This window comes from Crassostrea angulata, chromosome 4, assembly GCF_025612915.1.
Source record: "Crassostrea angulata isolate pt1a10 chromosome 4, ASM2561291v2, whole genome shotgun sequence".
Classification (NCBI taxonomy): Eukaryota; Metazoa; Mollusca; class Bivalvia; order Ostreida; family Ostreidae; genus Magallana; species Magallana angulata.
Window position 1 is genome coordinate 14,974,911 of NC_069114.1, and position 59,132 is coordinate 15,034,042.

Below are 59,132 nucleotides of genomic sequence, written 5' to 3' on the forward strand. Positions count from 1 at the left end.
TCAGTTCTTTTTACAAGGAATAAGAACTACGGAGATATCAGATCTTTTTACAAGGAATAAGAACTACGGAGATATCAGTTCTTTTTACAAGGAATAAGAACTACGGAGATATCAGTTCTTTTTACAAGGAATAAGAACTATGGAGATATCAGATCTTTTTACAAGGAATAAGAACTACGGAGATATCAGTTCTTTTTACAAGGAATAAGAACTACGGAGATATCAGTTCTTTTTACAAGGAATAAGAACTATGGAGATATCAGATCTTTTTACAAGGAATAAGAACTATGGAGATATCAGATCTTTTTACAAGGAATAAGAACTACGGAGATATCAGTTCTTTTTACAAGGAATAAGAACTACGGAGATATCAGTTCTTTTTACAAGGAATAAGAACTACGGAGATATCAGATCTTTTTACAAGGAATAAGAACTACGGAGATATCAGATCTTTTTACAAGGAATAAGAACTACGGAGATATTAGATCTTTTTACAAGGAATAAGAACTACGGAGATATCAGATCTTTTTACAAGGAATAAGAACTACGGAGATATCAGTTCTTTTTACAAGGAATAAGAACTACGGAGATATCAGTTCTTTTTACAAGGAATAAGAACTACGGAGATATCAGTTCTTTTTACAAGGAATAAGAACTACGGAGATATCAGATCTTTTTACAAGGAATAAGAACTACGGAGATATTAGATCTTTTTACAAGGAATAAGAACTACGGAGATATCAGATCTTTTTACAAGGAATAAGAACTATGGAGATATCAGATCTTTTTACAAGGAATAAGAACTACGGAGATATCAGATCTTTTACAAGGAATAAGAACTACGGAGATATCAGATCTTTTTACAGACGGAATGTGTTAAATGTGGATTGGAACATTTCCATATCGTGACGTATTTCCTATCGAAAGGAACAATATAATCAAGTATATAGTTTAATAAGTATTTTTTTCGCAAAATTGTTACACAATTATGGTTTAGAGCGTTGTCCTGTAAGTCATAAGTTCGAATCTATAATTTTTACCTTTCCAAGAACTTTAAAAAAAAAGTTTGAAAATTCTAAACCGGTGAAATGATATTGATTATAATATACATTTATCCGTATTATTTGATAACGACGGTGTCTAATACCACCTTAAACCGGACATTTTGTTTCAAGGTATTGGTGCGCATATTTTCCCCCATCTCCCAACTAACGTCTGTAAAAAAAATTAAATGTCAAAGTGGTTTCTTTTTCGTTAATCTTTACATAAAGAGAAATAATTTATAAGAAAAAAAATAGGCTGTCGATAGATAAAGGGAATACTTATTTACGCGCACATGCACATTAATCAGTGACAGTAGGTTTAACAATAAATATATGTGTACTTAGAAATGTTTCAGGGTAAAGCTTGCTGTTATCTAGCTTGTTAATTTCGAAATGAGAGGGACAGACCTATGTGTACCCAAATATCTTGGCCAGCAATAGAAAAAAAGAAAAGAAAAGAAAGAACAAACAGAATAAAAACGTAAACAAACAAAAAAAAAAACAAAAAAACCCTCCATCCCACTTCTGCAAAAATAATTCCAAATCTTATGTCTGGCGTGTACGTAAACTTTCGTTTTTAACTTCTAAAAATAGTTGGGGTGCAAGCAAGATAAATGGCTCCTGGAAATAAATGGGGTGGACCAGGCAACCCTAATGTCACCCCCCTCTTCGCAATTTGGTTGAAAATGGACCATATGTTGTCATATTTATATAAAGCTAGCAATGTTTTGCAGATACATGTAAACCTGTTAATGTAAAGTACCATTAATAAGTAAAATATGTCACAAGTTCCAAATCTATTAGATATACATATAACGTATACTTTTTTTAACTGAACTGACGACACGTACTCTTTGGTAAAAGTTAATTTGCTTCTTCTAAACCGGAACACCGCAGAGAAGTTCCTAAGTCACAAGCACCACAAAGGACACGTGACCTCGTGACAGAGGACCTCCATCATCCGGTTCGAAAAATAGTGACAGTTGTTGTTCAGCAGATTGTACTGTCCGAACACAAGATGGTACTTGGAGGCACACCTCCTAATGCAGTCAAACGGAAGTTTGGAGAACCCCGCGGGTGGATGCATGATTTTGGGACCACAGTGGGCGTTTTTTGGGCTGTGGCGCCGAAGGGTGGTGTCTTTAGTGCCAAACTCGGCAAACCAGCCATCGTAGTAAATGAAGCTATGAACAAAATTGTGGACGGGGAGCTGAAGAGAGCGCTTCTTTCTGTGAAGCCCAATATGTGTCAGGTAAATACAGGCTAGGTTGTTAGTACCGTAGAAAAAAGGTTTCGAACCGGCTGCAAAAAAAAGATAAATACACGCAATTGATATAAATTATATGTGTATACAGAAAAATACATACAAGAAACCTCTTTAATCTTTGATGTGTGCATTATGAAGAATTTAACTTCCTGTATGCCTACACACGTAGATTTGGATATTTTAAGATTGATTGAAGACTTTGATGGTTTGGGACAGTATTTTTAAACAGGTTACAGTAGCTATAAGAGTGTCTTTGGAACTCTGTAACTGAAGTTTCCTCAATTTCCAATCAGCACGGGTACCATTAAGGACACACAAGACGTTCCTCAATTTGATCTAATTTTTTTTTGAAATTATATTCCTTATTTATTAACATTTAAACCTGTTAATTCCAAATATTTCGGGTACATTACCAGGCTCTTTTCGGATCTAGAATATTTAGAATTTTCCTTAAAATAGCATGTTAAATGAATTGGAATGCTTATAAATAAAGTAATGTTATATATTTTCGATCAAACACTTTACATTTAAATTTTAAAAGAATCATATAACATGAAAATATAATTTTGGAATTACATGGTGGAAATTTCACATTGTGGAGATTGAGAAAAAAAGTGAAAATTGAAGATAGGTCGCGTCTGACCTTAACACCATTTTATGAGGAAAATTACCAGACAAGACGTTTAAATTTTCTACACAATGTTCCAGAAATTTTGACCCTTTCATTTTTTTGGTCGATTTTTATGATTTTTCAACTTTTTTAGACATCCTCCAGATAATTCTCTGCATAGTTTTCTATGTCCCATCCACCTACTTTTCGAGTTACTTTACCTTCCGTGTGTAATTTGCGATTTTACCGTGTATGGTCAGCCAACAAGTCATAACTAGAGGTTTGGGATTTTAGTTCAGATTATTATGTACTTAACGTCAGGGGCCTACATATTTCATGTACCAATTTCAATAGGAGACACCCATCTTACTAATGATAATCATTAAACATTAATCAATTCTCAATTTTACTAAAATATGACCAGGTACATTATTACTCTCTTGCTACCTTTGAGTTACAAAGTCCCCAACAAAATTTGGAGACTTGCATGTATTGTGGTTTTAAAGTGATTTTTGTTAATTTATTAGAAAATTATATATTTTATCTAATTATTTTTATTATTTTAAAAATTGTGAAACGATTGATATCAATATCCTCTAACTTATATTATATTGATTTTGTTTATTGTGAATCAACAGAAACTGTCTGTTTTCAAAATTGAGATTCACATACGGTAATTATATCATATTTGCTGTTTACATTAAGTTGGTTCCAACATTCCGAAATTTGTTCCAGTTCAATTTGCTGCTATTTTGCTGGTTCTTGGTTTGACTTCTACAGCGCATACCTACCTTCCGGTACTGAGCAGTCGGTACGGATCGGTCTGAGAATATGGTGAACACCAAGAGGTGTTCCGAACGTCCTGGAGGCCAATGCACCAATCAATACAGTTAGTAGTACCATTCGGATACCCACCTGAAATATCAAAACGACTAGCATACTAGTACCTGTTTCTAATGTTTACCAATGCAAATCTTGCTTTTTAAATATCTAATCTCTCTTAAGAAATAAGATTGTGAGGTTCTTTCCCTAAAATACTAGTACATGTAATACATTTCGGTGAACCCGACGTATTATGCAAAATTAATCATTCTATTAGTTATAATCTGCCTAAAATAAATGGTTATGCTACCTATAGTAAGAAGTTGTTGCTCACATGGGCAACTATAGCCTTAAGTTTATAACTGTGACTAAATCATTTTTATGGAATCAAAATACAAAATATGTGGACAGCAGAGTAAATTTTGTTTAAAAGATCATCAAATACAAGTAGTTCTCCACATATGCTATGTTAAATAGTAGGCCCCTTTTGTTGTTGAAGTAATCTTTGACGCAACAATTTAGAATTCTGACTATACCATGACGCTTTAACGCATACAAATAATATTACATACTGTAGAATTGAATTTCTTGAAAAAAAAGATCTTAAGATAGAGTTTAAAGTACATGTACAATATATAAATATCGTAATGAATATACATACTGTATGTATACAAGGTTATTTTCGCCCCATGTAATTTTCGCCCTTTTACACTTGCAAGTTATTTCGCCCCATCTTGAATTCGCCCAGATGCAGTTGCGTTAAGGGAGATATTATTTGCAACATATAACTCGCCCAGTCTTAAATTCGTTCTCTGACAACGAGGGCGAAAGGGGCGAAAATAAAACGGGTGCGAATATTTCCCCGTATACGGTATACGTGTAGCTTCATGATTGCACATACTTTTGTCACAAACAAATCTCAGCATTTATTTTAAAAGATTTGGTTGCATTGTATAGTGATGTAATCCATGCATCTCACATTTTTGTCTCAGCTGTTGGATGTAGGTACTATACTGTAACATCAATTGTGAAGAAATAAATAACCTGAACCCTAACCCTGCAGACCAAATTTGCAAATTACTACTTTTTAAAAGAGAATTTTGATATTTCCGCAAAAGCAATCTTTTATTTCAGGTCTTCCGCCCGAAAATCTGATATTTCGAGAATGTTCATTCGTGTTAAACAAAGAGAAAGGAAGAAACACAGATAAACTTTCATTTTCTTGTTAAAGTTTCTCTGTAACATTTCAAAATTTCACTAAATCATTTCATGGGAAATCATGGAAAGCGACGGTGTGGCAGTGTGAAGATTATGATGGAGAATCTATTGACAGCAATAAAACATTATGACAATACTCTCCTATAATCTCATATAATCTTCCATAAACTGAAAACAATTGTGTATTTAACCAGACTCTTGAAATCAAGCGAGCGATCAAATGGACGAATCGGTAAATTCAATAAAAAATGTAGGTTTGATGTATTGCTGATCATTTGTATTTCTTTTGATTTCGTCTTTGTTTTAAAAAAAAACCATGGTCATTGGCCAAAACACGTTAATTTATTATATTGAATTCACAGTGAAGAATTTGACAAATAATTATGTGGACCAGCGTTAATAAATGAAATACTACTCGTATAATAACTATTATCCTCTAATATTTTAATACATTTAAGATGAGCAGGGTACAACACAAATGATTATAAAGGCTGTCGTAATATTTCAATTTAATAAAAGATGAAAAAAAAACTATTATAAAGAATGTTATCTATGCACTTACCATATTCCCGTCTTAACACTTTCCTGGCAATCTAAAATAACCCCTGTCCTAGAAGATGACACCGACTAAAAATTCTACATTCAAATCCAACACCATGAACTTAACGAGCAGATATACCTCACATAATTTATGGTTATCAAGTATCTTTATGTAACTTTCATTAACTTCAGTCCTTTGTTACTCTGTCTCCCTAAACAATCAACATTAAAATGTTAATTTCTTGTTTTATTTGAGGGGAATTCCAGTGAGAAAAAAAATCGAGGAACGAATTTCTTGTTTTCTTTCAGTGCTTCAAGATATAAAGTCATTGCACTTTTCGTGTTTATGATGTGTCACTTCTCACATTTACATTTTAAAAGTTAATTAACAGCATTTAGTAATTTTTCATGAATCTCTGTCTGCCTCTCTGTCTCTTTCTCTCTCTGTCTCTCTGTCTCTCCGTCTGTCCGTCTCTCTCTCTCTCTCTCTCTCTCTCTCTCTCTCTCTCTCTCTCTCTCTCTCTCTCTCTGGAGGCAATGTTTACTGATGTGTAATTATGCGGTTGGTCTTGTTTATGAATGTAGCATTATTTATTTGTAGACATTATAAAATTTAATCATCTTAATACTGACAATGAAATTTTATAATATGACAGTTCTAATTTATCGCATGTAAAATAGATTTTAAAATACAAGTAAATTAGTGTAAAGGAAAAGATTAAAAACAAAATACATGCAAATTTATTTCACAGAGAGTTTCATTTTTAAATCCAAATAAATCTGGCCTAATATGCTATCATTCTAACAAATATTTCAGTCCCATTTTAATTTAGGCATTACTTAGTTATGAATAATCAATCTGTTACGGAAAAGGACGCGTAATAACACTTTTTAACATGCAACTGGCCATCTGTCTTGTTTAATCTTTTGTAAACAAATTTGACTAACAAGTGCACCGAATAATTAAAAAATCCCAAACCCGAAACGGAATAAACTTCGTCACCTGTTACTTGACGTTGTGCAACTTTTGTTTTTATTTATGATGCATGCAATTAAATGTTGCTGCAAATTATACAGTCACATTTCAAAACACGTTTAGTTACAGTGGGTTCTCGGTAACTTTGCATTCCGACAATCAATTATGTTCTTGATTACATAAAGTAGTAAATATGACACTGATTTCCACACCTATCTTGGTTTCATCTTTTCGTGGATGTTGTTACTGGGTGGAGTGTCACTGAAATGCAATATCTGGCCCCGGGGGCATAAAACTTAGATAAGCTCTGATCTCACTTTCCCACTATATATTCTTTGTGGAAAAGTAAGACTGGTTCAAAAATGATATTTTCCTTGTGGAAAAGAGATCGAAATTGAGTTCAACTAAGTTTTATGGCCCGGGGCCAGAAGACATTGTGTACTGATATGATCATTTATAACGAATATTTATATGTCTTTGATACTGTGATATTCATTTAATCCATTAAAATCCATGCCTTTGAATATCTATGAAACCATAGTATAACTCCAGAATGCGTAAGAATTTTGAAATGATTTTGTTTTAAGTTGGTTTTTTTTATATAAAAAGGAGTAACGCTACGTGTAAAACAAATGATTAGAGAGGCAATACAATTTGAGAAAATTATGAATTGCGTACCTAAAATGAAAAAATCTTTCTAAATGGCAATGTAAGGAAGATCGTACTGAAGTACTGACGGGAGTTGATTTTATCGATTATCATTTATTTTAAAATCAGCGATATGTGATTTTGCAAGGCAAGTAGTATCAGTAATCGAAATATTTTTGAGAAATTGTATGGATCCAGGCAAGATTGAACTCTAGTTTTGTTCAACCAAACGCTCGACTGTCGGATAATAACGGAGACATCCGAGCGTCTGGTTGAACGAGACTAGTACATTGAAGTCTAGCGTATGAATACATACGACTTAAAAAAATATCTAAACTATTTGTACCATTTAAAATCTTACTATTTTCATAGTATTAATAAATAGGTTTTCTTGAGAAAACAATTGCTTCAGAATACATTGCATCTGAATTTATCGATTATTTTCAGGAACTAAGTATTGTCAGCGGTATTGATTTGTGCTTAGGTACAAACACTGTTTCACTTTCGGTTTGCCCGAGTAAGTGCATAGGAGAGTTGATTAAAATCAACTCACAAAAACACATTTTGTAGCGATATAAAATTATGTTGCTAGTGTTTATTGACTAAAAGTCGATATAATCCTTCAATATAGTAATGAAAATATATAGCCTCGACCAAATTTATCACCCCGTAATACTCTAAGAATGAATCCTTATTTTTCATTCAACATAAATTCATTCTTATGTTAAAGATTTACCAAATATAATGATTAAGAAATGCACGTTTAGGCCTGAATTTGAGAAGTACAAATATGTTACTACAAGAATATTTAGCGGACGTATAAGATCAACAATTAGATAACTAATCGATCGTTCGAATGATCTACTTTTTGGTTTTTGTCAATTTCATTTTATAGTTAACACGTAAGGAGGTTGGCACCTGAAATACTTGTTATGTCAATAATCCAAAAACAACTAAGATATGAAGATGGAGACGTAAAATGTTCATTTGTTTTATTTTTTTTTTGCAATTTTTTTGCTATCCTTTTTGTGTGGAAATATAGGGCCCAAAAAAGAAATGATAATTTTTCCAAAATATTTGCTTAAAGTTTGCATGGAAATTGATTATTTGAAGAAATCAAACATATGTTTATAGTTTGAACTATTATTTAATTATGATTTTGATACAGTATGAAGTTGAACACATGTAGTGACTACAAAAGTAATATCTAAGTCAAAGTTTGAAAAATACTGCTCTACTGGTAGCTTCAAATACTAGTAGGCAGTACATAATGAACACAACAACAGATGTTAAGATGAGTACACATTTTGGAGTAATAAAATTATAACGCAATTAAAAAAATATTAGTATTGTCATCTTTACAAAACTTTGCAACCAAAGAGATATCCATTTAATGTCTCATACAAAAGTAAAAAAAAAAAAAGTAGGGGTCACATCTCAAACATTTGAGATATAGCATGAAATAAGCTAATTTGAGGCCAAAATTGGACTTAATTTTTTCTTAACTTCCATGAAATATAAGCTAAATATGCCAAGTTACATTGATAGAAATATCAAAATATTGTTCAAATATGTTTTTCAGAACATTATGAATATATCGTAATACGCAATCTAAAAGTTTGGTCTGTGCTGAAAAATATGAAGCTAAAGTAACAGTACTCTAAAACTATTGAATTAGGAAAATTGTACATTTTCATGAAAACCTTCCGTCACAAAATATAGTCCCTTACCAAACCCATAAAAATGTAATTTTATTTAAACAATCTTATTCAAAAACGTTTATTTGGCATTGTTAAATATAAATAAACTACTAGAATTAATATGTGATGCAGACTTTTCAGACTAGATGTGACCCCAAATGGCTACCTAAAACCTGAGGAGCAAGCGGACCTCTTTAAACGATTAATTTTTAATCGAAACAGTTGTTTGCAGTGAAGCCTCTAGACAAATTTAAATTTCGAGGAAATGTGACAATAGTCCTCGTTTTTTCTCTCTCAATGAAGCAGACATAATAATCTCCTTTGAAGACAAAGCGAAACCGCGTAACGGAATGCTGTAAAGCATTTTGCTTCAACAATTGCATTAATTAGTTCTAATTCGGGAAATAAGTATGACATATAGGGCTATGATGACAAACAAAATTCTCGGTAAAATCTAAAGCTCACGAACAATAAATTTGTACGGCGGAAATTAGCATAACTCTTCATGGTGTATGGTTTGTTGGTCTCTACTTTTATGTTAATGATTTCTCTTTTATCAATTACGTTTCCTGTTGCACTTTTGTTAAAAAGGGCTATACATGTAGAACGACCAAGCCAATACGCAATCATATTGAGCTTTTCAATTGTGTCTTCTTTGTTGAATGAGTTTCAATATTCATATCAGATATATGTATCTGTTGCAGATTTACCACAATCAATTGATATTAATAATGTATAAAACTTTCCAGTTTAAGAACAATAATACATATATTATACCGAAGAAAGCGTTCTTATTTTATTGGCTCCCATTATTCAAAATATCTCAGTTTAGATTAAATAACTAAAAGTCTGATGGTCAAGCGTGAAAACATTAAATTTATTTAAAATATTGACATTTTCCAGTGCCTTTGCCTGTGATAACACTACGTATCGATTTTGTACTATATAACCCATAACTGCAAATGCCTCCAAATTGAGGCTCCTTTAAATATTAAATCGTACGATTGCTTTAATTATATAAATAGAAGTAATAAGGAATCATTCTTTGAATATTATGAGGTGCATAATTTCGATCGGGGCGTGATCAAATCTAACATAAAGCCCTTCGGGCTTTATTGAATTTGATCACGCCCCAACCGAAATTATCACCATATAATACTCAAAGAACGATTCCTTATTCCTTACTGTTACTTTAAGAATACATGTACACTAGAGCCAGTCGAACACCGGTCCCACTGAAAAAAACATCAAGTCGAAGCTTGCACTGACAATTTTTTTTACAGAGGAAATTCAGATAGCTGGATGGCCGTGCCTATATTCAATTTAGACGATATCACTGTCCTTTATTAGGAGAGCCTTGTGTAAAGATACACGAAAAAATTAATCTTAAAGCTAAATAAAAAGATTTTTTTTTACACATTTTCTATGAGTTTATGGCTATTTAAATCGTATCTAGTATTTTATGGTATACCTGATGGTTAATTTTTTGACTGTCTTGCCTCCTTCATTAAAACAAAGTTGTTATTAATTATTTTTTTTTTTGCAATCTCGCGGAACGATTCTAGATGTAAAGACTATATGAAATATTTTAATTTCCAACGTTTAGTACTAACTTCTTTATTATTTTTTTCGACAGATTCTAAATTCATTTAACACACAGTAAAAATTTACTAATTTCAACAGTATATTTAGTTAAGTTGAAATTCTAATTTGATACATTTAATTTTATACTGTTGATAGCGAGCAGCGCCGAAGCGAAGCAAGCTCTAGCGGCAAGGCATGTGTGAATAGAAAATTCGGACTAGTTGCACATTCATTCAACGGATTTTTTTGGCGTCAGTAAATCGGACCAGTAATGCATTGTTTCAATCGTCCCAGTAGTTCCCTGTAATCATGGCAATTTTTATCACTTCACACTCTCACGAGAATCAGCAAGACAGTAAAAACAATAACAAGTTGTTGTCCTTTAAAAAAGGACTGCAATACGTGGCCAATTTCCATGTGTTTCCAACGAAAACGTGAAAGCTTTAAAATTATCACAGATTCCACCGACTCTAGCCTCCTGCTTTAAACCATTAAATTTGTACGTTGTATTACGTGTACATATATATATATATATATATATATATATATATATATATATATATATATATATATATATATATATATATATATATATATATATATATATATATATAGTTGACTTTTAATCTGCATGTGTTTCCAACGAAAACGTGAAAGCTTTAAAATTATCACAGATTCCACCGACTCTAGCCCCCTGTTTTAACCACTAAATTTGTACGTTGTATTACGTATATATATGTATAGTTGACTTTTAATCTCAGAATTTAAAGGGTTCATACTTCTAAAATAATTATGATCTATATTAATGAAGATTGCATGTATAGTATCAGGCATTCGGCGAATTCTACTTTTTGCGCACACATTACACTTCGCACTACTTTGTAACATGTAACTACGTTATGCAGTGACAGCTATACTATAAATGTGTAAATCAATTTCATATGTTGATGCATCTTTCTTGAGATTTAAACCAGGCTAGCTCATGCGCAGGCTGAATTTTCCCCATAGCATCCGGTTTAACCTCGCTTATATATTTTCTGCGTGGACCTCAGGGTCCACGCAATAATTTTAATCGGGAAGTACTCTAGCCTCACCATCTATAAAAGTAAAGTTAAGCTACATGTGTTTTCGGAAAACAACAAAACATTATAAATTATGCTATTTGATGCATGCTGTAGTTTCGGCATAACATTATCTTATTTCATAATACTGACAGTTTATCACATGCCGATCATTTCTTTTAAAAGGAATACTTTGTTTCTGTAATGTTTACCGACAACTTTACAATTACAGCGCCTTTGAACTTATATGTGCATATGGCATGGAATCCCGATCCCGATTCAGATAAACCTGTGCTTGCCTGGTTCCCTGAGCAACCCATTACGCACAGGAACCAGGCTAGCTCATGCGCAGGCTGAATTTTCCCCATAGCATCCGGTTTAACCTCGCTTATATATTTTCTGCGTGGACTCCACGCAACGATGTATGAGCATACTATACGACATACAGTCAGTGCTACCTCTAAAGTTCACGTCAGTACACTCTCAATCAAAAATAATCGAGTGACGTCACAAAGGTTTACACATTGATCCGATAGATTTTTTCGGCGTCAGTAAATTTTGACCCACAATTCATAGTACCAATGGTTTCCAACCTCACGTTCTCGCGAGAATCAAAGTACAACTTTTGAGAAGCATATATAAGATGTGTAATTTTAAGAACATCATGCTTTTTTAAGTAAATAAAACAGCATACTTCGCGTACTTTTATTTCTCAGGGGAGTTTTAAAGAGTCAGGCGACACTTAACCAACGTCAGCTTTGACGTCACAATGAGCACTGATAAGAGGAAATTACTCTAATTGAAGTTATTGTAAATCTGCTGAAATTACCAAAATCCTCTTTAAATCTTGTAAATTAAGGCTAAGCTAAAGAACAGCTGAAGAATAAGAACATTTCTTCAGATACAGGAAACAGTTGTAAATTGCACTCATTTGGATGAATGCTCACATTTATTTCATTCACTATAAGTATGGTAAATTCCTGTAACGTACACGTAGCATCGCCTTTTTTAAAAAGGGAGTGGGTGGGTGGATGGGTGGATGGCAGCCTCATCATCCAAAAAGTCTTTGCAAGCAAAAAGAAAAAAAAATCATGAAACTTCTAATCCTTCAGCTCTTTATAGCAGTTCAATGGTTTCTTTATTTTCACTTCCATTTATTACATGCAAGGGGGGGGGGGGGGCACCATGTTCTTTTAATATGATAAGCAAATATTTTTAAATGTAAATTAATAAAATAATAATCAAACATTAATTTTTTTAAAGTGGAGGGGGCAAATCCATGATAAGTCGATTTTCTATGTGTAAATTGGGAAAAAAAGGTTAAATATTATTTTTTTAACATGGGGGAAGCTCTATGATGAGTCAAGTTTTATATGTAGGTTTAAGAAAAAATGTCTTCTGCAAAAAAAAGGGGATGAACTGACGTTACAATCACTTTAAAAGAGGAGACACAGTGCAATGAATATTTATATATTAAAAAAATCTTTATTATTCAACAACATTGTATCTGAGATTAAACTACTGTTCTACTGATAAATAAATAAATGATAACAAATCTTATAAACTATGAATAATGAAAATTTACTGAAAAATAGGTATGTTTTATTTTTTTGCATTAAAATTTTACGTTGTTAATTTCATTTTTATTGATTTATTATAATTCATTGTTTGATTGCATGCTGTGCTCGCCCCAACGGTCGCACCGTAAAACATATTACTATGCATACCATTGTGTGAAAAAGCATTGTAATTCAGTTGAAATTATTTTATTATACACCTATCTTACGGAAGCCAGCTTGCATTTGTTATCGGACCTTCCCGGCAGAGCTCGGAAAACATTCCGCTTGTCGGAAAGGCCCGAAACGTTGCGATTGTGTTTGACTGTGTGAGTAAGCAAATCGGATGTTGGTGTCGGTAGCTTGTACACGGTAGTTACGCAAGGTGCTCGATGACTGCTTGAATGGTATGCCCAGTCTTCATTTCAACATCCGCCATTTTAGGAAATAACTTCCACTCTTTCATATACATATACACCCAGGCCTTATATAATGACAATCAAATCGTTGTGAGTTGATAATTAGTCTAATGCTCACGAGTCAGTTACATATAAATGAACAATATGGGACCTTATCTTCGAAACCGCTGGTTTTACATGTTAAGTAAGTTATTTTTCATTGAAACATTATTAAACAAGTCCGAGTTTTAATATTTAATTATTGTTTTATTTAAATGTGATCACTGAATTAATATTGTACAATGACAATAAGCTTAAAGTTAAATTACATGCATGGTTATTTTGTCTAGCTTTACATAGATGACAATTTACTTGCATTAAATTTAGTAAAATTAAATATTAAGAATTCCTTTGAAATTGAAAGTTGTGAGAAAAAGCCGCCTCGTGCATGTACATGTGGCGAATGGTCTTAGTTACTAAGCATTAAACGATGATACGTAACGTTCTAATATCATTGAACGATACATACATACATGTATGTATGTATGTGTGTGTGTGTGTGTGTGTGTGTGTGTGTGTGTGTGTGTGTGTGTGTGTGTGTGCGTTTGTATCATGCCGACACCTACGACATGTACTAGTTTACACACGTGCAACTTACTACATTTTCAAAACCTACGACACAAATCCGTGTAGTAAGTTTGCAGAACCCCGTAAATCGGGTTTTTCGACCATGATTTACCCAGAAAATACAAAATTATAAAAAGTGTGAGTTTCCGGTTTACACATGAATTTTGTCACACACGATATCGAGTCTTAATGGGGATGTTACACACTTTGCCCCCTTGCCACATTTGCGCATGCGCAAATTCAACTTCCTATGGAAATAATGGAAACGCAAAAGAAGGTACGATCACTTATTTCTTTCATGAAAAATTAATCTTTTGTTGATTTTTACACCAATTTTCTTTCGAATATATAATTTTAGATCATTTGTTTAAATGCGACATCTGATTTTTTGTTATTCTGCAGCTAAATTGAGGAAAATTTACATGTCTTTGTGTGTGTCACCTCATAAAGTTGTAGATGGTTAAGATGGTTTTCTTTTACGTTTAACTGGGTTTAATTTCGGTAGTAGTCAAACACATGTAGTGTGTGCTTTTTTTAATTTGTGTTTTAAATAATCATTTATTTCATTACAATTTTAGTATACCATTGAAATTTTTGATAAACTCTCAAAAAGTTAGAATTTCCTCTAAACTTTAACAAGTTGCATGTAGCACAATCGAGAATTATGTGCCTCCTGCATGTTCTTCTAAACATTTTAGGGGTTTTAATTGTGAAAATGTGTTGTTATTAGTTCGGGTAATTAAAGAATAATGAAGAAAAAATTAACATTAACTTGGAACTTTTCAAATTTAGACTCTCTACAGTATATACTTTTTATCAAGAGGAGAAAAATATGGATTTCCTCAAGGGGGTCAACAATTTTTCATAGGCCTTAACTGGGGAATCTTTTAATTATATTCTCTTTTGGAATTCACAACAAACAATTAATCATGAAGAAATAAACAATATGTTTCTTAACTTTCAAATTTACACCCAACACATTTTATCCAAAATAAAGAAATATTTTCTGTTCAACGGCTTTAATTGTGGAGTTTCTTAGTAAAGTTCTCTTCAATCAATCAAGAAAAATTAGCAAATTGTTGCTCTATATTAATCACATATTAATTCTTTCATTAAATTACACTCTCATGAGAAAACTCTAAATTTCAATTTAATGCCCCCCAAAAAATCAGTACGGTAAATCACTTATAAAAACCCTTTAATTTCATGAGCTTAATTTTTGCACCATAATTTACTCTTCCTTGCATTAAAACAAAGAAATGATTATTAGAATAATTATTAGGAAAAATCCTATTATTATTTACATAAACACCCATGGGGAAACCCAAACTTTTCATTTTAACGTTAAAAAATCAGTAATGTTAAACCCTAATTTATCCTTAATGACATTAATACAAAGTAATAATCAGTATTAGTTTAAGGGAAAGGCTCATTTACAAATTGCACCCCAAAGGAAAAACCGTGTTTTTCATTTTAATGTTAAAAATTAGTATTAAATTGAAAACCCCTTTTATCCTTTTTTTTGAAAATCCTATTATCATAAACTATGACCCATATGAGGAAACACATTATTTTCTTTTTATCGTTGAAAGATCTGACAGGTATAGTTAAACATTTAGGAAACCACATGCATCTTTCAGGACCAGAATGTACACCCTAATTTCCCCTAATGACATTATTACAAACAAATAATCAGCATTAGTTTGAGGAAAACCCTTTTATTAAGAAATTACACCCCCATAAGGAAACCAATAATTTTTAATTTAATGTTTAAATTTAGTACATGCAGTTAATCACTTAGAAAACTCTCTAAATCTTTTTTTTAATTATTATTATTATCATTTGCACCCTTATTTATCTTTCATTACATTGATACAAAGAAATGGTTCTGATAAGTTTAAGGAAAGATCCTATATGTAGATATATATGAAGTTTGATCCCCATGAGGAAACTCATTTTTTTTTCATTTTAAAATTTAATAAATCATTATAAAAACAATACCCCCCCCCCCCAAATCTTTCGGGATCAATTTTTACACCATATTCATCCTCATAATTAAAGACATCAATGCAAACTTGTAAAACAAAAACAAAAAACCTACAAGAGAGCTAAATAAATACTGAATCTTGTAAACACTCTCCAAAAGTAAAAATTATTTAAACAATTTTACTCTGCTTCATTTTCAAATTCATTGAAGTTTACCTCTTTTTTTTTTAAATTGAAGTTTATTGATTTGAGTGCCTGTAATACATATGAGAACAATTCTTTGTATACGAGTTGACCTGTATACGAATTGGTCTGTGTACGACTTGACCTGACAGTGTTTCGACATATCCGGTAAAAAAAATGTCACAAAACAAACCCCTCCATCCTGCATGCTTTATACGAATTACTACAGCCCCCCGAAAAGGAAAAGAAGCTACGTAAGAACTGTAAGTCGTTTGAATAATTAGTGACAATCTTGTAGGAGAAGTTGAACGTGTGAACAAGTGTAGAACCTCTCTGCGTTTCGTCAGCATGTGCATGTGTTGAACAGCTGCACTTGTAATGTAACGTGATCAAGTCCTGCACAATCTCCTAATTTAGCTACATAGCTTGGTTATAACACTTTTTTTAAAAAAAATTGACATTTTAAATAACATGTCTTTTTTTCTTGTATTATTTTCATAAAATTATTTTGCTAAATAAATGAGAAATGTTTGGAACATATTAGTATGATTTTGATCAACGAAATCGATGCAATGCAATGATAAACAATAATTATTACCGTCGACTGACTAGATAGAATGGTCTTTTCTTAAAATGACACATGTCCAACTAACCCGGTTAAATGATCTATAGAATTTGTGCCCTTTACTGTAATTCTTAGTAGCAAATGAAAAAAGAAATATCTCGGTTGTATCTTGCCTATATTTTCATTTGATTGGTCTCAAATACCTACAATGTTGCTCATTTATAATCCCATTTTACCACAGTAACGGTTTTGGCAATGAAATCACTGGTCGCCATGTTAAAGATAAAATCCGAGATAATTCGAGTGCAAAATGGCAGGCAAATTCAAACAGACACTTTTTGCCTCTGCTGGGGTTTGAACCAGGGTCCTGTGGCACGCCAGTCAAGCACTCTACCGAGCAAGATGATGGGTTAACCCACTAGCCAGAGCTAGTAGGAATGCAATATACCTGACTCTACCACAGATATATTAACAAAATGCCTTTGTATGACCCATTATATTAATAATGAATATTTTGTGGACTTAATTACATATGCATTTTCAAAAAGGTTTGTAATATAAATGCTGTGTTTTACCCCTGCAGATTGTTTTTAACAGACTTAAAGTCGATGCGAAGCAGATCCGCTTTGCAGCTGCTACATTGCAAGTATATGGGACGAATTCTTACTGTGACCTGAGCGAAGCCTGGTCACGGTAAGATTATTCTTTCTATAGATTGACCAGTACTGAATAGGGTATAGATTTGGCGGTGCTTTAAATGTTCCTGGGTGTTGTTTTGAAATCTTTTTTTTTCTTTGGCTGATGTATGCTATATTATTGCTGATAGTAATGCAATTTTGCTTTATTTAGAATTTTGTCCTAAAAACTTATATTGGAAGCCATTTTACCATTTACGAATAAATCAATAAGTTCTGAATAGCATAGCTGTTTCCATGGAAATCGAATGCAGATAAAAAGTTTTAGCCCTATTTAAACACCATCAATTGAACCTATTGAAAAAGAGGTTTGATGCATACCAACCAGCTATTGGCAATTCTTTTAACCTATACAGTTAATTTAATTTGCATGGATTTAACAAACAAGATCACTATAACAATACTTTAGACTACATGTAGTTTCTAAATTCTAATATCTTGTCGGAGTACAGTTGCCGCACCTCCATTTATCATTACTGTGGTTCAATATGATTTATTTAAGACTTAGTAAGAAAATTTAATGAATTCCAGAAGTAATTGTTTTAATCTATTTCTTCATATAATCCTGAAACAGACAAAAACAAATTGAGTTTTTGGAATTTGTAAAATGGCAGCTTAATAAGATTTTTCATCCTTCTGCATTTTTAAAAATTTATATCCTGCATGCTTATATGGGTATGTAAGAATAATACCAAAACAACTTTTGATAGAAGAAATCTTGTTACATGTGAAAATATAAGGCGTCAACAGACTATTTTATGCACATAATAACGTTGCAATGACCTGGCAAAGCAAAAGTTTAATATTGGTTGACTAATGTAAGACTGTAGTATTGAATACGTACATGTATATGACCTCAAAAACTGAAACTACTGCAAAATTTAAACAAGCATTATAAGTGTATTATATTAAAGGTAATGATTTTTTCTCCAACTTTTATTTCCATAACTATTTGCTATTCAACATATGAACTATTCGGAACTGGTCAACGACTGTATGAATAAAATTAAAGATTTACTATAAATTACAAAAGAGGTAGCCTAAGGGGACATTTACTTTTAAGTTGAAGTTTCTGACTAGCTTAATAATAATTCGGATGCTAAAAAGTTAAAGTCAAGTGAAGAAGAAGAGTAAAAATAGATATCAAAAACAGTTTCTGTGGTTAAGGAATAAGGTGCACCATCCAGTCTTTAATCTATCTTTCTATAGACTATCAGATGATGAATCAAATTGGCTTAAAAATAAGCCCTTTTCTGAGTTTCACATCACTTTATAGCAAGATACAGGAATGCCTATAGGGGGCAGTCTGCAGAAATCCAACCCAGAATATTGGTAACAAAAAACACGAAATTCCTCTCTGACACAAACAAATAAAACTATTTCAGGGGGAGGGGATTGTAGCAGCTCATCTCATGACTTGAGGGTGGTACATTTAAAGGAAAAATTCAAATTCTAGATGGGGAGGGGGTGGTATATCTGGATGGAACAATGCATATAAAAAATGGCAGGTGAATAAACAAGGATGTTTTGCAAATAGGGCACATGTTGAAACATTAGATTGAAGTCATCATGGTAATACATGTAATTCATGAATTGTTCATGTCTAGTTGTCTATTTCTTGAACACCCAGCTAGCTACATGTACATCATTTTGACTATGTCTGTGGTTATCTGAATCTAAGATCAAGGAAGAGGAGATTTGATATTAGTATTGACCCAAATTGTTGTTTTAAAAATTACAAGAGCCTTTTTTATTTATATTACAGAGATAAAACAAATACATACATGTATGGAGAACTCTCTCGGTAGTGTGCGCATGATGTATGAGTTGTCTAATTGTATGGTCTAATTTCAATTTGGTTGGACTGACAATTTATGAATATGAGCATTTTTACTTTCTAATTTTCTGTCTAAAATGTTAATCAATTAAACCTTAAAATGAGTTGTTTAATCTGCGCAATTCTCATCTGGTTTAAGGTTGAGGCTGACTTTAGTTTGCATGGTTCATGTTTTTGTGCATTCTGATTGAGTAAAATACAGTGTATTTCAACCTTTTAGGATTTTTATATAGATATAGACATTTATTAAATTGAACACAATAAACACATGATAAACAATTTTTTTTCAACAATTTTTCTGTGGTTTGGTAGGTGAGCATTGCCATTGATCTTGCTTTATATGTCGACATTATGATAAAATGAAGCTTTGTAGGAGTATATAGGAAAAAAGAAAAAGTAAAAATGGTAACCCTTTGAAATTGTATACACTAAATGATGGTATCTCCAGGGTTATTTTGCTTCATTTTGAATGAATCCATCATAGCAATTAATCTACATTTGTAATACATGTACCCAAAAAACATGTATATAGCAAAATTTATCAACTGTTCATATTTTGAGATGACCCTCACTTAAACTAGATGGTTGAATTTAGTATTTTTTACATATAAGGTACACAATGATATTGCTAATCGCGATATCACAATTCAAAGAAAATCTCTATTGTAGTATTTTTTTAAATCTTCTACGAAGTGCGGAAAATGAAAATTCTCTAAATATTCCTATAGAAAAATATACCTGTATTTTGAGATTGCCCCCAAAAAGAACCAGATGGTTGCTTTTTCTTTTTTTTTAAACTAGAGCTGATGTAAATTACATATGGTTAAAAATAAAGAGGTTTTCTAATGGGTTTTTTTTATGCACCCCCCCCTTCCCCAATCGACCAGCTTAAATTATACTTGAGTTCAGGAAATCAGGGACATACACATGTATGTACACTTAGGTGCCAAAAGTAGGTCAATTTATTTTTTCTTTTCACCATATATTAATTGAAATTTTTTTTTTTTAGAATTGTTAAAATGAAACCCTTTGACCATGTACATTGAAAAGACTTGGATTGATACATTAAGAATTTTTCTAGCTCTTTTTGCATCTTATTTGAATATTTTTCCAACCTTCTATTACTGAAATTTAATATAAACATGCAGTTCAAAGTAAGATTTTTCGGCTCATACAGTGCAAAAAATATATAGTAGAGCTCTTAAAAACTATCTCAGTGTTGTGTTTGAAATATTCAAATTTTACAAATGAGTTGTCAAAAACTAATGTACGACAACAAGTGGAAATTGAATCTACTATGCTGGAAATCAATATCAACTTCTTCAAAATCTGACCAATAATCTGACCTGAAAACCTTTTTAAAAAAAGTCTTGTTTTCGATGAAATATATAGGGAAAAACAAAAAATTGACATACTTTTGGCGCATTAGTGGACAATCATGTAATAATGCCTGATATTCATGGTCTGTGTGTTGCCTCTTTACCAATCTTGTGCAGTAAGTTTCAATTGAATAACATATACATTATTTTATACATGTGAATCAACCCACCTTGTGTAATGAGTTTTCTTGCAACCAACATTTACCATGGTTGGTTGCATTGCCAACAATTTTATGTATTTCATATACACATGTAGTGTCAATTTTCTTGCCAATATAATATATATTTCCTAGACACATATAGCAAGTTTCCCAATTACACCAGTATAAATTCACCTCACAGATGTAGTGAGTTTCATTGCCAATTAATGTACATTACTACACACATGTAGTGAGTTTCTTGTCCATATTCATTTAAATTACCACACACATGTAGTGAGTTTCCTTGTCCATATTCATTTAAAATACCACACACATGTAGTGAGTTTCCTTGTCTATATTCATTTAAATTACCACACACATGTAGTGAGTTTCCTTGTCCATATTCATTTAAATTACCACACACATGTAGTGAGTTTCATTGCCAATATACAGGTAACTCTCAATGGCTTGAACTTTGATTGGATCGAAGTTCTTGATCGCTGGAAGTGAGTCTAGGGTCCCGATTTTTCCCCCTATATAACTAAGCAAATTTACTTTTGATTTCTCAAACTCTTGATCTCTCGAAAACCCAAGCTTGATCTCTCTAAGTCAAACTGCAGTCCCGTTCATAATCTATAGTTTCTTACTCTCGATACCTCAAAGTCTCCGTGTATCTCCAAGCGCTATACCTAAATAACACCTTAGACGCGGGACTTGTGTCACGAGTTGTTTGTTCAGGCGGCACTTGTCCTGCAAGGTGATAATTGTTTGATGACTGACTATACCAATACCTAATCTATAATTATCACAACCGTTTTACGATAATTTGGAGACGCAATGAAAATGAGAAATTAATTGAGATGAAACGATAATATTGAGCCATGGTCAAATTTTAGAATTATAAAACTGTTAAAAGTATGCTTATCAGCATCATTGTCATTGTAATGATTATATTGCTGAACAAGTTCTTACAGCTGGTGAAGGACCCTTACGGTGGGAACAATGGGTGATACTTAGTTATCACATTTATGACATGTTAATCGTCTCGCACTCCAGTAGTACTGAGCAATTTGGTCTTAATATGATGCATAAAATAAATAATTATATTATGAATTTATTCAATAGTTGTTTGAATTTAGTTTTAAAAACATCCAGTTCTGTATATTTTACTGAAAAGAAAACGTTGTTTAAGCATGAGCGTAAGGTTAGCACTAATTAAATGGCTTTATGAATCATAACATCCGGTAAGACTAATTTTAAAACCCATTGGTCAACCCAGAAAATTCCGAACTCTTGAAAACTCGAACTCTTGAAACTTCAAAGTTTTTCCTTGGACCCATGGACTTCCAGCTATCGAGAGTTACCTGTACAATCCTACACACATGTAGTGAGTCTCCTTGTCCATATTCATTTAAATTACCACACACATGTAGTGAGTTTCATTGCAAATATACCTTTCCACACACATGTAGTGAGTCTCCTTGTCCATATTCATTTAAATTACCACACACATGTAGTGAGTTTCCTTGTCCATATACATTTCCACACACATCATGTACATGTATAGTGATTTTCACTGAATTGGATTTCATGTGATAAATCAATAGTCATCATGAGGTGATAATGATAATAATAATTAAGGTGAAAAGTTAATAATTATCCACCTTATATACATTTAGTATAATATCTCATAACTCACATTAATGAAGTATGGCATCTCATATAACTCACATTTTAATTTGTATTGGCATTCATGTACAACTTCTTCTTCTTCTTTTTTCTAGCTTATGTAAGTTATAAAGCAGTCAACTAAAAAGATGGCAGCTTATTCAAGGGGGAAAATTGCAGTAAGTGAAATTTTTAACATTGTACATACAGTTGAACTTTTAAAGTATATTTCAAACAACAGTACATGTGTATCGAATACCATTGATATATTAAAGTTATTTGGGTGTGCATATCTCTCATTCTTTAAGTATATAAACATTTTACCGGTGATATCTCAAATTCTCATATTTAGATGTTTATTCTTGTTTTTGCTTAGTGTGACATATTGAAGTTTTCTATAATTGTCATACAGTCACAATATATGCTCAAATTGTTTTATCAGCAATTTGAACAAAATCAGTTGCTCTGTCTGTTTTTTTTGTAAGTGAAATTATCACAACAGAAAAGTGAATTAATCAATGGTTTTATCAAATTTATGATAATAAAAAAAACAATGCGACAGTATTAAGTAATTTACAGTCCCTTAAACCATCTACTTTCCCATTTTTTCGTGCATTCACCATGCGCTCACCGTGCATTCACTGTGCGCTCACCGTGCACTCACAGTGCGTTCACTTGCACTCTTCACTCCGCTCCTTTTGTGCACACCGTTCAGAAAGCGCTCATTGTGCGTTCACCTTTGTTCACTTATCGCTCACCGTTCACTTATCGTTCGAATTCAGTCCGTTTTCATTCATTTTCATTCGGAACTTCAAAAATGAAAGAATCGATCTCAGCAAAATGAGGAAAAAAACCTTGCGTTAAGGTGAAAGGAAACTAATATTACACATAAAGCATCATTTTAATTAGAATTTAATTCGTGGAATTTAAAGTACACATTCTTGAGCAGGTCTGTTTTTTGCTGTTGTTAAATTGTTTTTTATCACTCTCCTAAACAGGCATTTTTTTTGTTGATCCGAAAATGGCTTAAGTATGCAGTTACTGTGAAAATTTTATATTACACAATACAGCGATAAATTGATACACAAATAATATTTAATGATTCATTTTAAGATAGTCAGTCCAGTCGTTTAAAAACAGAAGAATTCAATCAACTAACAATTCGACACATATATATATATATATATATAAATATAAGAAACAGACATTGTATATGTGTATTTTTCACAATTCAAATAATAATTCCTTCGATTCCAAATCACAAACATATCCATGTTCGACAATAAACTGTCTTACTGAACAGATCAACTTAAGATAGTAAACATAAATGCGTGTTAATTTATAGATTAACAATGGTTTTATGTATTATTTAGACATTTTTATCATTACATTACTCGATTATCTGTTGATAAAATTAATATTATGGTCTTAAATTTGGTTTTATTTAACTGTTATTCCTAAACATGCATAAATGGTATGGTATAACTTTAAAGATAATACATGATAGATATTATTTGCAGGATAGTCGATAGGATAGGACTGTTTTGTCAACTTTCAAGATAGCAGCACTGTACGTGTAGTTTATTGGCATGTTTTTCCTGATTTCCGTTAAAATACAATGTAAGGATAACCATCGAGACACTCCGAATAAATCGTTCATCTTGCGTTCACATATCGTTCACCGTTCATCGTTCAGCGCTTCATGTGCACTCTGCCTTCGCTCATCGTTCACCTTTCATTAGCGTTCACCAGATTCCGTTCAGCGTGTGCTTACGTAGAATGTTTCAGGGACTGTTTGTGTAAAATTAGCATTCTAATTTATGTATGTAATATATCTTTTTTATGTATGCACGGTGTCAGGGCTCTACATTAACTTTTTTTCCTTCTTGTCCATTCGGACAAGTGATTATGACCGTGTGCATTATATAAGTAATATTAATAAAGTTTTTATTTTGATCTTGAAATAGTTGAAAAGGAGTTTGCAAACCAAAATGGAAGGCCTTAAGATAATTTGATTTTAAAATCAATGTGATAGTTTAAAAGACAAATTTTGCATATTTTGAAATAAAACTTTTTTCTAATGAGTAATTTATTTATGTGCTAGAAACAACGAATAAGCCCTAGAAGAGAGGCAGAATTTATGTGTCGTTCTGGACTGGACTGTGATGCATTAAAAGTTGAATTGATCAACAGAAGAATTGGTGAGTTGATACACATCTATTACTACTATACATTAAAATAAAAGACTCGAATTTTTGGGCTTTAATATCGAGAAATCAGAAGAGAACTGTCTTTTGTTCTTTATTTTTTAAACATCATTGGTATTTGAAGATTACCAGTTTGTTTTTATTTTTTCTCAATCAAGCTTCGCTTATTAATAATCAACGAAAATTCCTTATAAAAATCCGGAATCATCTGGATTTTTTTTATTCTACAATCTTGCGCATGTGCATTCCATTCACGCTAAATCACGGGAGGCTCTTTAGTTTATGTTTCCACAATATCACACTTGCATGGATAAACTCAGAAACGATAATACACATATGTTTAAATTTTCATTGAAAATTTGCTATATGACCTGAGAGTTTGAATGTCAACATGTTGTGTAAATTCGAAGTGAGTAAAAAACATTGGTAAAAAAGTGTTGAATTCTTCATTAATATGAATTAAATTTTTAGAAGAAAGGTATTTACAGCCTCAAAATGGTTTGTTATGAATAATTTGACTGTTAATCACAATGCAGCTTCAATAATTTTCTCCAAAACCGTTTCGAAGCGATTATGCAATTTTTTGCTACATTACGGGTATATGAGAGGCATTTAAACTGTGGTGAAGGCCTGTCCCGAGACACAGTTAGATTATTCTAACTAAGCAGAGTGTAGTGAAATTAATAGCATTATTGTAGGCTTAAAGCTTGGTTATGTAAATATGGTGTGTCGATGTATCTATTTCATGAATGTCCGATATCATATGCAATATGTCAAACCGTGCATGCACGGGTCAGAGTCTAGTGTAATAGAAAATAGTATCATTTCTTTGTTTTTATGTACCAATCTACTCAGTTTCACACATTTGTTTCCCTTGATTATGCAGATCCTTAAATGAAAAAATGTCATTAGTTTCTGGAACATTTTAGCCACTTGCATTTGATAATCACAATTATACAAATAATTCCATAATAAAAGGCATTTATAAATAAATTAGGTTTTGTACATGATTTGTGAACACACTGTACAATCATGTAATGCAAAATATTCACCAATATTTTTTTCCTTATTTTAAGGATATGGGGTTTTTGCAACTCAAAATTTTCCAAAAGGAAGCTTTTTGGTAGAATATGTTGGAGAGAGAATTGTGCCCAAGGAAGCAGAAGAAAGAGAAAGAAGCGCAAAATAAAACATACTAGTTATATGTTTTACTTTAAGTGGAATGGTCTGAAGTGGTAAGCAAATATAATATATTTATTGTGATTGTTATGAGAGAGAGAGAGAGAGAGAGAGAGAGAGAGAGAGAGAGAGAGAGAGAGAGATTGTTTTATTTACCTATTTTAGATTTTTTGTAATACAACTTTTTCTGGTTCTTATGAAATGTGAAATTGATATCCATATACAGTTTACTAGATGCTGGGAATTGTACAATTTAGGTCAGATTTTGATGACAGAAAATTAATTAGAATTTAATAAAAAAAATTGTCTTTGAATATTCTCACCACCCTGGCAATTTTTTTTAGAAATTGCAGTGTTTGCGGCAGGTTATGAGTTCTGAGAATTGGCAAAAAACCATTGTTACGTACATTTCAACTAAATATGGAGATGAAAATGATATCCTGTATAACTATTTGCACTTTATAAAGGAAAGTAAAGTGAGCATGAGATAAAAAGTTTTATACAATGATTAGGTATTTTCTATTACCATGATTACACTATAATTCAGTGAATAAATCATTCTGACATCTTTGCTTGATGACTAAAATAACACCATGCATACGTAACAGGATTGGAAATATAATGGCGGAGATTTGAACCAGGGCATCCAGAATCACTAGATATGTACTCTACCAACTGAGCTATATATAGCCACCGATGATCAAACCAGTCCCACTTTCACACATATATGTGTAAATTCATTTTCATTAAATACAGGGTGCAACCCTGCAAAAATCTATAAAATTGCTTTTTTAGCTCACCTGAGCTGAAAGCTCAAGTGAGCTATTCTGATCACATTTTGTCCGTCGTCCGTCTGTCCGTCTGTCCGTCTGTCTGTCTGTCCGTCTGTAAACTTTTTACATTTTGAACTTCTTCTCTAAAACCGCTTATCCAATTTCAACCAAATTTGGCACAAAGCATCCTTATGTGAGGGCGAATATAAATTGCAAAAATATAAGTCCGATCTGTATTCAAAGCGGAGAAAACCTTGAAACTGTAGAAAAAGGGGGGTGCATTTTTAAAAATCTTCTTCTCAAGAACTACTGATTCCAATTCAACGTAGTTTAGCATAAATTATCCTTATGGGAAGGAAAATATAAATTGCAAAAATTAAGTGCTAATTCTGTTTGAAATCTGAGTTATTACGAAAATAATAATAAAGGAAATGCGTGTTTCAATCAGTTTAATAGCTTCGGGTTCGGCATCCGGTAATCCGGCATCCGGTAAAATGGGTAGGCAAGACTTGGTCTGGGCAAAACAAAGATTGGCAGTAATTAATCTGCCAATCTCATTAAAATTTCAGGATATTTGATGGACTAGTATATTTGTATTCGCTGTAAATATTGCTGCAAAATAATGCGTATTTGGAATTGACGATTGTCGATCTGCCTTGGCTTTTATTTTGCCACGGCCCGGGTTTGCATACCCATTTTACCTAGACTCGTATTCCATACTTCTAAAACGAGGTTCTTTGTTTAAAGCAGCCATGACATTATACGAAAAAGGGTCGATCTGACTATGATGAATTTGCTTGTTGTGCAACAGTTCGCGTATGAAGGGAAATTTTTGAAACATGCAAAATATATTGTTGCCGATTTTGTGAAGTAAATTGAGGCTAAATATTTCAATGCGTTGACAGTTTTCACACATGACGTTGGTGTTAGCTTGTTCCGATTTTCGTTTCGTTTTCATTATTTCTGCTTGTAACCTGGGAACTATCGTCTGTATTATTTCGTGATTTTTACGTATCTAATCAAACAGAGACTTTGGTAAATCAAACAGTTAACTGTTTACCTGCGCAAATTAAGCAAAATCTGATGTATCAAAAAATAATGAAATACAATTCATTCTATCGGTAATTCGATCGGCATTATCTTTTGCGTAATGGTAGATTAATGCAATAGGTTTTGTTGCGATGCTCGGCATTTTCTCGAGTTTATTCAGTTTAAATAAAGTTTGACATTGCTGACGGAAATATGTAGGTATATACATGTATATATTATTCATTTCGAAAAAATAAATTGTGTTCTTTATTTGTTATAGTGAATGTTTCTTGTGTTTAATTGTTTTCAATTTCTATTTACTAACCATATTTGAGTGTTAAGCTTAAAATTATAAGCAAGATACAGAGATTTGCTCACAATTCTATGTTTGTACACAGATCTTAAAAACTAAAAATTAAAAAAGTAAAAAATTTGTCAATATTTATTAAGAAAATTTTCAAAGTCTGTTCGTTCAGAAACCAACTTTAACATCTTATTGTATTGTAAACTTAACATTTTTCGTCATTATTACTCCTACTGTACATGTGATCCTTCACTTTGTTTGTGTACATTTGTATACACTGATTTTGAACCTCAAATACCAGTGAACTGGTCTTGAGTTAATAAAAGAATATAAAATCTTAGGCCATTCTTTTTTTCCATTTTAAATGCTGAATAGGAAATACCAAGTTAAAAATCATAAGCTGAATGTAATAAACTCATGTGAACAAAATATGAATCAAACCTAGGCGAACTGTGAGCTCTGTATCTTGCTTATAATTCTACAATTGACGCTGAAATTTTGGTTGAACATTAGAAAATCTCTATGAATTAGAGCATGTTAAATACTTGTACAAACAAAATAAAAGAATGATACTTGTATTCTGTATATACATGTATCTACTCTCTGGGGCCCTCTCTTTATACAATAAATAATGTGAAATCTACATCAATTTTGATAGTTTTTCAGACACGAGTAAATAAAAACGACATCTTTAAAACAGTTTCCATATTTCTGACACATTTCTGTTGCGGGGTAAAGTAATTATCGCTATTCCTAAGAATACTACAGCGGAAAATTATCCTGGTTTGTACGCGAAGTAAATAACAGTCATTTAATTTTAATGGAGAAGACAAAATTTTTGAATGTTTTTAATTTGAGGAATTGAGCACATTTGAGGTACAATTTTCTTCTTCACATCTATACATGTAGGGTTTTTAAAATAAAAAACAATAACTACTATTTTTTTTTAATACAATAACTAGTAAGTACTGAGTAGTTGATGAAAAAAATGTACCTATATGCTCTCATATATTTTGATCGCTTTACAAAGGGGGGGGGGGGGGGGGGGCAGAACGAAAATATAGGGATTTGGAAGTTAACAACTTAACAGTATACCTCTACCAAATGTTTAGTTTTATATCTTGCGTAGAATTTTCTTATTCTGGTAAAAAATAATATTTCATGAAGGTACAATGTCAAAGATTACATGTATACAAAAATAAGTGTAAAATTCGAATACTTTACAATATTTATTTTTTGTTTTTCTACCGAGGGACCATATGGCATAATATCTTTTGAACGCCCATTGTTGCTCAGGTGAGCGATGTGGCCCCATGGGCCTCTTGTTTGTTTGTAGCATTGATGCAACTAACACTGAAAGAAAGGGGAAGTATAGAAAGGACGAGGAAGTCGGAAGTCCGTTGAATAACTGTGTTATGCGCTTTTTGGTTACCGAGAATTATCCAAGGCTCTGCCTCTTTGCAAATAGAGATATTAAAGCTGGAGAAGAGTTAAGATATGATTATGGGGAAGCCAACCTACCTTGGCGACAAGTATGTGACAATTTTAATAATTGTTGATGTGTTAATGTGATTTAAATGTCAAAAGGATTTCAAAAAAAAAAATGCACATGGTTTAACATTTCATATTGTTTTTTACAACAAGAATTAGTATAATCAGTGAATCAATTAGTTTTTAATCTGTATAATATTGAGTTTACTGCGCGAGAGTACATGTAGTTCAGAACTGCACAGTAATAAATACTATATAATTTAATAATAAATTGTTACAACTATTGTTCTCTTTAAGATTCACCTGATGATAATCCATTTGATGATAACCCATTTGATGTCAACCAGGACAGTGAGGAGAACAATGAAGGTTACTTTTACTTAATGTTTCTAGTGTTCATTTTGATTTGATACATGTACATGTATTAAAATGTATTTAATATTTATGTGTAACATATGTCATAACAAATACTGGTACACATTTCCTGCACATGTGGTGAATGTCCTTTCCATTTTGAATGCATTTCCCACACATATGAGTGAATTAATTTCTTCGCCAGTGTACATTTACTACACATGTAGTGAGTTTCATTGTCCATATTCATTTAAATTACCACACACATGTAGTGAGTTTCTTTGTCCATATTCATTTAAATTACCACACACATGTAGTGAGTTTCCTTGTCCATATTCATTTAAATTACCACACACATGTAGTGAGTTTCCTTGCCAATATACATTTCCACACACATGTAGTAAATTTCCTTGTCCATATTCATTTAAATTAACTTTTTCAGTGTTTTTGCTTGTGATAACATATGATAACCCAATTGATTTTGTACTATACAGTCCATTAAATTCAAATAACGTATGATTTGGGCGCAAGCAGGGTTTGCTTATTTATATTCAAATATTTAATTGTACAACTGCTGGAAATTGTCAAATCCATCATAAAGCCCTCGAGCTTCATTGGATTTGATCATGCCCCGACCAAAATTATCACCCCATAATACATGTACTGAAAGAATGATTCCTTATTCCTTAATAACTACCACACACATGTAGTGAGTTTCCTTGCCAATATACATTATCTTCACACACGTAGTGAGTTTTCTTTTCAATATACATTAATCATGCACATTTAAAAAGCAGACTTTGATGAAATTGATTTCGCTGACAAAGGTGTGTTTATAAATCATGTTTTTATTTTCTGTCTATTCCCCAAGAATTTTCAAGGCTGTTTATTGATGTGTCTTTTCTTCAATATAGAAACTATTGATACTGAAACAGAGAGTGAAAAAGAAGTTGATGATGATTCCAACACTGCATCCCCTATGGAAGGTACTTTTCATTCAGTTGATTAGATCCAGATCTTTTTTAATATTCCAGAGTTAGGTAGCCTATTAAGGTAGAAGGTATTGCAACAAATGTTTCAAATATAAGTAGGGTGTGCACTGTTCAACCTGCCAACTGTGCAATCCGGTACACTGGACATTCTGACCTCATACTTGTATTTTATTCCCAATTTTTTTTTATAATGTATCTAGGATAAAACACTACACTGTAAGTTTCATAACCGGAGGTTTTATTTGGTCAAAGTACTTTACGTAATTCAACACATTACATAATGTACATGCACAGTAATTGCTTGTTGGCTAGGTTACCGGTACAAAGATGTCCTGTAAGGTTTAAAGTTATGGTCGTTTTAGAGCATAGTTAACTACATTTTCTAGTTAATAGTAAATAGTGTATACTGTGTAATTTCATACCTTTTGTGCTACTTGAGGTGAATTTTTATCGAGATGTAATTAACATTGTATATTGTATTGCAGTTCCATGTAAAAGTAAAAAGCTAAGCACAGAGAGATCATCATGCCCACCCCATGCAAAACCTGAGGCTCAAGGACAAGGTATTATCTTTGATTATATAAATTTAAAACTTTTTACGGACACCACCTGCCAGTTGCCATTAGTGACAGTAACTTAATTGCATATAAATTAGGTATTGTAGATTCAAGTTTGTTCAAATTATGGTCCCTGGGGGTAGGGTGGGGCTACAATGGGGGATAAATTATATATAGAGAAAATCTTTAAAAATCTTTTTCTCAAAACTATTAGGCCAGAAAAGCTCAAATTAAAATGGAAGCATCCTCAGGTAGTGTAGATCCAAGTTTGTTTAAATCATAGTCCCTGGGGGTAGGGTGGGGCCACAATTGGAAGATCAAGTTTTACATAGGAATATATAGAGAAAATCTTTAAAAATCTTCTTTTTTAAGACTATTAAAAGTATTTGGCCAGAAAGGCTTAAACTTGTGTAGAGGCATCCTTGGGTAACTATGTAAATTCAAGTTTGCGAAATCACAGTCCCTAGTGGTAGGGCGGGGCCGTGATGGCGGTTTGGATTTTTACATAGGAATATATAGAGAAAATCTTTAAAAATATTCTGGGAAAGTTTTCGGTCCTAAACTCAGTACTTAGTGTGAAAGCACGGGTTATGCAGATTTAAGTCTGATGAAACCCTGATTCCATAACTAAAAGTGGTGCCACAAAATGGGGGGGGGGGGGGCTATTTAGGAATAAAGAAAAATCTTCTTACAAGTACAACAACAAAAGGGGCTTGGTATTTACCAAAAATAAAGAGGTGGATAAAAATTGGCAGATTTTCAAGTTTTTACTGTACTTAGTTGTCAAGATATTTTGATACTGTTATGCTAATTTGATCAGAATTAAGGCAATTGTTGCTCAGGTGAGCGATGTGGCCCCTGGGCCTCTTGTTTAAATTCTTGGATACAATGAATGAATGAATATCTTTTGACTATATTTCATACAGTTTTAACATTCAAAGGAAGGATACCAATTTTTGAATAAAGACTATACATTTGGGCTGAAGAACAAATAACCTTAATGACAAAAATATGATAAAGATACAGCAATTTTAAAATAATAAAATCTTATTTTTTTTCACAGCCAGTGTTCAACGTCACACATAGACTGCTGTAGAAAGGCATCCTTGGAGCGACAGTTTTAAAATAACTTTATCAAACTAGGGAAAACTCCTGGTCAGCTTGACTGTTTAAACGCCATTAGGAAGGAAAAGGCATTATCAGGCTTCACTTGGCGCAATGTGAAGTTTGCTGTCAAAAACATAATACCTCTCGTCTGAGAAGTTGCAGAAAATGAAATTCCAGGTGGTCGCAACGTTTTTCTATGTGTTATAATTATGTTACCGTAATGAAGTTCGAATGCATACTGTTTGTGCTGTATTATCAATTTATTAATAACATTATGCCAGTATCTAAATTTAATACAGGGTGCATGCATTTGTGACAAATGCTTATTGGCTTATACAAATGTACATTTATTTTTTTGTCTGTTATTCTACTTCCTATTCCATGAAACATTTTGAAATGGCAGAAATGGGTAGACATTATTTGATATTTTAATTGATAAAATATGATCAGAAATGTAAAGAAGGGCACGCATCATGCATGATAATGTCAATAATTGATTGAAATTATTTGAATTCATAAACAAAATTCCATATATCATGAATTACTATGAAATTATGTACTTTTAAATTTTAGCTTAAAGTTGTTTGATCCTAAAATAAAATGAATTATAATTAAGATTCTGCAGTTGATTTATGTTTTGTTTGAAGAAGTGTTCAAAGTCCACAGGTCTAGATTTTACAAAGCAAGTGGCAAATAGGAATTTATTTGATTTAAACAGTATATGTTTTTAAAGAAATGAAACACACATGAAGACTTTTCAATTCAATTAGATTTTCTTATAAATTCAGTCTTGATAGGGTGTGTAAAATTAGCAAGAAATCCTAATTATTTAAGTCATACAGTGATAGTGTAAAGTGTCTTTTATAGGCAAAACAGTTCATAAAAGCATACAAGTTGCAATGGTACTAGACTGTGCATGTCCTTTGACAAGAAATATTACTGTCTCGTATATGTTTCAAATTACAATACTTATAACATAAAATGTTGAATGAATTTACATAATTGAATTATATATGTAATTAACATAAGATTCTTTGTATCGAAGTAGGGTCTGGTGCTAAATATAATGTAGTTTAAATAGAAAACGTGCATATGTGGAGAAAAGTGTGGAATGCAGTCTAATCTTATTTATCCAGAATTCACTTAGTATATATTGTTCTCCACAAATTTGACAATATATGCATCTTGAGTATACCATAATGAATTGATTAGATTAGCCTGAGTATTAGAATTAGTATTAGAATAATTCGTCTTGCAGCTTGCTGAAATTATTAGATCTCTCTCTCTCTCTCTCTCTCTCTCTCTCTCTCTCTCTCTGTGTGTTCAGTAATAAATGGTTTATGTGGTAAATTTCCTTTGAATCTTCAATCGATCACATGACTAGCTAGATGTATTGACTTTGGGGTAAATTAGGAAGAAATGCACACTGTAGTGAGTTTCTGGTGTGTATTCACAATGAGTCATGTGACCTCATGTAGTGACTATCAGGTATAAAATCATAAACATTTACAAAGAGATTTTGCCTATTTCAAATAGCAGAATAGTAAAAAGATGTCTTATATTACTTAAAATTATTAATATATATTGAATAGCACAACTAGAACATAGTGTAGTGAATTTCAGGTGTAAAGTCTGATGTAGTGAGTTTCGGCATAATGCAAGTATGTGTGTGTGTGTGTGTGTGTGTGTGTGTGTGTGTGTGTGTGTGTGTGTGTATGTATGTATGTATGTATGTATGTATGTATGTATGTATGTATGTATGTGTATATGATACACTAGTAATTTTACCAAGACTTTAGATATTGTAAGGTCTTCAATGCTTTCAAATAAAGTTTCACTTACATGTATCCATAGACGTCGAAACCCCCTGGGGGGGGGGGGGTGGTAGGGGCTTAGCGAAATGATATTTAAAAAATCAGGTGATAAAAAGCAAACATATTCTAATTTATCAATGTTTAAGAAATAAATTTCATTTTTGGAGGTTTATGATGTTTTGATTTAGCCAAATTGATATACTCCTGCGGTAATTTTATTTATATCAAAACAGGCTCGGGGCGAATTACATTGTTAAGTAATGCATTACATTACCATTACTTCATTAATTTAGGCATTAAATAACCATTACCATCTACTTAATTTTCTTGAAGTAATGCATTACATTACCATTACATGAGTAAAGTAATGCATTACCATTCCCATTATTTTGTGAAAAGTCGACAATAAGTTAAAAAAAAAGTAATTTAAAAGCTGATTAAAAATCTTTTGCAAATGTTTCATATATAAAACACGCTTTAACATTTTTAAAGGTTTATGTTCACTATCAGGTTCAAATTTAATGACTTGAACAAGATTGCTGTTGCACTTTATGATCAGTGAAATTTCAAAGGTTTCATCTTTTAACTGCATCCTGTCGGGTTTGAAAATCTAAGATATATTTAAGTGTCCAGGCAATAACAGATAAAATACATGAATCTTGTATTTTCTATCAGTCCAAACTATTGTACTTAATATACAACACAGCAGAGAGAGAGAGAGAGAGAGAGAGAGAGAGAGAGAGAGAGAGAGAGAGAGAGAGAGAGAGAGAGAGAGAGAGAGTAAAATTATTTTCAAATGGGTTATAATACTGGAATTTATTTTTAAGCTTTCAGAGACAGTGACTTCTTTTTAATGCATTCTTTTTTGCTTTTAAGGGTGTATGTCTGTTCTCTATTCTAATGGAACACAGTTAAGAGAAGGGTGGGGATTGGGGTGTTTAGCACCTCTTAATACACTGGAATGTTTTGGTACTACTTAGATAGTCCTGGGGGCATTGTGTGTTGTTGACACATTCTTCATTGAATGCACAACTAATTGTAGTTAATTTGTCAAATGATATAATATTCCTTATAACAATACTCTTAAAATGTTACGAAATTGTGTTAATTGTAACAGCTAGTTATATTGACAATTTAAGAATGGATTCTTAATTAATTTTTTTAATCATATGACCAAGTATCTTTATCTCAAGAATGACTTTTTCTTCTTTAAAACAATTTTTAATCAAATACAATTTCAATTATTCAATTCATCACAATTTTAAAAATAAACATGCATAGAAGAGCATAGTAATGCAAAGTAATGCCATGTAATACCAGCATTACACTAGATTTTGGAAAGTAATGCATTACATAAGCATTACTTGTAATGCTTTTGTGGCATGATTACACCTTGCAATGCATAACCATTAAATTTAGCATTACCCCAAACCTGTATCAAAATGATCCTACATGTACTTGTCATCGTAGAGTAGTCTCTCCGTCTCTTACCTTTGTCAAAGTATTTGTTAAACCTAATTGATCATGAGCTAGACTGATATCAATAATGCTGGCCACCTCGTACCAGTATATAACACCAGGTACCGGTATCTCTACACAAGAGAACTACTGAAATTATATCGACACATGGACATGCAACATATATAAACAAAAACACTTACAGGAAAACAAAATCGGACATAGGGTGAGGTGGGTGGGATTGGGGTGAAGGGATCTGTGACAGAGGAGCAAGGACACTTCTCGTTTAACCTTTTGTGTACCTAGATTCATCTAACGGCTTACTAATTTACATTAGTCTTATGCAAAATGAGAGGAAATGAATTGTGTTGCTTGTACATGTACTCGCTCTATCCTTTAGATTCATTAGATCAATAAAATTATGAGGACTACTGTGGAATCATTTAATTTCGTGGGGGCCAATTTTCGTGGATTGTGGGTTTTTTGCTTGTTCGTGGGGATCTAATTTCGTGGATGAGTCAGTTTTCAGTTTCAGTAGTTTAACCAAACCTTTTATAATTACTTTTCATTGAGGATCTAAATTCGTGGGTGAGAGCTACCCACGAATACCACGAAAATTGAGCCACCACGAATTCTAATGATTAAGCATTCCAAAGCAGTCGCAGTGCGTAATGGAATTTCATGTTTACCGAAATGTTTGAACATTACTTGATGACTGAAAAAGAGTAATTTAAGAACGACTGCATGACCTTGTCAATAAGTATTATATTTTTAGGTGTTATGGTATTTACTTGCGTAGCGGATGACGTCAGACTCAAAAGAAGCACAAATGTGAGTGATACTCAGTTATTGTACAATACTACAAATAAACAGTCAGGCATTCAACAAACACACATTTTCACAATAAATTCGTGAATATTCTCTATAGTAGCATTTCTATACAAAAAGTAATTAAGATTAATTATTTCTAAAACAATAAGTAATTAAAATAAATCATTTTTTACAACCAGTAGTTAAATTATTAATCTTTTCTTTACGAGAAGTAGTTAAATTAATCATTTCTATACAACAAGTACTAGTTAAATTAATCATTTCTATACAATAAGTAATCAAAATTAATCATTTCTATATGATAAGTGATAAAAATAATTTTTTCCTATACAGTGGGAATGATATATTTTGGTCTGTTACAGGCAAATTGTGAGCCTCGTTTTACCACCATTGAGAACCACTCGGCCTGCCTGAACAGATCTGCCCAAGCTACCCAAGCCGGTAGGTACAACATGGATACGTGTGTCTGAAAAACTTAATCTTTTTCTTCTCGCTTTTCTATCATATAATTGAATTTGCAATAATAGTATTCTTTTAATTTGTATAGACTAAATTTTAAACACAAGTTTAGCGTATCATGTGGGATATTGTTCACTTTTTTTCGACAGTATTTTCGGTACTTTGATTTTCTTTATTTCAATCACATTGATTATGACCAAACTATTACTTGTAAGTACACGTAAAGAAAAGAATTTGATCGACGCCATTGTAATAATATTTTTACTTTAACTTATAATGAAATGGATACTTTTAGATCTTTCTTTCTTAAATACATGTACTAATATTACTTTCAAAATTATCACTCAAATTAAATCCAAATTAAAACCTTGCTCGAACTTCTATTTCAGTTTTTGAACTTATAATATGATCACTGATGTTCGACAAACTGGATAAAGATTGAATAAAATAAAATGTCAATTTTTCTACTTTCTGTTTTTAAACTTCATTATTAGCACTATCAAGTGAAGATTGTAATAAGATTTGGGCAAATTTCTTCTTAAAAAATAATTTACAATTGAAAATTAACGCATGACTAAAATAATATAGACACAAGTGAATAAATCATTTAATTAACTTAACTGTTACGCAAAGTCAATGATATTAAGTGAATCACATTTTGAATTCAATCTAGCTGATTAGTACAACATTCTTCCATCCGCTCACGTAGAAATTACTGAATAATGCTGAAAGTTACTGTTAATAAATACGTTATGACAAGAATTTATAGTGTATAGCAAATTGCTATACAAAAAGTCAAATGAACATTTAGGGTTTATTTTGTTGTTGTTGTTGTTTTTTTGTTTTTGTTTTTTTGCCCGTGCTTTGAATGATTTTGTCCCATGCCACTAGGTGTCACTGAACAGGAAAAGGTGGATATCGTCAATTTGCATAATCTCCTGAGGTCACAGGTCAACCCACCTGCTACAAACATGATGAAAATGGTAAGAATTATTATATCACTATTGAATCTAAATTTGTTAATATTGTTTATCTGAAATAACTGAAAAGCCAAAAAACAAACAAACAAACAAAACAAGTAAACAAAGCAAAAACAAAAATACAAACCCCCCCCCCCCCCAAAAAAAAAAAAAAAAACCCAAATAACAAAACAAATTAACAAGAAAAAGAAAACATTAAGTAAGCGAACATGCAAATGTGAAAAAAAACCATTTTTGCAATTTAAAACGGGCCAAATATAGTCATATTTATTTCATCCTGAGTTTACAACTATCATTTTGGCCATTTCAAAACATCATAAATCTGAAAGAATGAAATTTATTTCTGAAACATTGAGAGATATATAATTTTGCTTTTTTAATCACTTTTTGTTCATTTCTCCCAACCACCCCCCCCTCCCCAACCCGGTTCCGACGCTTATGAAATGATAATTATACGAAAGAGGAGTGACTTTTTTTGTATTTTGTTTTTCTCTCAACATTATTACATAAATATTTTATTTGACAGATTAATAAATATAATTATATACTACAAAAGTGAGCTTAAATACTCAGTAAAAAAAAGAAAAGACCCAAATCACGTTTTGAAATATTGTTTAAATAGATATCAGACTTTACTTTGACTTTGAACAGATTTAGCTCTTACATGTATTAGTAAGTTCTTTTGCACTGATTTTCGTAGAGTTGGGACAACGATGTGGCGCTAGTGGCGCAGAAGTGGGCGGAAAACTGTGATATCAAACACGATGGAAACTATCAACGGCGGATTCCAGGTACAGTGTTTTAGTATAGATAATAAATATTTAAGGAATAAGGAATAATTCTTTAAGTATTATGAAGTGATAATTTCGGTCGGGGCGTGGTCAAATCCAATAAAGCCCTTCGGGCTTTATGATAGATTTGATATTTGATATGATAGATTATATTTATATTATTTCCAATTTGTACACTTTAAACAACATTATTTTAAAACCACTATTTTTATGCGGCACAGGCTATGTATAATAATTACTACGCGGCGCAACTAGTACCGTTGTTCGGTTATGCTACACGACACGTCCATTTTCTGTCACTCATGTTTTATGAAGTTATTGGGTTCAGGGTTCAAAATTGACATGTAATGTTATCACAGTTGAAAATGTAAATATATACATGTTTATGCAAATAGAAGCCGTCCCAAATCACAGCATGTGCTCCAATCGCAACTTCTCGGGCCTTTCCGGCAAGCTCGGAAAAACACCTCGAATGTATTACCTAGGCGTCCATGACAACCCCCCTTTTCATAAAACTTGATACAAATACAACACATTTTACGATCTGTTGAGATGTAAGCTAGACTTTATTAAAGTAAATGATATACCCTAAAATATAACACAGAAGCTACTTATAAGGCTGTCTAGCCGATAGTTATTTTAATGGAAAGCGACTCCATTTTGTATAAAATTCTAACATCCGGTGATGTTAATACATTCGAGGTGTTTTTCCGAAAGGCCCGAGAAGTTGCGTTTGCATGTGCTCGTGCACAGGGTTGCCGTCCATTCGCCATTCTTCTTTTTGATGTGCAGATGGGTGAACCCTAAAAAGAAATGTAGAATTGGTTTAATGTTTTTTCTTCTTTTTTTAATTTGCAATATCCTGCAAGTGTTCAGGGGTATTTTATTAATAGGAGAGTCAATTCACTGGGTTTAAAATCAGGTAGGCGATTCTGAAAAATTTAAGGATGGTAGCTGGGGGGGGGGGGGGTAAAGGGAATGGAACTGTCCATATGTTAATGTATACCTGTGGTCCATTTGATCGTTCGACGCCACGGTTGTATTTTTTTTTTTATAATTTATTTATTGATAAGAACAAACAAAGTATACAATAACTTCAAGCACAAAAATCTAGTACTAATTATATACAAAGCATATTGTCGAATACCTAAAATACTATAATGGTTAATTATTTCCGTCATATAGTTTTATATTGCTTATGAAAAAAAATACCGACTATAAAAAAGTATTTAGAGTTGTATAGATTCCATAGATAATGTTTGCGTATACTACACATGTATACAAAAATAACACAGGTGCAAGGAGCTAGTAAAATCAAAGTACTGAAGTGCTGACGGGAGTTGGTTTTATCGATTATTATTTATTTTAAAATCAACTATATGTAATTTTGCATGCATGGCAAGTAAATTCCTAGTATAAGCATTTGAATTACGCACATTATTAATAATATGAATTTTCCTACAGGAAATTCGTGAAAATCCAATATCAACCATGTTGTGTAATATTCAAAGAATTAGTCCATCAAACTGCGTATCAGTAATCGAAATAGTTATGAGAAATTTTATTGATTCAAGCAAAATTGAACTCAAGTCTCGTTCAACCAGACTCTCAGCTGTATCCGTTAATCTGCGACAAGCAAGAGTGACTCTCTGCTTGTCGGAGATTTACGGAGACAGCCGAGCGTCTGATTGTCAGAGACTATTATATTAAACTCTGGCGTTGGAATACATAAAATCAACGACTTCCAAAAATATCTATATTGTTTGTACCCTTTAAAATCTGACTATTTACAAGGTATCTATAAATTAGTTTCCTTGAAAAACAATGCTTAAGAACTCATTACATCGAATTTATTGATTAGAAGTAAATGTTGTCAGCGGTGTTGATTTGTGCTTAGGTCCAAACACTGTTTCACTTTCAGTTTGCCTGAGTAACTGCATATGAGAGTTGATTAAAATCAACTCCCAAAAAGTGTGCACAAATAAGGCTATATTAGCAATGTATAGAGATTTAAATTAATGTACAAGTAATATCCTGGCTAACCCGGTAGTCAACCTTATCTACATATAAGTAAATCACATAGTCTTGGCTGTGTGATGGTCATCCAAGATGCATAAGTTATTATTGGTTCGATCTCCGGCTGCAATGATATAAATGAGTAACAGTACATTATAATTTAACATGTATTTGCGGATCGTTCAAATTGAAAGTTTCTCAATTGGCGGGAATCACATTTTATATGATATTTGTCTACGCGAACCTGTAATCTATGTATCTCGAATTTGAATGAATAAACAAAAAATATAATTATGACAAATGCTTGTTTGCAAAGAATAATCTCCGATAATTAAGTTTAAATAACAAAATTTAGAAATAAAAAAATACTGTTTAGAGGGAAAAAAATGTTAATTCAAAATGTGGTTTTCAATTTCGATAGGGATTAAACAGATTATTATCAGTAAGTGTATGTTGTATCGTTGTATATATATAAAAACAACATTCAAGCCATCATGTTTTCATTTTAATTCTACTGAAATGCATACTTATCACCCTTTCAGATATCCGATTATTCCACAATTAAAAATTTATGTTAATAATTTTAAAATTGTAGCTCAAATAAAATAATATTTTTTACAATTTATTTCATTAAGCTCGCTTTTCCTCTGGTCAGAATTTGGCATACGGTGGCGCCAAATTGACTTGGAATAGCACGGTCAATCTTTGGCACAGTGAAGTGTCCAAGTTTACATACGGAGGGACCTCGAACTCAGGAGTGGGGCATTATACTCAAGTATGTCATGTCTTTAAGAAACTTATTAATTTTTAGCTCACCTGAACGTAAGGTTAAAGTGAGCTTTTCTGATCATCTGTTTTCCGTCGTCTGTTCGTAGGTCTCTCTGAAAATTTTTCATATTTTTGACCTTTTATATCGAATTTTTTTTTAAATTATCTTTCCAAGAACTACAATGCTGCAATTTAAAAAGATTCCTATGCAAACATCCTCACATACATGTAGTGTACATTTTATATGGTTAAAACCATGACATTAAGATCAATACTGCGGCCTCAAGAGGGTTTCAAAGTTCAACTAGAACCAATAGGGAAATTTTCTTTCAAAAAAAATTCTCAAAAACTAGAAATCAATGCACAATTTCTAATATCAGTACATATGTACTCTAAGGTAGTGTAGAGTGTACATATAATCGGTTACCCCTGGACTAATACTGGAGCCCCAAGAGGGTTTCTATAAGTTCAACATAGACAGACATAGAAAAAAAATTAATAATAAAAAAATAATATTTGCCGGAAGATTGATATCACTATGTAAGCATTGTGGCAACGCACTTTGAAAAAATTACACACTTTGAAAAGAATTTCAAAGTGCGTTAAATTTTGGACAAATGTTTTCAAAGTGCGTTAAATTTTTGACAAAATCAACGCACTTTGAAATTTTTTTTCAAAGTGCGTTATGAATGTACATCAACATTTTTTAGTATAGACACTCTTAACGCCCTTTGAAAAAATATTTTTACATCACAAATTCTGGAACTGAATTCTTAAATTTGTTGTTAGTATGATGATTTGTTAATACTCGTGAATCTAATATAACGTATTTAGAACGTGGATGGGGGTGGGGTGGGGCTTAACCAAAGATACAGGTCAAATACCAGTGCATCATTTAATTGACTACAAAAAAAGGTCCCCTACACCTCATTTTTCCTTCCAAAACATATGATATTCAGTAACTTTGGGTAAACATTTAAGATCGGAAAAAGAAATATGCTCTGTATAAGTAGATGAAGTGTTATTAAAAAAAACGAGCTGGCCGAACAATAATTTCTCCATTTGTATGTTAAAGAATCTATGTGTTTCAACAGTAACCCTCTTTTCGTATTCTAATCAAATAACTCTCTTCAATAAAAGAATATTAACATTAACGAACATTAAATTATTGTAAACTTAAAAACAAGCAATAGAATGTGGGTTAATTTTGTCGCATTTGATCTTCTCAGAGATCATATTGTTTTTGATAAACATAATTCAGGTATCCTTTTTTCACATCATATTTGCAATAAGCCAGTTGAAATATATTAAAAAATATTTTTTTTCAAAGTGCGTTGACTTGGTCCCAAAATTAACACACTTTGAAAAAAATGTTCAAAGTGCGTAATTTTTCAAAGTGCGTTGTAACAAGCATCCTCTTATCTACACACTTTTTTTTTTTTTAGAAATAATTATAAATAGTTAAATGCAATTTTCAATTTTGTTAAATTTGATACATTGAGGCCAAGGATAATTAGTTAGTTGGTGTAGCGCTGATCTCATGATAATAATTCATGTCATAATGTGACATACGAAGTCCAAAAAATATCTTCTCTTTATATATTGCTTGTATGTATTCTCAAATCTTTGATAATATGAGAATAATAGCATAAAGCCGCGATTAACGGGAAGGATTTTTTACAAAGAACAGATACAGGTACCTGACGAAGTTATGTGATTTCCAAAACTTAAGGAGGCCAACTAAAGTTTTCATTGCGCATGTTTTTGCGCATTACTTCTTATGGATTTTCTTCGATATAGATATGACAGTTTCCTTTATATTCCTACAGCAAATGTACCTTTATTTTGAGTTGGCCCCTAAAAGAACCAGATGGTCGATTTTTTGAAACTATGCAAATAAACTAGAGTTGGTTTAAATGACAAATAATTGAAAAATAAAAAAGTTTTTCTATTGCAGTTTTTCTCCAAAAAATCCCAAAATCGGCCTCCTTAAGTTCTTATTTATGATTCCACTGCTTTGCCATAGTTTGGGAAACCAACATCGAGATATTAGTATATAATACAAAATACGGGTAGTGTGTTGTACTAGGGAATTTATATTAAAAAAATCCAGCAGACTAGATGCATGTTGTGTAAACTTTCTATTCTAATCATTCTTTAATTAAGTGAAAAATTAACATTCGTGGAAATCAATCCAACGATCGCAAAATAAAAAAAAGACCAATGCGTTACCGCTAGGCCTTGCATACAACACACGAATTGTCTTCTCAATATATACGAGTATATACATGAATGTTATAAATTAGTCACTACATGGAATATACCTGCCTAATTTTCAGTACATAGTTCATGTTAAACCATAATTAGTTCATTGTATTGACTGTCTACAATATCTTTAGAACATGTTTTTCATCAGATTTCTTTGGTTAAAAGTGTTATAAATACCCAAAATTCCAAATTGTTACTGTATGTTAACTATTTTCTTAGTATATATCTTTAACATGAAGATTTTAAAGATGTCATGTAAGATAACTAAACGTCTTTTAACCTGGTAATTTTGATTTCTTTAGAAATATTTTAACTTAACTATATGATTGCAAAATCGTTATTTTGTTGGCTAAATTGCATACTATATTAAGTTCGCTTTACCTCTTATGAAAGATATATAAGAACTGATGTTAAGGTGACCGGTGTGGCCCATAAGCTTCTTATTTCATTCATTCGTTAACCAATTAATTTATGTTTTTGTACTATATCGTACATGTTTTAAAAAATAAACAGCAAGTTAAAAAGTTCATTTCCCGGTGAACTTTTAAACATTGCTTTTTATTAGTTAATATATTTAATAGTTAATATATAAAAAAGTTCACACAGAAATGAATGTTTTCGCTATTCTATATTTTCATAAATTTATCTTTTTATTAAGGTGGTGTGGTCGTCCTCCATTAAGGTTGGATGTGGATACGCCTACTGTAGCACAAGCAATACGCACTATTACGTTTGTAACTATTCTCCAGGGTAAGTCCCACTACTGACCAAAAGTGTTCTAGCTTGCTTGAAGATAATAGTGATTAATGTATTAGTTAATGTTCAATGTTCTACAAATAAGATAAATATCACTCTTCCTCATCGGATTTTCTTGATCAGTTTTTTTATGTTCTAAACTGTGGTTTCTGGCATATATTTATGCTGATATTTTGGAATATAACTATTCTAGAACCGAAAACGTTAAATTCAATTCGATGTACAAATACTAGTCTATGCTGCTTAATTATAGTTTTAAAACCTTGCGTTATTCGATATTATGTTTCTTTCCAAATATTAGTTTTGTGGTCAAGCAGTTGTGATTAATTCTTGATTAATGTATTTACATTGATTGCATTGTATTTACTGTGTTTAATTCTTGTTGTTGTTTTTTTTAATTCGAAACTGACAAAAATAAATGAATTTCAATCTTCATTTTTCTTGAAGGGAGGTGTTAAAATATTTTGCTTGTTAGTTTGTTTGTTAGTGTTTTATCCTTAATCCTTTGTCACAGACCTGTGCATGCATGTGAATGTTTATGTTTGTTTCCTAGAGGCAACTCCGTTGGCGCCATGCCCTACAAAAACGGTACCAGTTGTCAAGATTGTCCTTCAAAATGCAAAAACAATCTCTGTGGTAAGAAAGAAAAAGAACCATACAATATACGTTATAAACACAGTACTGTGGTTTCATTAATATTCAAGGGTATCAATTTTCGTGGATATAGTAAAAGAAGAGTTTCAAGGATACGTAAATCCGTGGCCAATAACCGTGTCAATACTAAATGTTAATAGAAATTGCATTTCAATGAACATTTAATTTCGTGGATCAACTTAAAAACGAAATCCAGGAAAACTGGTATTCAACGAATATTGATTGATGAAACCACAGTACCCATTCCTTGTATCCTTTCCATACTTCCGTCCTGCACTAGCTGAACTACATGCAGAAATATGGCACAATCGTCTGTTCATACCTCATTCACCCCTGCGAATATTATTGTCATTTAAATTTTAGACCACGTGGCTATATTTGACCCTTTCAGTTTCGCAGTAAAAAACGTGCCTCGTGTTTACTGTCTTTTTCATAGAATCTAGGTACTTGTAGTCAAACATAAAATCTAGAGGTTTATTGATTTTAAAGTTTATCTTAATTAATTAATGAATTAATCGAGACAATACAAAAAATAAGTTTTTTTTCTGCTGTTGCAACAATTTACATGCTTAGTATAGACCCCCCTAAGGATTAATTTTCGATCCGCGCCTGACCTAGTAACATCATCAATAGTGAAACAGACTATATTTTTTTTTATGCAGAATGTTCCTTGAAAATTGTTCTATATCCTAAGATTTTATGCAAAACAGATGCCAATTATTTTTTTTTTGAAAACATGGTATTGCACACCACAAGCATTAAACATGGCTATGATTTTATTAAGCAACCAAATGTTTGTATTTTCAACCATTCTTCACGTTGTTGAACACAAACGATAACTCTGTTCTTAATATCATCGTTTAATTTAAATAACTGCTAGATGATGAAATAAGACATACATCTCAAAAGATGTTCATGTTTTTACATAGATCAAAGTAGGGTGTGATATGAAAAACGACCAGTATTTACGTAAAATGTATTTTGAGAATATTATTCGAACTCATACTTCCACTCGAAATTTCACAGGAACTAAACAAATCTCGTTGAAATCTCGTGAACTTTTATTCGAGCATCTCTGGATTTATTACATACTTAGCAACGATAAAGAAAACACTCAGAACACATTTGCAGGGGTGTCATTGGAGCTTAACAATACCATTAACCAAGGATAAACTTACTGTGTTTGGCTATTTGCTCGTTAAAATACAAGGGGTGTTCTTAATTTTCAAATGTCAATTCCTTGTGCTCAATGTTATTTTGGACATATACCAATTTTGTAAAGTTATCTGCCATCATCACTAGCAGCTTAATCGCCATTTGTTCCTATAACCATTTTCCATACGTTTAATTATCAGAGGGTCGATGTTAATTATTTGTTTTCAGATTGTAACGGCTTAATTTGTGAAAATGATGGAGTTATGCACATAGACAAATGCACATGTTCGTGTTCATTGGGAAGACCCTACTACGTGGGAGACACGTGTTCAAGTGAGTCCTTCTCATGCTGTAAGCTTTTTGAGAAACTAATCTCTGGCATCAAACTTCTTTTTCTGCTGATGTTTATTCTTACATGTATTTGTTTGTCATGTTGATACATCATATCAACACATTTGCTTTCACAACATGAGAAATAACTTTTACATTTCAGTGAACTGTTCGGCCTTGACCCCTGACATTCCTTGGTGTACAAACACCATAACGCCCTCGGGTTGTTCCAAGTACTCAAACGTACCGTACACCTGTCCAAACATGTGTGGCGTCTGTAATTGTAAGAGGGTTTTATTTAACTAAACGTTCGTTCCCTTACAGAAACCGAAAAGTCAACAAATACTGTAAACCAACATTTATTCGCGTTTGAGAAATTTTGCAAGGTTTGCGAGAGCCTCTTTTTTTCGTCGCAAATTTTCTCGCCGCGAACCGGCGCTTGCCGTACATGTATGTGTGTAATAACCACACGGTTGTAGATAGGGCTTTTGATCGCGAAAATTACCCGCTACGACCAAGTTCATCTCAAGATATTTGCGAAATAAAGTCGTTGCGAATAGAAGTTGTTTTACAGTTGCACATCAGATCAACCTTAAAGAAAGTGGGCGCGTAAGATGCAAATTTGGCCTGAATCTTGGAGCGTTGGAAAAGTGAAAATTTCATTGCTTGTTTGATAAAGGGCACATTTTCAAATTTTTTTAAAATTTTGTTTCTTTGCGATGAGGAAGTTGGCAAAAGAACTTTTGAATTGGCATTTCGTGTTATCAAAATATGGGTTTGAATATATTATTTATAGCTGTTATTAGATGATTGGCTTGTCTCTGGACCTTCTCTTCACAAATTCGAAACGGTAAAAATGACATACCTCAGCATAAGATCTGCTGCTGCTGTTTAAAAAAGGATGGACGTTAAAAAACGCATCAATCTGACATTACGTTTGAATTTTGTACAATTTGGTGTCAATTTAAAGGCCAAATATTTACATTTACTTAATGTCCCCCTATCAAATTGCATTGATTATTTCAGTGATATTTACGCATAACACAGAAGACCTAATCACCAAATCTGGTGCGTATGAATACAGTCTTCCTTAAGTATTTCTCGAAGAACATGACTGACTTTCCTCGCGACTTCAAACCAGATCACGACCTGATATTATAAATACGCTGATTAATATTTCATTGATTTAAACAAATTTTAACAGTAAAATGAATACATTTGATTAATTTCTTAGTATACCAAAAGTAAATTCATCAAATTACAGAATGAAAATAGAATTCTCTTATAAGTTATCAAATCTCTAGTATGCACTATTTTTGTCAGCATGATTCGGCTGTTCCAATGGCTCTTCCGTTAATTACACATTACTCAATGAATAGGGCAGAAATTTTTAAAAATAAATCAGAAGGAAAATAAATGTTAAGAAACGTTAATATAAGCATTGAGTCTTTAGTGCGCGTTATTCAATTTGTTTGCAAACACCGTTGCAGCTATGAGACCTCATCTTTCAATAAAAAATAATGATTCAATGATTAAATGAACATTTTCATCTGATAGCAAAAAAATTAAATTATAAGCAATGAATTCAATATTTATTAGTTTTGTACGATATTAAATGTTTTGTGACAGTTTACGCGTTTTTATAAACCGCTTCGCGATTTTTAAAAACGTAAACAGTCCCAAACTATTTCATCTCGTATAAAACTTATAAATTAACTATTTGGACTTTTTTTTGGAAAACATTTCATTGTCCTTTTGCAACGATGGCATAACCTTTTCGAAAGTTTGATACAGTATTTAAATGATTGTCTTATTTCCGAATTTAAAGGCGTTTAGAGCAAATAAACTATTAATACTATACTAGTACTCTACCGTTTTGCTTTCTGACGTGTAAACATGTAACAGGTTTCACTGGAAAGGCTGTTAACCGTTGGGACAAGTTTTGTTTAAACGAACGCATGTTACATAGTTTTTAAATAGCAGAAAATATGCTTCAACTTCCTAGAAATGGGTACCTTTAAATAATCAGTTGCAGCGTTTCGAGGTTATAGACATTTAAATCACAATTGATTCGTGTCGATCATTCCTGCAAACTTACTAACTTGAGCGCCCACTTTCTATTAGATACAAGTATTATCAAATAAGTTCTTACCATATACCCTGACTTAATAAGAAAAGATTCTAAACTATTTTATCTTTAACATTTGAATTTTTTATACAGATCAAGTTTAATATCATCGATCAAAACGGAAATTAAAACGACTCTCTAACTCTCGTAACTAAAGTATTATTTCAATCAATTTTACCTTTTTAAGACGACTTTAATGCACAGCCTTTGACAATTACGACCGAGGCCACTACAACAACCGAAAAAGCAACAACTTCAAAAGAAACAACATCTACAACTACAGCTTTGAACCTTCTGAACTCACGGGTTTCATCTTCTGATACTGTGACTTCGGGTCCGATGACGTCATCAGTGACGCCATCACGTTCCTCAGGCACTGGTAATATATCTTTTTTTAAATTTCTGTTTGAAAAATGTTAAACACCCAACTTACATGTATGATTTCCCACAAAGTATTACTATAATTGTTATATTGATTATATGCTTTAGGCCCCGACAGAAGTGGAACTCTCTCGATTATCTCCCTTGCCTTATTGGTGAGTAATCATCGATTAATGGGACTAGCTTAACTCTGCATGTATGGAATTTTGAATAGATGTATAATTTTTTTTTTATTTACAGGTATTTTGGAGCTTTTTTTTACTATAGCACTAGTTGTCAATTCAAGAATTCGAAAGGTTTTTGAATACTTAAATCGATGAAATAAACTGAACGAAAAAGTATATTTATTTCTTTCATTGAATCTAATCTTATTACATTAAATTTAACTTGTTATAAATTCGTATAGTTAAATGATAAACTGTTTAAGATTTTGTAACTTTTTTTAAATGTTATTTTTTAAATATATAACTGTATTCTTGTTCTATTCATATGCAAGTTTAATTCATTTTTGTTGTTGTTTAGCTTCAATTGTACACTGTAGAATATATGCAAATCAATGTATGTATACATATATATAATAACAATGATTAGTGAAGTGATTTGTTTTTTATTAATTTAGGAATCACCCAAAAAAGTTACATACATTCGGTTTGTACTCTTTCAAAAAATCAAATAGATCATTTTTTTCTTGGTGAATTAGTTGATATATTAATGTCAACATCAATAACAACATTTGTTATTAAACTTTCATGTTAAATACTGAAATCCGATTGCAGTTGATAATCCGTTCTATTACCCTCCGCGTTAGCAACACACTTAGCAACGGGTAACACTATATAAATAGTGCCTGTTAGGGATGGTAACAGTTAAAATTGACACCCCTAGGAAACCATTGTCAACCGACGCATGGTAAAAACTCCTAGCACGTCATGAGCGCGCGGCGGAAACTCAGCGAGAGCGCACTTGTAAAATTTTTAAATAAAACTGTACATTTTTTCTAAATTTTCCTTGAGATCCTACGGCGATTCCATGAATTTTACAACGCCGTGAACACGCCGTGGGGGCGCAGCTTGGTGTGACAGGGCCTTTACATGCAATTGTCACAATTGAATTCATCTCGTCCAATCCAACCAAGATTTCTTTCAAAAACGTATCAAACTTTGTGTAAAATAAAATATAGACAAAACAGAAAGAAAAAAAATATATATGTCTTCTTGTCGAAAAATAGATAAGTACTTGTTAAGTTATTTTCTAGGAAATGGAATATAACCAAAGTTGTGAGCAAAAAATCTTTAGCGTAAGTCAACTTGTGAAATGATTACATTGAAGGCAACATATTAAAGTTAGTTTTTCACAAGATAACCGATAGAATGGATTGAGCGCACGAAAAGAAAAACAAAAACAAACGCACAACGGATCAGGATACACGCACAATACGATAGGATTTCATACACGATACAATGGGATTTTATACACGATACAATGGGTTTTCATACATGAGAGAAAAAGATAAATTTTTTCAGGATAAATGAAAAATCCCGTTAGACTATCCCCACGATTAACCTGTTAATTACCACCACTTTAACTTACCATTTAATCAAACTTCAAGCCTTCATGGCCTTATCGATTGGAGTTTTGTTTCATGTTTATCATACATCTCGTAAAAAAGATTTCCCTCTAAAAATCTTTGATGTGGTCATTTTCTGAGTTAGTTTGTTTGTTTGTTTATGATTTATATACATATAATATTAAAAAAGCGTCAAAATGATAGATGAACAGGAAGTGTTATGAGAGGGTTCTCAATAAACTCATCAAATCACGAGAGTAATACTGTTCACAACCTATAATATATATTATAATAGGCACGTAGCATCGATTTTTTTAAATGGGATGGGGAAGAACTAACTTATCACTAATCCTTCAACAAATGGCAGAAATTATCTGTTTGAACTACTGCCCTTGTAAATATGTAAATAATTATTCTACGTTTGGGCTAATTAAATGGCTTGTATGAAATGACTTCTCAAGTTATACACGTTGCTTGACATAGAGCGACATATCAAAATACGAAGGAGTCAAGTATCGAGAATGTTACATGTAATAAGGAGTAATGAATTTATTACAGTAATAGTAATGGTCTTTTTACTCGTTTCAACAATACACGTAGTTTGCCTGCCATCAAATTTAAAGGGTTTCCTTGAAGTTTGATAATTGAAAGAAAAAGTAAATCATAACTGAACACCTCTAAGAACCCTCTAAGTAATATATGTCAGCAATGACAGAACATTAAAGTTGTTAGTTTTGAGATGGTCAAACATAAGTAATCATTGTTTGAATGAACCAAAATTGTCGCATGGTTCAAAAATTTAACAAGAGAATATCTTTTAGACCTTAGTTTAATTCTTTTTTTAAAGACACACATTATTTGCCGAGAAATGGGTTTAAAGATTGGATTTTATAGAAATGCAAATATTTAAAACTTATTTCATATAAAAATAAAGCATCTGTAATTTTTAGACTTCTACACTATACACTTTTTGTCCGTGTAGTTATCCATGGGTCAGACTAGTACTATACAAGAATAAGTTCATTGGTCTTCTTGAAACAAATGCTTCAGATAAATGGCAAAAAGTTTCATCTCTAGATCGATTTTGCGGTTACTTAGCAACACCCCCATTTTGGAACCAGCTGTGACCTCCATTATTTCATCTTTGGCAAACGGAATTTTAAAGCATCCCAGCTCAACCTTTACCACCTTAAAGAACGCAACCTTGAGAGATATGCGTGCGCAGCCAGACAGACCACTTTTACCGACATCTATGTTGTATAACTGCACGCAAAGTTTGCCCACTTTTTTCAGGAAAGGAACTTTCAGGCAAATCGCTGGCGGGTTTCTGACTGTAACACGAAATGAAGTCATAGTATTGTTAAATTCATTATAGAAAATGTCGCCATTTTTGTTAGATTGAATTGATTGTATCAAAAAGTGTAATTAATGTCACATGTATTAAAGATAACAAACCCGACACTTCTTTACTGTAAACAACCTTTCCTCCCCAAGTTACAGTAAGCAAGATTCCAATGTTTTTCTTCAAATATTGTACTTTGATACACACTTCAAAAAAAGAAAGAACATGTATTTTATTTACAACCTGTCTTTATTTAAGGAATGAATTTAATTTCTACCTATGTTTTACGATATTGCAAAACTTGAGGCTGTTTACGCTTTATAAACCCCGAAGCGGTTTATAAAAAAGCGTAAACTGTTCCAAGTTATATTATACTCGTATAACATAGGTAGAAATTAAATTTATTCCGTATAATTTAATTTTCTACTATTTAAATTAAATAATAAGGCCCATTAATTAGTTAAAATATGTTAATTTGCACAAAATTTAAACATAACGTCAAGCGGATTAATACGTTTCACACGCGCGTCTTATTGTGACGTAGACAAATATGTTATACGATCTATATTAATTTGTTTAGCCAATCAAATGAGGCGTTACAATCAGAATTAAATTATTTCGATACAAAATTCATATCAATCTTGGTTAAATATATAACGTGCAAATGATCTGCAATTATCATAACTTTGCAACCATTAAACACAATTTTGGTTCCTCAACAGGAAATTAATTGATACACCAATGTGAGTGAGAAAACTATTAAAACTACTTGTGTATCTATATATACTTCCGCTTTTAATTGAACTTTGTAGTCTATAGATGCATGCTTTGCGGAAATTTAACTATCTAAATCAGACATATAAGATTTTAAGACGACAGATGGTCATCGTCGCAATAAACCATGACCAATGTACACGATCCTAGGGGGACTCTATCTAGAGTGGGACTTGAGGCAATATAGAGCTAGCCCTAAGGGCATATGTTTCAATCGTTGTTTCGGTGATACGAGAGGTCGCTTGACCACTGCAAGGTGGGTGTGTGCGCCAAATGAAATAAATGTAAAAAGGAATTCTTTGATAAGCATGTCAGTGATGACGTCATGTGGTTGATACAACAGACAAAATGGATTCCCTCTAGATAAATAGATATCAATTAACATAACCATACATGTTTATTTCAAAAATGAACTTACATATATATGTGGAAGCTTCATGCTTAATAAATGGAGAAAAAATTGTTTATGATTAATAAATAAAACTTCAATATATTAAAACTTCAATTTGATTAAAATCAGATCCTCGATCCGCTGTCGCTACTGTTTCTACTGTCGCCAGAATATCAAGGAGCGTATCGAGGATATGATTTTATAATCAGATTGAATATATGACCAATTTAATACTACCGTCTTTTTTCTCCTTTAAGACCCGGATGGTCTGGCAGCATTGACACGAGGACCCGCCACACCGACAGCTGCCTGTGACAGTACTCTGTACATACTTCAGCCGAGTGTCAGCGACCCCCAGCTCGGTACCAACCGTCTGGGGAAGGCCTAAGGATTTTAAGAAAAAAATCATTTTATTTTTCATAAACATGAATTGGTATTTTATTTTAAACATTGAGCTTAATTTCATTGAAAAAAAAATAATTTTTAAGAGTTTGTTCTAACTAAACAGTTTCAATTTTGAAGAGTTAGTCCTAACAAAACAGTTTCAATTTTTAAGAGTTAGTCCTAACTATACTAAGAGATCTTGGCAATCTGCACGTAAAATTTGAAATAATAAATGTAAGTGAACAATATCACTGATAAAACACTGGCCTTATCATTGCTGAAATATCCCTTTTACAAAATTTAAAATGCAAAACGGTGGTCGTATATCTTTATATCACCCTTCTTTATTGACCAAGTGATAAATAATCAATCATCACTTAACATCTCAAGTTTCTATCAATATTTGTTTATGAGGAAAATTTTAAACTTATAACCCTCTTTTTGAGAACAAAGAAATAAAATGGTTTTATCAAACGGAAGTAAATAATTGTCTATTATTTCTGTAAATTTCATTTAATTAATCCTTTGAGATGATTCTGAAATATCAACTCTCCAAATCAAAGAAAATAGGTAAGGCAAAAAAGTTATGACTATTAGGGATCGGAATAAATACGATAAGGTCCTCAAAAGGATCAGAATATATATGAATAAAAAAATCAAAAAATAAGAATCTGTATCAGCGTATTTTTGTAACCAGTTCTTCCGTTGCGACGGGGATCTTAATATTTATAAAAAGAAGAGAAAGAAGAATTGAGCAAATCAGTCAACTTTTTAAACTTCTCTTGGCGGAATTATTGAAAGAAAAGTGAAGAGATATTCACAAAAACTTTGCCTTTCATGTGTACATGTACGTGAGGAAATACCGCGTAGAACAACTCCTTCCTCTTTATCAAATATCATACACAGCATTAATGATCTACAGGTATCGCATCCGATTTATAATTAAGACAATTATGAATAAAAATACAGTGTAAATTAAAATTTTTACTGAACCTATTACTCCTACATGAACATCGGACAGCACCCCACTCCAAACAGAAACAACACAAAGAAAGGTTAACGCGGCTGTCATTTTTAAACGTGTCCTCTATCTGAATGGCAAACCTGACAATCCGTGAAAATAGCCGATTTAAAAGGAAGTTGTTCATTTTATATGATCGACCTATTCACTTCCTTGTTTTGAACATGATCACATGATGGAACCCTTTAAATCGTTATAATTTATATTACTTAAAAATCAAAAAAAAGCCACTTAAGAATTGCATGATCATTTGACTTAAAACAAATGAACGGACATATTTTCTGGAAATAATGGGATTATTGATTCATTTTTACATCTACCAAGTATGATTCCCTCTATTTCTTACGGAAACTTATAGTCAATTCATTGCTCTATAGAAACAGCCAGACTGAAATCTACCCGCTCCTTTTATCGGTTGGTCGTAATCTACAGCGGCTGAAACTGACAGGACTGAAATCGAAACGCCCTGTTCATCGATTGGTCAAAACCTACAGCGACCTACGAAAAATCACGGACTGCACGAAATAATCATAATGGCGTCAGACTCAAAGTCTCACAGGAGACGATTTGGCTGACGTGTGTTTCTTTTAGCTAACACACTGTTGTAGATAGGGCTTTTGATCGCGAAAATTACTCTCTACGACCAAGTTCATCTCAAGATATTTGCGAAATAAAGTGGTTGCGGATAGAAGTTGTTTTACAGTTGCACATCAGATCAACCTTAAAGAAAGTGGGCGCGTAAGATGCAAATTTGGCCTGAATCTTGGAGCGTTGGAAAAGTGAAAATTTCATTGCTTAGTTGATAAAGTGCACATTTTCAAATTTTTTTTAAATTTTGTTTCTTTGCGATGAGGAAGTTGGCAAAAGAACCTTTGAATTGGTATTTCGTGTTATCAAAATATGGGTTTGAATCTATTATTTATAGCTGTTATTAAATTATTTTCTTGTTTCTGGATCTTCTCTCCACGAATTCGAAACGGTAAAAATGACAAACCTCAACATAAGATATGCTACTGCTGTTTAAAAAAAGATGGATGTTTACAAACGCATCAATCTGACATTACGTTTGAAGTTTGTACAATTTGATGTCAATTTAAAGGCCAAATATTTACATTTACTTTATGTCACTCTATCAAATTGCATTGATTATTTCAGTTTCAGTTATTTAAAAAAATTAATCATTTCTTCGGAAAGAGAATAAATGTTAAGAAACGTAAATATAAGCATTGAAAACTTTAGTGCGCGTTACTCAATTTGTTTGCAAACACCGTTGCATGCAGCTATGAAACCACACCTTTTAAAAAAATAGTGATTCAATGCTTAAATGAACGTTTTCATCTAAAACTGATAGCAACAAAATTAAATTATAAGCAATGAATTCAATATTTATTAGTTTTATACGATATAAAATGGATTGTGACACTTTACGCGTTTTTTTTAAATGCTTCGCGATTTTATAAAACGTAAACAGTCCCAAACTATTTCATCTCGTATAAAACTAATATATATTAAATTCATTCCTTAAAATTATAAATTAACTATTTGGACTTTTTTGAAAACATTTTATTGTCCTTTTGCAACGATGGTATAACCTTTTCGAAAGTTTGACACAGTATTTAAATGATTGTCTTACTTCCGAATTTAAAGGCGTTTAGAGCATATAACTATTAATGCTATACTAGTCCTCTACCGTTTTGCTTTCTGACTTGTATACATATGCATGTAACAGGTTTCACTGGAAAGGCTGTCAATCGTTGGGACAACTTTTGTTAAAAACGAAAGCATGTTACTTAGTTTTTAAATAGCAGAAAACATGCTTCAACTTCCTAGAGAGTGGTACCTTCAAATAATCAGTTGTAGCGTTTCGAGGTTATAGACATTTAAATCACAATTGATTCGTGTCGATCATTCCTCAAACTTAATAACTTGAGCGCCCACTTTCTTTTAGATACAAGTATGATCAAATAAGTTCTTACCATATACCCTGACTTAAAAGAAAAGATTCTAAACTATTTTATCTTCAACATTTGAATTTTTTATACAGATCAAGTTTAATATCATCGATTCCAAACGCAAATTAAAACGACCCTCTAGCTCTGGTAATTAAATTCTTATTTCAATCGATTTTCCCTTTTTAAGACGACTTTAATGCGCAGCCTTTGACAATTACGACCGAGGCCACTACAACAACCGAAAAAGCAACAACTTCAAACGAAACAACATCTACAACTACAGCTTTGAACCTTCTGAACTCACGGGTTTCATCTTCTGATACTGTGACCTTAGGTCCGATGACGTCATCAGTGACGCCATCAAGTTCCTCAGGCACTGGTTCTTCCTCTTTTTTATTTCTGCTTGAAAAATGTTAAACACTCAACTTACAAGTATGATTTCACAGCAAAGTATTACTATAATTGTTATATTGATTATATGCTTAAGGCCCCGACAGAAGTGGAACTCTCTCGATTATCTCTCTTGCCTTATTGGTGAGTAATCATCGATTACTGGGACTAACTCAACTCTGCATGTATGGAATTTTGAATTGCTGTATTATAATAATTTTGTTTTATTTTTTTATAAACAGGTATTTTGGAACTTTTTTTCACTATAGCACCAGTTGTCAATTAAAGAATTCGAAAGGTTTTCGTATTACTTGAATCGATGAAATAAACTGAACAAACCTAAGAAATAATTGTATTTGTTTTATTAATCTAATTTTATTACATGATATCTAACTTGTTATAAATTCGTATAGTTTAAAAATGATAAGTTGTTTAAGATTTTGTAACATGTATATAACAGTATTCAAGTTCTATTCATCTGCAAGTTAAATTCATGTTTTGTTGTTTAGCTTTAATTGTACATTGTAGAATATATTATGTAAATCAATGTATACATTCATGTAATTTATATAATAACAATGAATAGTGAAGTGGGTTTTTTTTTTATTAATTTAAGGTCATACGACACGTTCCTCGAGCATCTTTTTGTATCTCCTCGTAATGAAGATTTCCAATAAAATTATTATTTTTGTAATTACTTTTAAAATGATTAGAATTTACTTATACATGGATGTATGCCTAGATGGCAGAGTGGTTATAGCTGTGGCCGCTCACTGTCAGGAGTGTAGGATCTAGAAGTTGTGAGTTCAAAGCCCAAGCCCGGCCGAGTTTGAATTCCAATATGGTGAATTTTCGCAGTGCTGTATATTTATTTGTTTTTATATCTTCAATTCAAGTGTTGCTTCAAGAAGAGTATAAATGAAATTGCAAACTCTAGTATTTTGCAGAAATGCCTGTTAAGGTATCCTAATTTTTTGCAAGAAAGCTTGTCAAAGTAGTAGTAAACCATTAACAAATTCCTGGTAAAAGTTAATAAATATAAAGTTGAGGAACGTGTCGTCTGACCTTAAGAATCATTCAAAAAAGTTACCATAAATTCGGTTTGTACTTTTTCAAAAAATCAAATAAATTATTTTTTCATGGTGAATTTGTTGAATAAAATCATTATTTTCTCGTCAGTTGTTTCAAAGACGCAGGTATTTTGGACATTACTTACGGTGATCAAATACGATGAAATGATGAAAGACTATTATGTGCTCGATGAAGACGAACTCCGGTGGTCCTTGAAAAATGCACCATCGTAAATACATTCAATTATCGGCTTTGAAACTAACATGCAATTGTCACAATTAAATTCATCTCGTCCAATCCAAAGAAGATTTCTTTCAAAAACGTATCAAACTTTGTGTAAAATATAATAAAGACAAAACAGAAAGAAAAAAATGTATTCTTGTCGAAAAAAAGATAAGTACTCGTTAAGTTATTTTCTTGGAAATGGAATATAACCAAACTTGTGTGCAAAAAATCTTTAGCGTAAGTGAACTTGTGAAATGATTACACTGAAGGCAACATATTAAAGTTAGTTTTTCACAAAATAACCGTTAGAATGGATTGAGCGCACGAAAAGAAAAAACAAATGCACAATAGATCAGGATACACGATACGATAGGATTTCATACACGATACGATAGGATTTCATACACGATACGATAGGTTTCATTCACGATAGGATTTCATACACGATACGATAGGAATTCATACACGATACAATGGGATTTCATACACGATAGGAAAAGATAAACTTTTTTCAGGATAAATGAAAAATCCCGTTAAACTATCCCCACGATTAACATGATAATCACCACCACTTTAACTTACCATTTAATCAAACTTCAAGCCTTCATGGCCTTATCGATTGGAGTTTTGTTTCATGTATATCATACATCTCACAAAAGATTTCCCTCTAAAAATCTATGATGTGGTTTTTTTCTGAGTTTGTTTGTTTGTTTATGATTTATATACATAT

General features: G+C 32.1%; 3 protein-coding genes and 1 pseudogene across 3 annotated transcripts; 2 read left to right on the plus strand and 2 right to left on the minus strand.

Annotated features, from left to right (window-relative positions):
• Nucleotides 1-1,827: 1,827 nt before the first annotated feature.
• LOC128179576 (uncharacterized) lies at nt 1,828-5,660 on the minus strand. The gene is made up of 3 exons (XM_052847016.1): nt 5,523-5,660; nt 3,712-3,835; nt 1,828-2,345 (listed from the first exon to the last, which is right to left on the minus strand). The coding sequence occupies exons 1-3, from the start codon at nt 5,523-5,525 to the stop codon at nt 1,954-1,956; spliced, it is 519 nt and encodes a 172-aa protein (XP_052702976.1). The 5' UTR covers nt 5,526-5,660; the 3' UTR covers nt 1,828-1,953.
• Nucleotides 5,661-16,335: 10,675 nt separating this feature from the next.
• On the plus strand, nt 16,336-33,113 carry LOC128180946 (N-lysine methyltransferase KMT5A-like; annotated as a pseudogene).
• Nucleotides 33,114-36,487: 3,374 nt separating this feature from the next.
• LOC128180945 (cysteine-rich secretory protein 2-like) lies at nt 36,488-49,820 on the plus strand. The gene is made up of 12 exons (XM_052849156.1): nt 36,488-36,599; nt 36,962-37,040; nt 37,950-38,041; nt 38,739-38,829; nt 41,481-41,620; nt 44,540-44,631; nt 45,191-45,273; nt 46,675-46,779; nt 46,940-47,059; nt 49,092-49,283; nt 49,394-49,440; nt 49,526-49,820. Exons 1-12 carry the CDS (start codon nt 36,513-36,515, stop codon nt 49,550-49,552), a joined length of 1,155 nt encoding a protein of 384 aa, XP_052705116.1. The 5' UTR covers nt 36,488-36,512; the 3' UTR covers nt 49,553-49,820.
• A 1,828-nt stretch (nt 49,821-51,648) lies between these two features.
• LOC128180947 (uncharacterized) lies at nt 51,649-54,868 on the minus strand. The gene is made up of 4 exons (XM_052849157.1): nt 54,737-54,868; nt 53,597-53,743; nt 52,308-52,400; nt 51,649-52,183 (listed from the first exon to the last, which is right to left on the minus strand). Exons 1-4 carry the CDS (start codon nt 54,813-54,815, stop codon nt 51,873-51,875), a joined length of 630 nt encoding a protein of 209 aa, XP_052705117.1. The 5' UTR covers nt 54,816-54,868; the 3' UTR covers nt 51,649-51,872.
• Between the last annotated feature and the right edge of the window lie 4,264 nt (nt 54,869-59,132).

Excerpts from the sequence above, each read along its gene's own strand:
- LOC128180945 (XM_052849156.1), top strand. The coding sequence starts at position 36,513 with ATGACCTTGTCAATAAGTATTATATTTTTAGGTGTTATGGTATTTACT. Across the intron at positions 41,621-44,539 it reads GAGTGGGGCATTATACTCAA|GTGGTGTGGTCGTCCTCCAT; the intron begins GTATGTCATGTC and ends CTTTTTATTAAG. Across the intron at positions 49,441-49,525 it reads TTATCTCCCTTGCCTTATTG|GTATTTTGGAGCTTTTTTTT; the intron begins GTGAGTAATCAT and ends TTTTATTTACAG.
- LOC128179576 (XM_052847016.1), bottom strand. Across the intron at positions 2,346-3,711 it reads CGACTGCTCAGTACCGGAAG|CCGGTTCGAAACCTTTTTTC; the intron begins GTAGGTATGCGC and ends TTTTTTTTGCAG.
- LOC128180947 (XM_052849157.1), bottom strand. The coding sequence starts at position 54,815 with ATGACAGCCGCGTTAACCTTTCTTTGTGTTGTTTCTGTTTGGAGTGGG. Across the intron at positions 52,401-53,596 it reads CTTAAAGGAGAAAAAAGACG|TGTGTATCAAAGTACAATAT; the intron begins GTAGTATTAAAT and ends CTTTTTTTGAAG. Across the intron at positions 52,184-52,307 it reads TTACAGTAAAGAAGTGTCGG|TCAGAAACCCGCCAGCGATT; the intron begins GTTTGTTATCTT and ends TTCGTGTTACAG.